This window comes from Triticum aestivum, chromosome 7B (genome assembly GCF_018294505.1).
Source record: "Triticum aestivum cultivar Chinese Spring chromosome 7B, IWGSC CS RefSeq v2.1, whole genome shotgun sequence".
NCBI lineage: Eukaryota > Viridiplantae > Streptophyta > Magnoliopsida > Poales > Poaceae > Triticum > Triticum aestivum.
Window position 1 is genome coordinate 213,455,691 of NC_057813.1, and position 72,089 is coordinate 213,527,779.

Sequence of the window (72,089 nt, forward strand, 5' to 3'; positions counted from 1 at the left end):
ATTTGTTGCTAAGATGGATCCTTTCTAGAGAAGAAGTTTCTCTCGAAAGAAGTGAGTGGGGGGAAAGTAGAACTTGATGAAGTAATTGTACCTTCTCCCTTATTGGAAAGTAGTTCATCACAGAAATCAGTTCCGGTGATTCCTACACCAATTAGTGAGGAAGTTAATGATGATGATCATGAAACTTCAGATCAAGTTGCTACCAAACCTCGTAGGTCTTCCAGAGTAAGATTCGCACCAGAGTGGTACGGTAATCATGTTCTAGAAGTCATGTTACTAGACCATGATGAACCTATGAACTATGAGGAAGCGATGATGAGCCCAGATTCCGCAAAATGGCTTGAGGCCATGAGATCTGAGATAAGATCCATGTATGAAAACAAAGTATGGACTTTGATTGACTTGCCCAATGATCGGCGAGACATTGAGATTAAATGGATCTTCAAGAGGAAGACGGACGCTGATAGTGTTACTATCTACAAAGCTAGAATTGTCGCAAAAGGTTTTCGACAAGTTCAAGGTGTTGACTACGATGAGAGTTTTTCACTTGTATCTATGCTTAAGTCTATCTGAATCATGTTAGCAATTGTCGCATTTTATGAAATCTAGCAAATGGATAAACAAAACTGCATTCCTTAATGGTTTTCTTAAAGAAGAGTTGTATATGATGCAACCAGAAGGTTTTGTCAATCCTAAAGGTGCTAACAAATTGTGCAAGCTCCAGCGATCCATCTATGGACTGGTGCAAGCATCTCGGAGTTGGAATATATGCTTTGATGAGTTGATCAAAGCATATGGTTTTATACAGACTTTTGAAGAAGCCTGTATTTACAAGAAAGTGAGTGGGAGCTCTGTAGCATTTCTAATATTATATGTGGATGACATATTGTTAATTGGAAATGATATGGAAATTCTGGATAGCATGAAAGGATACTTGAATAAGAGTTTTTCAAAGCAAGACCTCGGTGAAGCTGCTTACACATTGAGCATCAAGATCTATATAGATAGATCAAGACGCTTGATAAGATTTTTCAATGAGTACATACCTTGATAAATTTTTGAAATAGTTCAAAATGGAACAGTCAAATAAAGGAGTTCTTGCCTGTGTTACAAGGTGTGAAGTTGAGTAAGACTCAAGACCCGACCATTGCAGAAAATAGAAAGAGAATGAAAAGTCATTCCCTATGCCTCAGTCATAGGTTCTATAAAGTATGCTATGCTGTGAACCAGACCTATTGTATACCTTGCTCTGTGTTTGGCAAAGGAATACAATTTTGATCTAATAAGTAGATCACTGGACATGGGTCAAGAATATCCTTAGTGAGGACTAAGGAGATGTTTCTCAATTATGGAGGTGATAAAAGAGCCCGTCGTAAAAGTTACAACGATGCAAGCTTTTATACAAATCCAGATGACTCTAAGTCTCAATCTGGATACATATTAAAAGTGGGAGCAATTAGCTAGAGTAGCTCCGTGCAGAGCATTGTGGACATAGAATATTTGTGAAATGCATACGGCTCTGAATATGACAGACCCGTTGACTAAGATTCTCTCACGAGCAAAACATGATCATACCTTAGTACTCTTTTGGGTGTTAATCACATAGCGATGTGAACTAGATTATTGACTCTAGTAAACCCTTTGGGTGTTGATCACATGATGATGTGAGCTATGGGTATTAATCACATGCAGATGTGAATATTGGTGTTAAATCACATAGCGATGTGAACTAGATTATTGACTCTAGTGCAAGTGGGAGACTAAAGGAAATATGCCCTAGAGGTAATAATAAAGTTATTATTTATTTCCTTATTTCATGATAAATGTTTATTATTCATGCTAGAATTGTATTAACCGGAAACATGATACATGTGTGAATACATAGACAAACATATAGTCTCTAGTATGCCTCTACTTGACTAGCTCATTAATCAAAGATGGTTATGTTTCCTAACCACAGACATGTGTTGTCATTTGATTAATGGGATCGCATCATTAGGAGAATGATGTGATTGACATGACCCATTCCGTTAGCCTAGCACTTGATCGTTTAGTATACTGCTATTGCTTTCTTCATGACTTATACATGTTCCTGTAACTATGAGAATATGCAACTCCCGTTTACCGGAGGAACACTTTGGGTACTACCAAACGTCACAACGTAACTGGGTTATTATAAAGGAGTACTACAGGTGTCTCCGAAGGTACATGTTGAGTTGGCGTATTTCGAGATTAGGTTTTGTCACTCTGATTGTCGGAGAGATATCTCTGGGCCCTCTCGGTAATGCACATCATTATAAGCCTTGCAAGCAATGTGACCAAATGAGTTGGTTACGGGATGATGCATTACGGAACGAGTAAAGAGACTTGCCGGTAACGAGATTGAACTAGGTATTGGATACCGACGATCAAATCTCGGGCAAGTAACATACCGATGACAAAGGGAACAACGTATGTTGTTATGCGGTTTGATCGATAAAGATCTTCGTAGAATATGTAGGAACCAATATGGGCATCCAGGTCCCGCTATTGGTTATTGACCGAGAATGGTTCTAGGTCATGTCTACATAGTTCTTGAACCCGTAGGGTCCGCACGCTTAAGGTTACGATGACAATTTTATTATGAGTTTATAAGTTTTGATGTACCGAAGTTTGTTTGGAGTCCCGGATGTGATCACGGATATGACGAGGAGTCTCGAAATGGTCGAGACATAAATATTGATATATTGGAAGCCTATGTTTGGACATCGGAAAGGTTCCGGGTGAAATCAGGATTTTACCGGAACACCGGGGGGTTACCGGAACCCTCCCGGGGGTTAATGGGCCTTAGTGGACCATGAGGGAGAAGAGGAGGGCCGGCCAGGGCAGGCCGCACGCCCCCTCCCCCCTAGTCCGAATAGGACAAGGAAGGGGGGGGGCGCCCCCCTTTCCTCTTTCCCCTCCCCCCTTTCCTTCTCCACCAAGGCAAGAGGGGGGAGTCCTACTCCCGGTGGGAGTAGGACTCCTCCAGGCGCACCCCAAGGGGGCCGGCCGCACCTCCCCCTCCCTCCTTTATATACGGGGGCAGGGGGCACCCCATAACACACAAGTTGATCTACGGATCGTTCCTTAGCCGTGTGCGGTGCCCCCCTCCACCATATTCCACCCCGGGCATATCGTCGCGGAGTTTAGGCGAAGCCCTGTGCCGGTAGAGCATCATCATCGTCACCACGCCGTCGTGCTGACGGAACACATCCCCGAAGCTTTGCTGGATCGGAGCCCGGGGATCGTCATCGAGCTGAACGTGTGCTGAACTCGGAGGTGCCGTACGTTCGGTGCTTGGATCGGTCGGATCGTGAAGACGTACGACTACATCAACCGCGTTGTGCCAACGCTTCCGCTTACGGTCTACGAGGGTACGTGGACAACACTCTCCCCTCTCGTTGCTATGCCATCACCATGATCTTGCGTGTACGTAGGAATTTTTTTGAAATTACTACGTTCCCCAACAGGTGGTTCTTGGCTCTAGAAGTTATCTTTATTCATATAAAAATTCCTCGCAGAGTTTTGTTCCAATCCAAGAACTTTTATTTCTGCACAAACACAAGACCATGGTAGTTCTGCTGAAAACAACGTCACTCCGGGTCAGTTTCATTTAAATCATGCAAATTATAGTCCAAAACAAGAGGAAAAGCGTTAGGAAAAGTAGATACGACGGAGACGTATCAACTTTCACATGTTGGTTTGATTTGTGTTCGCTACTTTGATAATTTGGTATGTGGGTGGACCGGTGCTTAAGTAATGTTCTTACTTGAACAAACCCCCTACTTATGATTAACCCCCTCGCAAGCATCCGCAACTACGAGAAAAGTACTAAGAATAAATCTAACCAAAGTGTTAAACTTTTGGATCCAAATCAGTCCCTTACGAAGTAGCGCATAAACTAGGGTTTAAGCTTCTATCACTCTCGCAACCCATCATCTAAAAACTACTCCACAATGCATTCCCTTAGGCCCTAATAAGGTGAAGTGCCATGTAGTCGACGTTCACATGACACCACTAAGGGAATCACAACATACATATCATCAAAATATCAAACACATATCAAATTTGGGAGCGATCTTTTTGGAACAAACGCAATCCAGAGGACTTGGAGTGCAAGTCAACAAGCAATCAAGGAAGCCACGAGGGTGGAGGGCGCTCCCCCCTGCTGGGCGTGCCCCCCTGTCTCGTGGGCCCCTCGGGCATCCACCGACGTACTTCTTCCTCCTATATATACCCACGTAACCCGAAAACATCATAGGCGACCACGAAAAACTATTTCCACCACCATAACCTTTTGTATCCGCAAGATCCCATCTTGGAGCCTTCGTCGGTGCTCCGCCAGAGGGGAAATCGACCACGGAGGGCTTATACATCAATACCATAGCCTCTCCAATGAGTTGTGAGTAGTTTACCACAGACCTTCGGGTCCATAGTTATTAGCTAGATGGCTTCTTCTCTCTCTTTGGATCTCAATACCATGTTCTCCTTGATCTTCTTGGAGATCTATTCGATGTAACTATTTTTGCGGTGTGTTTGTCAAGATTCGATGAATTGTGGGTTTATGATCAAGTTTATCTATGAGAAATATTTGAATCTCCTCTGAATTCTTTTATGTGTGATTAAGTTATCTTTGCAAGTCTCTTCGAATTATCAGTTTGGTTTGGCCTACTGGATTGATCTTTCTTGCAATAGGAGAAGTGCTTAGCTTTGGGTTCAATCTTGCGGTGTCCTTTCCTAGTGACAGCAGTGGCAGCAAGGCACGTATTGTATTGTTGCCATCGAGGATAAAAAGATGGGGTTTATATCATATTGCATGAGTTTATCCCTCTACATCATGTCATCTTTCTTAATGTGTTACTCCGTTCTTTATGAACTTAATACTCTAGATGCATGCTGGATAGCGGTCGATGTGTGGAGTAATAGTAGTAGATGCAGGCAGGAGTCGGTCTACTTGTCACGGACGTGATGCCTATATACATGATCATGCCTAGATAATATCATAATTATTCGCTTTTCTATCAATTGCTCGACAATAATTTGTTCACCCACCGTAATAATTATGCTATCTTGAGAGAAGCCATTAGTGAAACCTATGGCGCCCGGGTCTATCTCTTATCATATAAGTTTGCTATTTACTTTTATTTGCATCTTTACTTTTCCAATCTATATTATAAAATACCAAAAATATATTTATCTTATCATATTATCTCTATCAGATCTCACTTTCGCGAGTGTCCGTGAAGGGATTGACACCCCCTTTATTGCGTTGGTCGCGAGTTCTTGTTTGTTTGTGTAGGTGTGTGGGACTTGTGAGGAGCCTCCTACTGGATTGATACCTTGGTTCTCAAAAATTGAGGGAAATACTTACGCTACTATTGCTGCATCACCCTTTCCTCTTCAAGGAAAACCAACGCAAGCTCAAGACGTAGCAAGAAGGATTTCTGGCGCCGTTGCCGGGGAGGTCTTCGCTCAAGTCAAGACATACCAAGTACCCATCACAAACTCATCTCCCTCACATTACATTATTTGCCATTTGCCTCTCGTTTTCCTCTCCACCACTTCACCCTTGCCGTTTTATTCGCCCTTCTTCTGTTCGTCTTGATGTCCTACTTGGCTCGTTTGCTCGTTTGGTTGGAATAATTGTTTATTTATTGCTAAACAGAGAAGCTAAGATCTATGGATCCTCATCCGCTCGCTAATCTTTTTAAGAGATCCAATTATGATGAACCAATTGCTAGTGAGTTTTGTGCACTAGATTATCTTTATGAAGTTTTGCTTGAAATTCGTGAATCTGAAAATTGTGATGAAGAAATTTATGAAGAGATTCACGATAGCTCCTTGAATAAAAAGCATGATTGCAATAGTTTTAATATAAATTCTCTTGATGTAAATTGTGCTAATAATATGCAATACCCTAAGCTTGGGGATGCTAGTTTTGCTATGTCTACTACTTGTTGCAATGATCATGATTGGGGTGATTCTTCTTATGATCTTGAAAATTTATTTAAGCCCCATGATGAATATGAGATTGATAATAGTGTTTGCAATAATATTGAAAGTGGGTTTGGCAGAGTGTCAATTTTAGATCCCACATATTTGGAGTATTTTCAATCTTATGATATTTTTTATAAAAGTGGGTTTGGAGAGGTCATGACTTTATTAATGTTAATCCCACTATCTTGGAAGAGTGTCAACTTTGCATGCATGTGGATCGTGTTGAGAATATGTTTTGTGATAGCTATATTGTTGAATTTGCTTATGATCCTACATGTAATTATTATGAGAGAGGAAAATATGGTTGTAGAAATTTTCATGTTACTAAATTACCTCTCGTCATGTTGAGATTGCTATCGTCTCTTTCTTCTTCCTTGCATATGCTAGTTTTTGCTTGCCTTGCAAATTTGTTTACTTATAATATGCCTATGCGTAGGAAGTATGTTAGACTTAGATGTGTTTTGTCATGTGTTTCATGATGCTTTCCTTGCGCTTCAATTCTTGTCTTTCATGTGAGCATCATTAAAATTATCAATGCCTAGCTAAAAGGCTTTAAAGAAAAGCGCTTGTTGGGAGACAACCCAATATTTTTACTTGCTGTTATTCAATAAATTTTGCATCTACTTTCTGTTTAGATGTGTTTCCATGTTTTATTTAGTGTTTGTTCCAAGTAGAACCTATAGGATAACCTATGGTGATAGTTAATTTGATTCTGCTGAAAAACAGAAACTTTGCGCTCACGAGAAACAAATCAAAAAATCACAGAAAAGTTCTTTTGCATTGATTCTTTTTGATATAGATCAATAGACAAATTTCCCAGGACGTCCTATTTTGGTAGGATTTTTAGATTTCTATAAGTATTCGAAAGTTACATATTGCTACAGACTGTTTTGTTTTTGACAGATTCTGCCTTTCGTGTGTTGTTTGCTTATTTTGATGCATCTATGGCTAGTAAGTAAGGGTATGAACCATAGAGAACTTGGAATAAAGTAGGTTTAACACCAATACAAATAAATAATGAGTTCATTACAGTACCTTATGTGGTAGTTTTTCTTTCTTTCACTAATGGAGCTTATGAGATTTTCTGTTGAGTTTTGTGTTGTGAAGTTCTCAAGTTTTGGGTAAAGATTTGATGGGCTATGGAATAAGGAGTGGCAAGATACTAAGCTTGGGGATGACCATGGCACCCCAAGATATTCAAGAATAGCCAAAAGCCTAAGCTTGGGGATGCCCCAGAAGGCATCCCCTCTTTCGTCTTCGTTTATCGGTAACTTTACTTGGAGCTATATTTTTATTCGCCACATGATATGTGTTTTGCTTGGAGCGTCTTGTATGATATTAGTCTTTGCTTTTTAGTTTATCACAATCATCCTTTCTGTACACACCTTTTGGGAGAATCCCACTTGATTGGAATTTATTAGAATACTCTATGTGCTTCACTTATATCTTTTGAGCTAGATAGTTTTTGCTCTAGTGCTTCACTTATATCTGGTAGAGCACGGCGGTGGCTTAATTTTGAAGAAATTGTTGATCTCTCATGCTTCAATTATATTATTTTGAGAGTCTTTTAGAACAGCATGGTATTTTCTATGGTTATAAATTTGGTCCTAGAATGATGAGCATCCAACTTGGGTCTAATAAAAACTATCATAGAAAGTGCATTAAACACTAGGATCAATTTGATGCTTGATAATTGTTTTGAGATATAAAGGTATTAATGTTAGAGTCATGCTAGTGGGTAATTATGAAATTGAGAAATACTTGTGTTGAAGTTAGCAAGTCCCGTAGCATGCATGTATGGTAAAAGTTGTGTGACAAATTTGTTGCATGAGGTACTCTTTTGATTGTCTTCCTTATGAGTGGCAGTCGGGGACGAGCGATGGTCTTTTCCTACCAATCTATCCCTCTAGGGGCATGCATAGTAGTACTTTGCTTCGAGGGCTAAGTAGACTTTTGCAATAAGTATATGAGTTCTTTATGACTAATGTGAGTCCATGGGTATACGCACACTCACCCTTCCACTTTGCTAGCCTCTATTGTGCCGCGCAAATTTCACCGGTATCATGCACCCATTATTTACCTTCCTCAAAACAGCCACCATACCTACCTACTATGGCATTTCCATAGCCATTCCGAGATATATTGCCATGCAACTTTCCACCGTTCCGTTATTATGACATGCTCCATCATTGTCATATTTCTCATTGCATGATCATGTAGTTGACATTGTATTTGTGGCAAAGCCACCTTCATAATTTTCATACATGTCACTCTTGATTCATTGCATATCCCGGTACACCGCCAGAGGCATTCATATAGAGTCATATTTTGTTCTAAGTGTTGAGTTGTAATTCTCGAGTTGTAAATTAATAAAAGTGTGATGATCTTCATTATTAGAGCATTGTCCCAAGTGAGGAAAGGATGATGAAGACTATGATTCCCCCACAAGTCGGGATGAGACTTCGGACTTTATAAAAATAAAAGAGGCCAAAGAAGCCCATAAAAAAGAGGCCAAAGAATTCCACCAAATAAAAAGAAGAAGAAAAAAAGGAAAAAAAGAAAAAAAAAGAGAAAAGAAAAAAATGAAAAGAGAAAAAAAGAGAGAAGGGAAAATGCTACTATCTATTTTCCACACTTGTGCTTCAAAAATAGCACCATGATCTTCATGATAGAGAGTCTCTTGTGTTGTCACTTTCATATACTAGTGAGTATTTTTCATTATAGAACTTGGCTTGTATATTCCAATGATGGGCTTCCTCAAAATGCCCTAGGTCTTCGTGAGCAAGCAAGTTGGGTGCACACCACTTAGTTTCTTTTGTTGAGCTTTCATACATTTATAGCTCTGGTGCATCCGTTGCATGGCAATCCCTACTCACTCACATTGATATCTATTGATGGGCATCTCCGTAGCCCGTTGATACGCCTAGTTGATGTGAGACTATCTTCTCCCTTTTTGTCCTCACAACCACCACCATATACCACCATAGTGCTATGTCCATGGCTTATGCTCATGTATTGCGTAAGAGTTGAAAAAAGTTGAAGCGCATTAAAAATTATGAACCAATTGCTTGGCTCGTCATCGGGGTTGTGCATGATGGGAGTATTTTGTGTAATGAAAATGAAGCATGGCCTAACTATATGATTTTGTAGGGATAAGCTTTCTTTGGCTATGCTATTTGGATAGGACATGATTATTTCTTAGTATGTTTTGAGTATTACTATTTTTATGTTTTATAAGCTTTTATCTTGAATCATTTGGATCTGAACAATCATGCCACAATAAAGAAAATTACATTGAGAATTATGCTAGGTAGCATTCCACATCAAAAATTCTGTTTTTATCATTTACCTACTTGAGGACGAGCAGGAATTAAGCTTGGGGATGCTTGATACATCTCCAAGGTATCTATATTTTTTATTGTTCCATGCTATTATATTACCTGTTTTGGATGTTTATGGGCTTTACTTTACACTTTTATATCATTTTTGGGACTAACTACTAACCGGAGGCCCAGCCTGTATTGCTATTTTTTGCCTATTTCAGTATTTTGAAGAAAAGGAATATCAAACGGAGTCCAAACGGAATGAAACCTTCAGGAGCGATCTTTTTGGAACAAACGCAATCCAGAGGACTTGGAGTGCAAGTCAAGAAGCAATTGAGGAAGCCACGGGGGTGGAGCCCCCCCCCCCCTGCTAGGTGCGCCCCCTGTCTCGTGGGCCCCTCGGGCGTCCACCGACGTACTTCTACCTCCTATATATACCCACGTACCCCGAAAACATAAGAGGCGACCACGAAAAACTATTTCCACCACCGTAACCTTCTGTATCCGCGAGATCCCATCTTGGAGCCTTCGTCGGTGCTCCGCCAGAGGGGGAATCAACCATGGAGGGCTTCTACATCAACACCATAGCCTCTCTGATGAGCTGTGAGTAGTTTACCACAGACCTTCGGGTCCATAGTTATTAGCTAGATGGCTTCTTCTCTCTCTTTGGATCTCAATACCATGTTCTCCTTGATCTTCTTGGAGATCTATTCGATGTAACTCTTTTTGCGGTGTGTTTGTCGAGATCCGATGGATTGTGGGTTTATGATCAAGTTTATCTATGATAAATATTTGAATCTCCTTTGAATTCTTTTATGTGTGATTAAGTTATCTTTGCAAGTCTCTTTGAATTATCAGTTTGGTTTGGCCTACTAGATTGATCTTTCTTGCAACGGGAGAAGTGCTTAGCTTTGGGTTCAATCTTGCGGTGTCCTTTCCTAGTGACAGCAGGGGTAGCAAGGCACGTATTGTATTGTTGCCATCGAGGATAAAAAGATGGGGTTTATATCATATTGCATGAGTTTATCCCTCTACATCATGTCATCTTTCTTAATGCGTTACTCTGTTCTTTATGAACTTAATACTCTAGATGCATGCTGGATAGCGGTCGATGTGTGGAGTAATAGTAGTAGATGCGGGCAGGAGTCGGTCTACTTGTCACGGACGTGATGCCTATATACATGATCATGCCTAGATAATCTCATAATTATTCGCTTTTCTATCAATTGCTCGACAGTAATTTGTTCACCTACCGTAATAATTATGCTATCTTGAGAGAAGCCACTAGTGAAACCTATGACCCCCGGGTCTATCTCTTATCATATAAGTTTGCTATTTACTTTTATTTGCATCTTTACTTTTCCAATATATATTATAAAATACCAAAAATATATTTATCATATCATATTATCTCTATCAGATCTCACTTTCGCAAGTGGTCGTGAAGGGATTGACAACCCCTTTATTGTGTTGGTTGCGAGTTCTTGTTTGTTTGTGTAGGTGCGTGGGACTTGTGAGGAGCCTCCCACTGGATTGATACCTTAGTTCTCAAAAGCTGAGGGAAATACTTACGCTACTATTGCTGCATCACCCTTTCCTCTCCAAGGAAAACCAACGCAAGCTCAAGGTGTAGCATGGTGACAGTGTTGGTGAAGAACAATCTCCGCAGGGCTTCGCCAAGCACAACGGAAATTATGACGGAGAATAAACTAGAGGGACGGGGTTGCTCGCACACGGCTTGGTGTTTCTTGATGTGTCTTTTGTGCTAGCCCTGCCCCTCTATTTACATGTTGAGCCCTGGGATCGAAACTTGGAGCAAAAGCCTCCTCAAAGTCGGTTTTGCCCGAAAGGCAAGAGTCCCACTCGGACTCCAGGACCAAACGCCACAATCCTTGGCATATGGCCCAGACACCATGGGCCTCGGCGTCTCGCCCAGGGCCAGATGCCAAGGTCTCCGGCGTTTGGCCCCCTGGCCTCCGCAAAACTCCTTTTGCACCGACCTAACGCCCCGTGGGCCTGACCCTTGGCCTAACCATATCATCCAATATATGAATCTTTACCTCCGGACCGTTCCGGAGCTCCTCGTCATGTCCATGATCTCATCCGGGACTCTGAACAACATTCGTTCACCAACATACATAACTCATATAATACTATATCGTCAACGAACGTTAAGCATGCGGACCCTATGGGTTCGAGAACTATGTAGACATGACCGAGACACTTCTCTAGTCAATAACCAATAACGGAACCTGGATGCCCATATTGGTTCCTACATATTCTATGAAGATCTTTATCGGTCGAACCTTATGACAACATACATTATTCCCTTTGGCATCAGTATGTTACTTACCCGAGATTCGGTCGTCGGTATCTTCATACCTAGTTCAATCTCGTTACTGGCAAGTCTCTTTACTCGTTCCGTAATACATCATCCCGCAACTAACTCATTAGTCACATTTCTTGCAAGTCTTATGATGTGCATTACCGAGAGGGCCCAGAGACACCTCTCTGATACTCGGAGTGACAAATCCTAATCTTGATCTATGCCAACCCAAAAAACACCTTCGGAGACACCTTTAGAGCATCTTTATAATCACCCATTTACGTTGTGACGTTTGATAACACACAAGGTGTTCCTCCGGTATTCGGGAGTTGCATAATCTCATAGTCTAAGGAACATGTATAAGTCATGAAGAAAACAGTAGCAACAAAACTATAATGATCATAATGCTAAGCTAACGGATGGGTCATGTCCATCACATCATTCTCCTAATGATGTGATCCCGTTCATCAAATGACAACTCATGTCCATGGCTAGGAAACTTGACCATCTTTGATCAACGAGCTAGTCTAGTAGAGGCATACTAGGGACACTATGTTTTGTCTATGTATTCACACATGTATCAAGTTTCCGGTTAATACAATTCCAGCATGAATAATAAACATTTATCATGATATAATGAAATATAAAATAACAACTTTATTATTGCCTCTAGGGCATATTTCCTTCAGTATCCCACTTGCACTATAGTCAATAATCAAGTTCACATCACCATGTGATTTAACACCAATAGTTCACATCTGTATGTGATTAACACCCATAGTTCACATCGCCTTGTGACCAACACCCAAAGGGTTTACTAGAGTCAATAATCTAGTTCACATTGCTATGTGATTAACACCCAAAGAGTACTAAGGTGTGATCATGTTTTTATCGTGAGAGAAGTTTAGTCAACGGGTCTGTCACATTCAGATCCGTATGTATGTTGCAAATATTCTATGTCTACGATGCTCTGCATGGAGCTACTCTAGCTAATTGCTCCAACTTTCAATATGTATCTAGATTTAGACTTAGAGTCATCTGGATCGGTGTAAAAGCTTGCATCGATGTAACTCTTTACGACGAACTCTTTATCACCTCCATAACCGAGAATTACTTCCTTAGTCCTCTTAGGTAACTAAGGATAACTTTGACCGCTATATAGTGATCCACTCCTGGATCACTATCGTACCCCCTTGACAAACTCATAGCAAGGCACACAACTGGTCTCGTACATAGCATGGCATACTTTATATAACCTATGATTGAGGCATACGAAATGACTTTCATTCTCTTTCTATCTTCTGCCGTGGTCGGCCTTTGAGTCCTACTCAACTTTACACCTTGTAATACAGGCAAGAACTCCTTCTTTGACTGATCTATTTTTAAACTCTTTCAAAAAATTGTCAAGGTATATACTCATTAAAAAAACTTATCAAGCGTCTTGATCCATCTCTATAGATCTTGATGCCCAATATGTAAGCAGCTTCACCGAGGTCTTTATTTGAAAATCTCCTTTCAAACTCTCCTTTATGCTTTCCAGAAAAATTCTACATCATTTCTGATCAACAATATGTCATTCACATATACTTATCAGAAAGGTTGTAGTGCTCCCACTCACTTTCTTGTAAATACAAGCTTCACCGCAAGTCTGTATAAAACTATATGCTTTGATCAACTCATCAAAGCATATATTCCAACTCCGAGATGCTTGCACCAGTCCATAGATGGATCGCTAGAGCTTGCATACCTTGTTAGTACCTTTAGGATCGACAAAACCTTCTGGTTGCATCATATACAACTCTTCTTTAAGAAATATCCATTTAAGGATTGTAGTTTTGACATCCATTTGCCAGATTTCATAAAATATGGCAACTGCTAACATGATTCGGTCGGATTTAAGCATCGCTACAGTTGAGAAAATCTCATTGTAGTCAACACCTTGAACTTGTCGAAAACCTTTTGTGACAAGTCAAGCTTTGTAGATAGTAACACTACTATCAGCATCTGTCTTCCTCTTGAAGATCCATTTATTTAATATGGCTTGCCGATCATCGGGCAAGTCCACCAAAGTCCACACTTTGTTCTCATACATGGATCCCATCTCAGATTTCATGGCCTCAAGCCATTTCGCGGAATCTGGGCTCATCATCGCTTCCTCATAGTTTGTAGGTTCATCATGGTCTAGTAACATGACTTCCAGAATAGGATTATCGTACCACTCTGGTGCGGATCGTACTTTGGAAGACCTACGAGGTTCAGTAGTAACTTGATCTGAAGTTTCATGACCATCATCATTAGCTTCCTCACTAATTGGTGTAGGAATCACTGGAACTGGTTTCTGTGATGAACTACTTTCCAATTCGGGAGAAGGTACAATTACTTCAGCAAGTTCTACTTTCCTCCCACTCACTTCTTTCAAGAGAAACTCCTTCTCTAGAAAGCATCCATTCTTAGCAACGATCTTGCCTTCGGATCTGTGATAGAAGGTGTACCCAACAATTTCCTTTGGGTATCCTATGAATACGCATTTCTCCAATTTGGGTTCGAGCTTATCAGGTTGAAGCTTTTTCATATAAGCATCGCAGCCCCAAACTTTAAGGAACGACAACTTTGGTTTCTTGCCAAACCACAGTTCATAAGGCATCGTCTCAACGGATTCTGATGGTGCCATGTTTAACGTGAATGAAGTTGTCTCTAATGCATAATCCCAAAACGATAGTGGTAAATCGGTAAGAGACATTATATCGCACCATGTCTAATAAAGGACGATTAGAATGTTCGGACACACCATTACGCTATGGTGTTCCAGGTGGCGTGAGCTGTGAAACTATTCCACATTGTTTTAAATGAAGGCCAAACTCGTAACTCAAATATTCACCTATACGATCAGATCGTAGAAACTTTATTTTCTTGTTACGATGATTCTCCACTTCACTCTGAAATTCTTTGAACTTTTCAAATGTTTCAAACTTGTGTTTCATTAAGTAGATATACCCATATCTGCTCAAATCATCTGCGAAGGTCAAAAAATAATGATACCCGCCACGAGCCTCAACACTCATTAGACCGCATACATCGGTATGTATTATTTCCAATAAGTCAGTAGCTAGTTCCATTGTTCTGGCGGACGTAGTTTTAGTCATCTTACCCATGAGGCATGGTTCGCAAGCACTAAGTGATTCATAATCAAGTGATTCCAAAAGCCCATTAGCATGGAGTTTCTTCATGCGCTTTACACCAATATGACCTAAACGACAGTGCCACAAGTATGTTGCATGATCATTATCAACTTTGCATCTTTTGGCATCAATATTGTGAATATGTGTATCATTACGATCGAGATTCAGTAAACCACATCAACATTGGGTGTATGACCATAGAAGGTTTTGTTCATGTAAATAGAATAACAATTATTCTCTGTCTTAAACGAATAACTGTATTGCAAACACCAAATAACAATTATTCTAATCATATTCATGCTTTAACGCAAACACCAAATAACATTTATTTAGGTTCAACTCTAATCCCGAAAGTATAGGCGGTGTGCGATGATGATCATATCAATCTTGGAACCACTTCCAACACTTCACCCTCAACTAGTCTTTATTTATTCTGCAACTCCTATTTCGAGTTACTAATCTTAGCAATTGAACACGTATCAAATACCCAGGGGTTACTACGAGCACTAGTAAGGTACACATCAATAACATGTATATCAAATATACCTTTGTTCACTTTGCCATCCTTCTTATTCACCAAATATTTGGGGTAGTTCCGCTTCCAGTGACCATTTCCTTTGCAGTAGAAGCACTCGGTGTCAGGCTTAGGTCCAGCCTTGGGCTTCTTCACGAGAGTGGCAACTTGCTTGCCATTCTACTTGAAGTTCCCTTTCTTTCCCTTTGCCCTTTTCTTTAAACTAGTGGTCTTATCAATCATCAACACTTGATGCTCTTTCTTGATTTCTACCTTCGTCGATTTAAGCATCACGAATAGTTCGGGAATCGTTTTCGTCATCCCTTGCATACTATAGTTACAAAGTTCAAGTAACTTGGTGATGGTGACTAGAGAACTCTGTCAATCATTGTCTTATCTGGAAGATTAACTCCCACTTGATTCAAGCGATTGTAGTACCCAGACATTCTGAGCACATGCTCACTAGTTGAGCAATTCACCTCCATCTTTTAGGTGAAGTACTTGTCAGAGGTCTCATACCTCTTGACACGGGGATGAGTCTGAAATACCAATTTTAGCTCTTGGAACATCTCATATGCTTTGTGACGTTTCAAAATGTTTTTGAAGTCCCGGTTCTAAGCCGTAAAGCATGGTGCACTAAACTATCAAGTAGTCATCATACTGAGCTAGCCAAGCGTTCATAACGTTTGCATTTGCTCCTGTAATAGGTTTGTCACCTAGCAGTGCATTAAGGACATAATTCTTCTGTGCAACAATGAGGATAAACCTCAGATCACGGACCCAATCCGCATCATTCCTACTATCATCTTTCAACTTAGTTTTCTCTAGTAACATATAAAAACATAGGGAAGCTATAACGTGAGCTATTGATCTACAACATAATTTGCAAAATACTATCATGACTAAGTTCATGATAAATTAAAGTTCAATTAATCATATTACTTAAGAACTCCCACTTAGATAGACATCCCTCCAGTCATCTAAATGGTCACGTGATCCATATCAACTAAAACCATGTCCGATCATCACGTGAGATGGAGTAGTTTTCAATGGTGAACATCTCTATGTTGATCATATCTACTATATGATTCACGCTTGACCTTTCGGTCTCTAGTGTTCCGAGGCCATATCTGCATATGCTAGGCTCGTCAAGTTCAACCCGAGTATTAATGTGCAAAACTGGCTTGCACCCGTTGTATGTGAACGTAGAGCCTATCACACCCGATCATCACGTGGTGTCTCAGCACGAAGAACTGTCGCAACGGTGCATACTCAGGGAGAACACTTATACCTTGAAATTTTAGTAAGGGATCATCTTATAATGCTACCGTCGTACCAAGCAAAATAAGAAGCATAAAAGATAAACATCACATGCAATCAAAATATGTGACATGATATGGCCATCATCATCTTGTGCTCATGATCTCCATCACCGAAGCATCGTCATGATCTCCATCTTCACCGGCTTGACACCTTGATCTTCATCGAAGCATCGTTGTGGTCTCGCCAACTATTGCTACTACGACTATCGCTATCGCTTAGTGATAAAGTAAAGCAATTACATGGCGATTGCATTTCATACAATAAAGCGACAACCATATGGCTCCTGCCAGTTGCCGATAACTCTGTTACAAAACATGATCATCTCATACAACAATTTATATCACATCATGTCTTGACCATATCACATCACGACATGCCCTGCAAAAACAAGTTAGACGTCCTCTACTTTGTTGTTGCAAGTTTTACGTGGCTGCTACGGGCTTCTAGCAAGAACCGTTCTTACCTACGCATCAAAACCACAACGATTTTTCGTCAAGTGTGTTGTTTTAACCTTCAACAAGGATTGGCCGTAGTCAAAATCAATTCAACTAAAGTTGGAGAAACTGACACCCACCAGCCACCTGTGTGCAAAAGCACGTCAGTAGAACCAGTCTCATGAAAGCGGTCATGTAATGACGGTCCGGGCCGCTTCATCCAACAATACCGCCGAATCAAAGTAAGACGTTGGTGGTAAGCAGTATGACTATTATCGCCCACAACTCTTTGTGTTCTACTCGTTCATAAAACATCTACGCATAGACCTGGCTCAGATACCACTGTTGGGGAACGTAGTAATTCAAAAAATCCTACGATCATGCAAGATCTATCTAGGAGATGCATAGCTACGAGAGAGGAGAGCATCTCCATACCCTTGAAGATCGCAAAGCAGAAGCATTTATCAACGCGGTTGATGTAGTCGTACACCTTCACGATCCATCCCGATCAAGTACCGAACGTACATCACCTCCGTGTTCAGCACACGTTCAGCTCGATGACGTCCTCTCCTTCTTGATCCAGCAAGACAGACGAAGTAGTAGATGAGTTCCAGCAGCACGACGGCGTGGTGACGGTGTTGGTGGAGAACAATCTCCGCAGGGCTTCGCCAAGCACAACAGAAATTATGACGGAGGATAAACTAGAGGGACGGGGTTACCGGCACACAGCTTGGTGTTTCTTGATGTGTCTTTTGTGCTAGCCCTGCTCCTCTATTTATATGTTGAGCCCTGGGGTCGAAACTTGGAGCAAAAGCCTACTCAAAGTCAGTTTTGCCCGAAAGGCAAGAGTCCCACTCGAACTCCAGGACCAAAGGCCACAATCCTTGGCGTCTGGCCCAGACGCCATGGGCCTTGGCGTTTGGCCCCCTAGCCTCCCCAAAACTCCTTTTGCACTGACTTATCGCCTCGTGGGCCTGACCCCTTAGCCTAACCATATCATCCAATATATGAATCTTTACCTCCCGACCATTCCAGAGCTCCTCATCATGTCCGTGATCTCATCCGGGACTAAGAACAACATTCGTTCACCAATATACATAACTCATATAATACTATATCGTCAACGAATGTTAAGTGTGCGGACCCTACGGGTTCGAGAACTATGTAGACATGACCGAGAAACTTCTCTGGTCAATAACCAATAGCGGAACCTGGATGCCCATATTGGTTCCTACATATTCTATGAAGATCTTTATCGGTCGAACCTTATGACAACATACGTTATTCCCTTTGTCATCGGTATGTTACTTACCCGAGATTCGATCGTTGGGATCTTCATACCTAGTTCAATCTCGTTACCGGCAAGTCTCTTTACTCGTCCTGTAATACATCATCCCACAACTAACTCATTAGTCACATTGCTTGCAAGGCTTATGATGTGCATTACCGAGAGGGCCCAGAGATACCTCTCGATACTCGGAGTGACAAATCCTAATCTTGATCTATGCCAACCCAACAAACACCTTCGGAGACACCTGTAGAGCATCTTTATAATCACCCATTTACGTAGTGATGTTTGATAGCACACAAGGTGTTCCTCCGGTATTCGGGAGTTGCATAATCTCATAGTCTGAGGAACATGTATAAGTCATGAAGAAAGCAGTAGCAATGAAACTGTAACAATCATAATGCTAAGCTAATGGATGGGTCATGTCCATCACATCATTCTCCTAATGATGTGATCCCGTTCATCAAATGACAACTCATGTCCATGGCTAGGAAACTTGACCATCTTTGATCAACGAGCTAGTCTAGTAGAGGCATACTAGGGACACTATGTTTTGTCTATGTATTCACACATGTATCAAGTTTCCGGTTAATACAATTCTAGCATGAATAATGAAAATTTATCATGATATAAGGAAATATAAAATAACAACTTTATTATTGCCTCTAGGGCATATTTCCTTCAAGCTGAGCATAAAAATTATGAATGATAATTTCTCTTGAGAGCTCATGATTGGGGCATGAATATAACATTGACTTGAGCCTCCCCCAAGCTAGAGCGATAATTTCTCCTTCACGAGGCCAAAAATTATATATATAATTCCAATCACGATGAACTAGATGCGTAGGATAAATTTTTTTGGGTGAAATTCCAATTTTAATCAGTTCCAATTCCAAGATCCAATATCATTGCATAACCTATACCATGCCAATGCTTTTCCCTTCAAAGATAAAGGGAAAACCTTCTTCTTAGCTTCATCTCCAGGTAAACCTGCAAGCTTAAATAATCCACAAATTTCATCCACATATATCAAGTGCATACCAGGATGTTCGGTTCCATCTCCTGCATAAGGATTAGCTAGCAGTTGTTCTATCATACCCGAAAGGAATTTCATAACCAATATTTTCAGTAGGTACAATAGGTTGAGGGGTATCTAATTGTGGTTCCGGTCGAGGTGAAGATACCCCGAACAAACCCCTCAAAGGATTGTTCTCGATAGTAACAAGTGACAATAAATTTTAGCACGTAGTAATAATTTTACCTTACCGATTTCCACTTACCAAGAGCGATTCACTCCCCGGCAACAACGCCAGAAAAGAGCCTTGATGACCCACAAGTATAGGGGATCAATCATAGTACTTTCGATAAGTAAGAGTGTCGAACCCAACGAGGAGCAGAAGGAAATGACAAGTAGTTTTCAGCAAGGTATTCTCTGCAAGCACTGAAATTATAAGTAACGAGTAGTTTGATAGCAAGATAAGTTGTAACGAGCAAGTAACGGTAATTGTAACAAAAGTGCAGCAAGGTATCCCAATCCTTTTGAGGCAAAGGACATGCCAAAACGGTCTCTTATGATAAGCAAAGCGTTCTTGAGGGTACACGGGAATTTCATCTAGTCACTTTCATCATGTTGGTTTGATTTCTGTTTGCTACTTTGATAGTTTGATATGTGGGTGGACCGGTGCTTAGGTGTTGTCCTTACTTGAACAAACCTCCTACTTATGATTAACCCCCTCGCAAGCATCCACAACTACAAGAAAAGTATTAAGAATAAATCTAACCATAGCATTAAACTTTGGGATCCAAATCAGTCCCTTACGAAGTAGCGCATAAACTAGGTTTAAGCTTCTGTCACTCTCGCAACCCATCATCTAATAACTACTCCACAATGCATTCCCTTAGGCCCTAATAAGGTGAAGTGCCATGTAGTCGATGTTCACATGACACCACTAAGGGAATCACAACATACATATCATCAAAATATCGAACACATATCAAATTCACATGATTACTTGCAACAAGATTTCTCTCGTGACCTCAAGAACAAAATTAACCACTCACAAAATAATAATCATGCTCAAGATCAGAGGGGTATTAAATAGCATAATGGATCTGAACATATCTTCCACCAAATAAACCATATAGTAATCAACTACAAGATGTAATCAACACTACTAGTCACTCACAAGCACCAATCTAAGGTTCCAGTACAAAGATTGAACACAAGAGATGAACTAGGGTTTGAGAGGGGATGGTGTTTGTTGAAGATGTCGATGGAGATTTCCCTCCCTAAGATGGGAGAGTTGTTGGTGATGATGATGACGATGATTTTCCCCTCCAGGAGGGAAGTTCCCCCGGCGGAATCGCTCCGCCGAAGGGCAAAAGTGCTCCTGCCCAAGTTCCGCCTCGAGACGGCGGCGCTTCGTCCCGAGAGTCCTCTCCTTAATTTTTCTAGGTCAAAATGACTTATATACCAAAAGAGGAGCACCGGAGGTGGGCCGAGGAGGGCACAACCCACCAGGGCACGCCTGGGCTCCCTGGCATGCCCAGGTGGGTTGTGCCCTGGTGGGCCCTCTTTGGTACTTATTTGCTCCAATAATTCTTATATATTCCATAAAAATTCTCCGTGAAATTTCAGCTCATTTGGAGTTGTGCAGAATAGGTAGGCTAACGTAGCTTTTTCAAGTCCAGAATTCCACCTGCCGGTATTCTCCCTCTCTGTGTGAACATTGCATGTTATGAGAGAAAAGGCATTAGAATTACTCCAAAAAGCATTATTATGCATAAAAACATTATAAATAATAGTAGGTAATCATGATGCAAAATGGACATATCAGCTCGCCCAGGGGTCGCGCTTTGATGCCTTGTGGGCCCCTCGAGGCTCCGCCTGACCTAATTCCACTTTTATAAATTCTCAAATATTGGAAACCAATAGAGAGCCACCCAAAACACTTTTTCCGCCGCCGCAAGTTTCTGTTCTTTCACGATCCCATCTGGAGGCCTTTTCCAGTAGTCTACTAGAGGGGGAATCGATCATGGAGGGCTTCTACATCATCCTTTCTGCCTTCCGATGATGCGTGAGTAGTTCACTAGAGACCCACGGGTCCATAGCTAGTAGCTAGATGACTTCTTCTCTCTCTTTGATCTTCAATACAATGTTCTCCTTGATGTTCTTGAAGTTCTATCCGATGTAATCTTCTTTTGCACTATGTTTGTTGGGATCTGCTGAATTGTGGGTTTATGATATGAATATTTATGGTAATTAATGGAGTCTTTTCTAAACTTTATTATGCATGATTGTTATAGCTTTGTATTTCTCTTCGATCTATCTGTTTGGTTTGGCCAACTATATTGATTTATCTTCAATGGGAGAGGTGCTTTGTAATGGGTTCAATCTTGTGGTGCTCTATATCCCAGCTATAGAAGGGGACAAGACACGTATTTGTATTGTTGGCATTAAGTGTAAAACGACAGGGTTTATTCATATTGATTGGGTTTACTTTGTCTACGTCATGTCATCTTGCTTAAGGCGTTACTCTGTTTTTCATTTACTTAATACCCTAGATGCATGCTGGATAGCGGTCGTTGGGTAGAGTAATAGTAGTAGATGCAGGCAGGAGTTGGTCTACTTGTCTCGGATGTGATGCCTATATACATGATAATTGGCTTGAATATCATCATAATTATGCGCTTTTCTATCAATTGCCCAACAGTAATTTGTTCACCCACCGTATGATATGTGCTCGAGAGAGAAGCCTCTAGTGAAACTATGGCCCTTGAGTATGCTTTTATCATATGTTAAAAATCTAAAAATATATTGCTGCAATTTTATTTATTTAGTTTTGTTTTGCAATATACTTTTATATCTACCACTATGAGAATTAATCCTTCCAAGTAACGAGTTCAAGGAGATTGACAACCCTCTTGCCCGCTTTGGGTGCAAATATTTGCTTTTGTGTGTGTAGGTGTTGTTCACGAGACTTTGTGTGATGCTCCTACTGGATTGATACCTTGGTTCTCAATAAGGGAAATACTTATCTATATTGTGTTGCATCTCCTCTCTTCTTCGGGGAAAATCCAACGCAACTCACAAGTAGTAACACCTTACCCCTATGAGCATCTCCAAGAGACTGAGACTGCGAGTCTTGAGATTGATGAAATCATGATAGACACCTTGCTATTGACATGACATCGTCTCTATTCATGTGTTACTGTAAAAATCTTACTGTAAAGGGTTTCGTTCAGAGTAAACAAGTTCTGAGTAACTACGAGTAATAAATAGGTTCTAAGAGCAACTCCAACAACTCTTGTAAAATCTTCCCGTAAAAGTGGTTTTACGGTTGACTGTATAATTTACGTGAAGAAGTTATCAGACAACAACTTTTCTCAGTTCTCGTAAAGCTCTTTCTGTAAAGTTTGGCTTTATTTTATTTTTAGTTAAACAATGGCATAGGGCCCGCATGTCATTAACATGTGTGACGGTGACCCGTCATGGTGGCAGCGCGGCGAGGTGATGCACCAGCGGGCACTGACGGTGTGCAACGAGGCGGTGGCCCAGTGTGGAGGCGGCGATACGAAGATGCAACGGGGAGGTCACGCAAGCGCGATGGCTCATGGGAGCGACAACGCGTGGCGACGGTGGCTCATGGGCGCGGCAATGCATTGCGGCGGCAGGCGGCGGCTCAAAAGAGCGATAGAGCATGGCGGCAGCGGGGGCGGAGGTGCACCGGCGAGCGGCGGCGGCGACGAATGTGCACGACGACGAGTGGCAGAGGCGCGGCAGCAGACACCTGGTGACAACACGGCGTGAATTTTCAGGCGGTTGCAACCCGCTAAAATTATACGGGAAGGCTTTCTTCCCGTAAACTTGGAGAACATAAGAGGTGATTATACGAGATCTCATATTTTTTTTTCAGGTCTACGAGAGCTGTTGGTGGCCCTTTTCCCCAACTTTTTATAAACGGTAGTTTTTTACGGATATGGAAGTTGTTGGAGTTGCTCTGAGTAACTATGAAAAGGCAAAAGTCAGCTATTAATTTCTCGGGAAATGTTTGATTATGTTTGGTAAGAGCATCTTCAACCAAACTTTGGGCTTTCTGAATCCATATACGTCCACAAACGACCGTGCCCTCTATTTTTAACCCTCAAAATCATGCAATGTAGAATTGCAAACAAGCTAGAACTACATTTCGTTTATTAATTCATAGATAAAACGAGTTAGGATTACATTCAGAAATAAAAAATACATACTAGAAACTAATATATCTATTCCTCGTCCGAGGAGATCAGGATCATCCCCTTGTCAGAGCCACCGACATCATGGTCATTGGCGGCGGGGGACATCTGCTCGTCCTCGTCGTTTGATTCCTCCTCGTATGCAAAGGTCTCCTCTTACTGTCGCAGATGAAGATCCTGCAACGGTTTGTATACACCACCCACTCATCCTCTATGGACTCGAGGATGGCATGATTTTCAGCAATGAGGTCTGGTTCGGCAAGGGTGATAACGTCTGCGTGCTTCGCCTCAAGATGTACCTTCACCATGAGGTGATCCTCCATCAATATGCAGAACTGCTTCGGTGCCTCCTCCACCAAGGGGTGGGGGATGACATCGACCCCACCGACGGTGGCACCCGCCATCTCCAACCCAAAGCCGGTTGGATCAACCGCCAAGATTGCCTCCTTTGAGCGTGTGGCTCCCCCTCCTCGTTCGAGGTCAGAGGAAGGTCAGTCGTAATGCGGGGCGCGGGCCTGGCCTCCACGGTGCGACCTCTGGGCACGACGCTCCGGCATCAAAAGCTTGTAGTACGCGATCTTCGTGCGCCCCAGGATCATGCGAGGAGGATGGCTCGTAGGGGGAGTCTGGATGGAACTACACACACACTCATGCAGTGGAGTGAGTCTCGGCAACCTCGGTAGTTGGCCAAACATCTAGAGCAGGAGTAGAAAAATCCAAGGGATCACAGGATGAATTTGAACAGACTTCACGGGCTAGAGCGGACAAACCTCTGTCACTAACAACCGGGATTTTGATCTTTCACTGGCGAGAGGGATTGTGCTTATCTTTCAGTTGCTTTGACGTCACACAGGTGCTTTGAAGGATATGATATTTTATCGTGAGCAAGTCTCGCTCTGTCTTGATTGCCTTGAGCTCAGCCATGCCTGCAGCAATTTGGTGCCACTTGAATCTCTCCCGAAGGGCAGCCACCGGATTTGATTCCCGTAGCATGTCTAGACGTGCAATTGTGGAGCGTGAGTTCCCCATCAAGCACTGAGGTGCCGCCCATCGTCTTCTCGCCATGATGTCTTCCGCACGTTCCGTCGTGGTCTCTGCCCACGGTGTCAACGGGTGCGACACCAATATGGATGCACCCGATGGTGGTGGTGGAGACTGCTCTCCGATAAGCCTCCACCACCACCAAGATCCCATCTCCGGGCTCGCGCTTGAACTGGATCTGGAGTCCTCCGCTTCGCACACATGCTTCCTTTTTCTCTCAACGCCAAGGCGAGGAGTGGGCACAAAGCGTAGGGGCGGGATGAAAGATCCCAATCCGGAGGCGGCGGCAGTGGCAGTGGGTGGGGGCGGCGGGGAGTAGTGGTTCGGCGGCGCGACGGAGAGGGGAGGCGAGCGTGAACGGCATTCCCCAGACGTCTCCTGTTCTGGAAACACCATTTTTCATAAAGGAGAAGTGATCTCTAGAGAAAATATATATGGTATGCAATCAATATTTGGTAGAAGCACAAATCCTTTGTGAGTACTTCATCACTCTTATACAATCACAGTATTTTTCATGCCTTTTTTCTGTAAAAAAACATACATCCGCATGACAGGTCAAACCGGTCCCACACATCACACATTTTCTTCGTTTCCCTTGATGTTTCCTCTTTTCACCCAACCCTCTCTCCTCCCTCCTTGCGCACCTTCCCCTTCCCGACCCGACACGACCCGAACCGGGAGATCCTCCAGATCAAGCCGCCTAGCCTAGGGCCACGCTGCCACCCACCCACCACCCATGGCCGAGGTCGCCGATGCGCCCCGCCGCGCGGCGCCTGGGGCCTCCTCCTCCCCTCCCCCTCCTCCCTCCTCCGCCGGCGGCAGCGGCGACCGCAAGCGCGGTCGCTCCTCGCCCGTGCTCCCGCCGCCTCCCCCCGGCCCCCCTCCGCCGGCGGCGCAAAACAAGCGGCACCGGACAGAAGGAGGTGGGTTCGACCGGCGCCGTCTTGGTGGCGGGCAGGACGACAGGAGGTGAGAGCCTTTCGAAAGTTTGGTGCGGGGTTGGGGCAGGGATGGAGGGAGTTCAGCGAGCTTGGTAGCCGGACCAAACAAATCAGAGCTTGCTTTGCTTGGACCCTTGCTTGTTGCTGTCGCTCGAGATCGTTCGTTGCTGATTAGAGATCGCGGTCTTAGATTGGTGTCGCCGTATTGGTTAGAACTATTTAGGTGTAGCGTTCTGGATTTGCAGTGCACAACAAGCCTGTCCAAGGCATGCTGCTGTATTTCTTCTAACTGTGGTTTTAAATTGGGGCCAAGTGAGTGAAGACGTTGAGGTTGGTTATGGTCTCGCAATCGCTTCTTAGTTCCTGAATCCCAGTAACACCATAAAAATCCTGAGCTACTCATACACTGACTGAGCTTATTAAGTGGCTTTAGGTGCTGCACTTTGTTTTGATCCCGGAGTTGCTATTTGTTAAAATAACGAACATAAAGGATGCATTTATCTGATTGTTTGGGTGTCTACCAGTGTCTGGTTTTTGTGCTTACAAGTTTGGTTGAGCGCTGGTGCAAATACTAAAATTTCTGTGCTTCGATTTCCTAGGTTTGGGAATGATCATGGTGGCCAGGGTCGACATAACAATCGTGCACCAGGTATGCATTAGTGGAGGAGGGTCATGCAGTATTCAATAATTATTCATATGGTACGTTCGCTATTAGATTTAAAACTAGATTTTAAGTTCCAGATAGGTTGAAAGTCTGGCTTGAGTTCATTTGCCTCGTGAGTTACGTCAAGACTTATGAGCGAGCCATACTTAATGTAGTCATCATACTGGACCATGAATCAAAGCAAAGACAGGGCATACTTTTTTTTACCTTATTAGGATCTACTCCCTCTGTCCGGGTTTATTAGGCTGGAGGGAAACACAGCGATGTTCTTCATTCTAAGGCCGCTCAAGGAAATGGCTCGCTATTCGGCAGCTGTTGTCTTGATCATCTCTCTTCGTTTCATTTTTGATGCTATTAATTAGGTAACGGTTAGCATGCACAAAGATTAAAACAGAGGTGTGCATGATATGGAAACTGCCAGCCAACGCACGCGTGCACCCTCCCTTCTGATTGTTCATGCAGCGTCCGGGTGCACGAGGCGTGTGCCTGGGTGGCATTAGCTAGCCCAATAGTTTTGGGTAAATTAACATCATTAAATTACGTTCCTTCCAAAGCGCTTGCTGATATCTGTAAAGTGCGTGGGTGCCTTGGTCCTGCCAATCCGGTCGACGGGCCCACTAAAACCAGACGGAGGGAGTAGCAGAATATGAAGAGAAGTCATTTAAAAAATGAATGGCATATGGGCACATAAATTATTTCTTGTCTACTTTAGTATCTTATGGATGTAATTGTTTGTTAATGGCGTGCATTTTGGTTTGTGTCCAACATATTCTATAGATTGGCATGATTCTGGACGTGGTGGATGGAATGAAGGATCAGGGAACTCCCGTAGGTACGCATGTTCTCCCTCTATCGAAAAATGTAACGTGCCCGAACATCTCAAGATTCAAGTTCGACCAATGATTTGGTCAATAAAATGTGGTTCATTGTAACAGAAAAAACATATCATTGCCTTTGTATTTGAATGTATTTTCTAATGATAGAACTTTTGTGTCACATAATATGCCTTGCATTCTGTAATGGAGGGCGCAATTCCGAACAACCTCCATTCATTTTGTTGATGCACGTTGGACGGTATTAAGTCAACTAATTTTACCTGCTAAATGAAATGATTATGAGTACATGCTTTGCATTCTGTGTTATACAAATTTCAGAACATGTTGAGTTTTTTGGGGGGCCCATTTACAAACTTGACTACTTGAGAGCATTCAAGCTTGTCGTATTTCCAAGTACTTGTTGTTTCCTTGTGCAAGCATTACAACTGAAAAGTTACTGTACTATACAGGACCTGAACTAAGTGCTCAATGTTGAGGGATAAAAGAACATCCTTTGTTGCAAACCACCTGAAATAATACACTTCTGATTTTTTTCTTAAATCAATGCGAGGATTAAATAATTGAAAATGATGCAATCATCCTGGATCTCTTGGGCAATTATGTACAATATGTAAAAGGATGTGGTTACTTTGCTTGGTTAGCATATAAATAAATGCTTCCACAAGTTGATAAGAGATAGAAAATGAGTGCACACCATCCAATGGTCATGAGTCTAACGACTGTGAGTAGTCTAGTTGTCTCAATCTGATTGTCGACTAGATTCTTAGTGTAGACTAGCTCGTTGAGTCGAGTGGTGGAGCGACTAGTCATCAACTAGTCTAGACTAGTCTGATTGTTTGAGTCCATCGACTCAATTTGGGAGGGATAAGTGAGCAGAGCTCAGCCCGCGGGAGGGAAAAATTGCAACCCTAGCTTTCCAGGCTCGCTCCACAACGAGCCGCCTCACCTGGGACCAGGCCGCCGCCACTGCCGCCGGCGGCGGCGGCCAGGAGCATTACGATGCTCACCCTTCGTTGGTTCTGCTCCTCCCCTGGATCCACCCCTCTGCTGCTGAGCTCCTCCCCTTGATGCTCTCCTATGCTGATGTGATCCTCCTGTGGATCAACTCAATTTTTATTGTATAATACTCCCTCCGTTCCTAAATATTAAGTCTTTTTAGACATTTCAAATGAACTACAACATACGGATGCATGTAGACATATTTTAGAGTGTAGATTCACTCATTTTGCTTCATATGTACTCCCTCCGTAAACTAATATAAGAGCGTTTAGATTACTACTCCCTCCGTTCGGAATTACTCGTCAAGAAATGAATGTATCTAGATGTATTTTAGTTGTAGATACATCCATTTTTATCCATTTTTGTGACAAGTAATTCCGCACGGAGGGAGTACTTTAGTAATCTAAATGCACTTATATTAGTTTACAGAGGGAGTAGTCATTTATTGAAATCTCTAAAAAGACTTATATTTGGGAACGGAGGGAGTATATAGTATATACTATATACTCGCGCGTTGTCACACCCGTCCATCCTAAACAAAGTATATAGAAATATTAAGAAAATTTGGATAATAAATACATTTGATTAAAGATTGAACGATTCAAATTACAATCTTTTAATGTAAGTGGTGCAGCATAAGTGTCAACTGTTAATTAGAATCAATCCACTAATCACAAAAATCCTTTTGTGTTCACATTATCCCTATATCACGTTCATCCGAAGAGATAATCGAGAAATACACCGGAGGCTAGCCTTGTCTGATCTTTGCACATAATTCAACTCTCCCAGAGGAGTTCGACGGTGGAATATCTCCATAGAATTGGTTATCTTCTCAAATAAAATGGGCATGCTGCAGCACAGCACAAACAGTACTCAAAATCAGGACCCTTGGACATGTTCCATGCGTCCAGCAGACTTCTTACATAAAGATAGCACTTCAAGAGGTAGTCGTTGTTAGGGATGAAAATGGAGTGGAAAGTTTCCGCTTTTCCAGAGGAAAAATGGAAACAGAGAGGAATATGAAAACGAAAATGGAAATTTGCAAAAAGGAAATGGAAATGGAATGTTTTTTGCGGAAATGGAAACAAAAACGGAACGGTGTTTTCAGGTAGAACAGGCGTGGAAACGTAACTTTCCGTTTCTGTGAATATGGAATTTCTGTTTTTAGTATAGGCCTATGGCCGCTTTATAGCCCAACCACCAAACAACACATGATGACACACTGAGAAGAAAGGATGATTTGAGGCCCAACTTCTACTACCACATATGTACTCAACTAGGTCCTGTTCGCAATTGTCCAATACTGTTACGATACTACGCGAAGTTGCTTACATGATCATATTATTTTGTAGCCATGGTAACATTTCATTAAATCTGTTTGTTTTGTTTTTATTTCTCTATGACTCGACGGCTTTTTATGTTCCGGTCAATGCCCACTTCTGTTTCCTTGTCCACTATTATTTGCTCCGTGTTTCCGGTAGCATCTTTCCGGGGTTTCTGTATTCGTTTCCGCTTCTGCAAAAAAAATAAAAAAAAATGTGGTAGCACCCAGTTCCGTCCGTTTCCGCTCCGTTTTCATCCCTAGTCGTTGTACCTTTTTTTAATCTCAATCTAGTAAATAGGTACCAGATCCCTCTTCACCGACGTAATCCTCAAATGGTCAATAATCCAAGCAGTTATACTTCTTGTAACTTGCAGTTTATTAGCAACATGATATATTAAGTGACAAGCACAAAGAGCTTACACTACAGGCCGGAATGCACCAGAGATTCCCAAATCCTCGCCACATGATCAACTTACATCCTCACCTAAACTCTGAAATTTCACCATGAATTTTCATTATTTAAGTAATAAATAAACATTCCAATTCAGAAAGAGATAAAACAAGTTACTGTGGCAATAAAAGGTATTCGCTATAGTTTATAAATGTTCTTCTGTAACTGCTTGATGGTATATGATTTTTTTTGTATGGAAATAAAGCGATTGGGTGAATAATGACAGAAATAATAAATCCTAAATTAATCAAAGTCAGAAAAAAATGAGGGAACCATTCATATATTTCAAAGATATACAAATGTGAATTACAGTTTTACTTAATTGTATAACTTATCATCTGGTTCTAGTTTAAATAGAGCTAGTACAGATATGGGAAATGCATACGTAGCTTACCATTCATTCCTTTGCGAAACAGTTAGTTTCCATGATTATGTCCCTTGAATGGTTTTTTTCATTCAGAATACCAATTGATTCAAGAAACAGGAGAACAAACTTTTTATTCCCTTCCTAGTTTCATTATCCAATCTTGTAAGTATCTGTAGAATAAAATAAACAATGTAAACACCATACCATCTTTGCAGAGAAAATTACATTATTAAGCGTCTCCTGAAACCTGCAAAAAGACACATTTGAAGATCCAAGAGGGGACTGAGATAATACAAGAAAAAGCTCAGTGGGCAGTGAAGCAAAGGGGAAGAACCCAACCAACATAAGAAAACAAAATAAGGGATGAAAGTCAAGTGGACATGTGGCTCATCGCTTTGCTGCTCTTTGTTTCATCACCAAGGCACTCCCAGCTCCTAGACGACAGAGTATACATAGAATAATTCATCTCATATTTTGTATGACAGCACACGGCAGGGGCCACCAAGGGAACAAACAACAAGTATACAAGACAACGAGCAATCATGCTTAACATGAAACTATTTGTCATCACATAAGTGGTTCATTAATCGAAACAATCATGCTTAACACGAACAAGCAGTGGTCCACATACAGACGACTTGACATACTTATTCTTTTTGGTAACCTAATCGAATTAAATCAAGTGGTTCCTTAATCCTTACCCTCATACTTACCACGAAACTAAGCAGGAAACATGGCTGATGAACTGGATATCGGAGATGAGACGGAAGATAGAGAGGAAGATGATTGTGTGCAACATAATACATGTGAGCAATGGGACGAGGGACGAGGAAGTAACACTGTGATGGCGAAATTAATCACAATTGTTGCAAGAGGGAGATGGTCGACCCCACCATGATTACGGCGATGACGGCAGTTTCAGGTCGCTCATTATGGCCTTCAAGCAAGCAAGGGGCAGGAGAGGGAACGACATGGAGGCCCGACGACGCTGACGGCGTGTGCCCCTACCGAAGGGATGAAACTAAGCAGCGGAGAAGCGTGGAAGCGGAAGTAGGACTGCCACATTGCGCGCCGCGGCTGCTGCGGTGAGGAACCCATGACGAAAGCAAGAGAGGCAGGGGATGCACAGTACGGGCCAGAAACCATGGGCCTGTATACGGCTATCATGGTTGGTTGGCCCGATTAATAAGAGGATCCCCAGGTCGGCCTGTGGAGTAGCGGCCTGGATCCAGGCGGGCCTCGCGGGTGACGAGGTGAAAAACAGGCAGATGCTATTCATGGTATGGTGGATAGATCGTGGAACGTCCAATATTGTGATCGAACGGCCGAGAACGTTAAAATCGCTGTGGAGGCTCGTAGATTGCTTAGTTATACTGTTTTTTAATTACATACTAGGTATTAGTAGTTGATTACTGTAAGTTGAGTACTACAGTACCATGTCGACTAGTCCAGCAGTAGTCTAGACTAGTCACGATTAGTCTATGAGTCTCAACCTCGGCTCGACTCGTCGACTCCTCGACTCGTAATTCTTGACACCATCTCCTTTCAAGTATAAGCAGCACTATGTTGTGCTTAATTTGTCCGCATCCATCTTTCTTTAAAGAGTACCAACTGTGAGCAGTTTTGAAATTATAGGAACCAACTTGAACATTATAAAGCAGAGGGGCGAAACGAGCCCATTGGTAAACTACAGGGATGATTACATTTTTCCTTAGATATATTTCGCCGTACTTGTGTTTCCTTTTCCTTGTATTGACGTGACCAACATTGATGCTCCACAGGGAAGGTCTGATGTCTTACAAGCAGTTCATGCAGGAGCTTGAAGATGACGTTTCGCCTGTTGAAGCTCAAAGCAGGTCTGCTATGCTGAACCACTCTTCGTGGTGGCAGACTTATAGTTCAACTACAACTAGTCTATCTCCTTTATAGTGATAGAACTTCAATTTTGTTGTGCAGTGTACTTTCAGTATGGTTTATGTAACATAGTTCTGTTCATTTTACTAGATATGAGGAGTACAAGTCAGAGTACATCACAACACAGAAGAAAGCATACTTTGACCTTCATAAGAATGAAGATTGGTATTACTTTTTTTTCCATTGCATCCTTTTGATGTGCCCTCTAGTGACCATTTTTTTTTCAGACATTTTACTGGCCCATTTCTTTATTCTGTTGTAGGTTGAGAAACAAGTACCATCCTACTAACCTTGAGTCTGTTATGGAAAGGTTAGCTAGTTTCTTAATATACTTCCACAATTATGTAGTGAACTATCTCCTTTGTTACTATTTATTGGGAGTCCATTTAGGTGATAGTTATTATCTTTCTTTGCACAAGCAGACGGAACGAACTTGCGAGAGCTACTGCAAATGAATTCTTCCAAGATTTGCAGAGCGGAAATTTTGACACGTAAGACCCCCCAACCCCCATGCCCTCCTCCCTTTGAAAGTGAGTATGTGTTTTACCTTCTTTTTTTCCCCATCGTGCAGTGGTCCAGGATTAACGAGTTCGGCAGCGAACAAATCTGGAAATAATGACGTGAATGGAAATGGAAAAAAGGGGAAACTTGGAAAGGACCCTGATGATTTATATTATTCTGCTCCCAAGGCTCATCCAGTCAGTTCCGAGCCTCGGCGAATTAGCATTGACATTGAACAAGCTCAAGCTCTCATCTGTAAACTTGATTCTGAGAAGGGTATTGAGAACAATGTTCTATCTAGTAGTGATGACGACAAAGCAGGCAGCGGATCACATGGTTCAATGGGCCCAATTGTAATAATACGGGGTGCATCTACTGTGAAGGGTCTTGAAGGTGTTGAGTTGCTGGACACTCTTGTCACTTATTTGTGGCGTATCCATGGTGTGGATTATTATGGCATGTCTGAGACAAATGAGCCAAAAGGCCTAAGGCATGTGAAAGCAGACTCAAGGACATATGATGGGCCTAGCTCAAATACAGCTGAATGGGAGGAGAAACTTGATTCATTCTGGCAAGACAGGATTCAAGGTCAGGATCCATTAGAAATATTGAAAGCAAAGGACAAGATTGATGCAGCTGCTAGTGAAGTGTTGGATCCACATGTCAGGAAAATAAGGGATGAGAAGTATGGATGGAAATATGGTTGTGGAGCTAAGGGGTGCACAAAGCTTTTCCATGCTTCTGAGTTTGTCACGAAGCATCTCAAACTCAAGCATACTGATTTTGTGGTGGAGCTGACTTCAAAAGTGAGAGAGGATATTTATTTTGAGAACTATATGAAGTATGTTTTCTCCATCTTGGTTCTTTTTTAGCAAAATAATGTTTCACATTGCAATTAGATTATGGTGTGTTTTATCTTGGATGCAGTGATCCCAAGGCGCCTGGGGGAACACCGATCATGCAACAATCTGCTCCAGTAAGCCTCATTGCCTGGTTTATATTCACTTGCAAATCGGCAGCAAGCCAGCAATTAAGTTCATGTCTTTTTGTTTGTATTGGTCAATTTTACAGAGGGAAAAGGGCAGACAGCGGCCACCGATTGAGAGTCGGCTGAGAGATGAACGTGGCCGTAGATTTGACAGAAATGTTGATTCATCAAAACCTGATGGATCCAGTGAAAACCCTGATGATCCAATGTATGATTCTTATGGTGATCCGGCTGTACATGGTGCCTTTCCTCCAGATATTCCAGCTCCTCCAATGCTGATGCCTGTGCCTGGTGCTGGGTAAGTCTGCAATTTCTGTTTATTTTGCACCATGTTGTTCTTATTGTTGTTTCATTTGTTATTGCAGCCCACTTGGGCCGTTTATTCCCGCACCACCGGAAGTTGCAATGCGTATGTTGAGGGAGCAGGGTGGGCCACCACCTTTCGAGCCGAATGCTGGTCCACGTCCTAGGAAAGCAGGAAGGGGTGGTGGTCCCCCAATGGGTGGTCCATCACCAATCCTTAATGCTCCACTTCCTATAATGCATGATCCACGTATGCAAGATCCACGCATGCAAGATCCCCGTAAAATACGAAGGTAAAGTTTTGAATCTCAATCCCGTTGCGTTTTTGTTCCTTAATGGTTCTCGCCATGGAATGTAGCAGTTTATTTTCGACGTTCTGAAACGCTGTCCGACAGAAAAATTGCTTGTTGTTAAATAATACTCAATGATCTTGGTGAGAAATAGTAGGAATTTGTACTGCATATTTTTTAAATATTAGATTTACATATGTACGTGGAAACGAAAACAAGAGTTATGATATATCTTAAACAATAATGGTCACTGCTATTTATCTCTGGACTTCTCTTTCACGTCATTATGTTTCATTGTCTTGATGTGCATGTTCTGATATCCTGTTCTCTGAAGTTCAGTATGGAATTATTGTGATTTTTTAGCATATTCGAGCTGATCAACAAAGTTCACACGTTTATCTAACTTCGGATCAGTTCAGAGTTTGTAACTTTGCATGCCTTAAGAATTATGATGAAGGTCACCAAGGGTTTCATTGAAATAAGCATCTGCAGTTTGAAACATTGTAAACCATGTTCCTAGTACTAGTTCCGAGTTAGAAGTCCCTTTTGCCTGCCCATTGCCTCATTATCTTTCATTTCAGTCATTCACCTTTTACCGTCATTCACCTGCAGCTATCAAGATCTGGACGCTCCTGGAGATGAAGTGACAGTTTTGGACTACCGGAGCCTGTAGTCGTGTGCTGTACGGCCTTTTAATCTTCGAAGCCGTGGACGATACCACCACCGCAACGGGACCTTGCTCATCTCCATTAGTTTGACCGTGGCGGAGGAACACTGATGCGGTGCCCCGTCCCGTGAGCTATGTTATACTACTCAATGGTGCTTCTAAAACTGAACCACATGAAATCAAAGCAACTGGCGCACTGAAAGCACGGTTGTGGAGTGTGTATTTCCAACAGAATTTTTTAGCTTTTCAAAATTTCCACCATCTAGAGAGAGAGAGAGTAGAGGTCTCTGCTGCCGTATCCAGAACTCCAGACCAGATATTCCTCACCGTGTATGCAATCTGTAATTTATACAATAAGGAAAACGGTTGGTAGATGGAACCCTGATTGGTCAAAACTGCTCAAGTTGTGTTTCCTGGAACTCCGCACCGTTCCAGTCTGTACGCTCTGGCCTGATCTGTAAAACCATGTGCAGGCAGTTCAGCTCTCTGGACATGCGCGAGGGAGCTACTGGCTTCTGCAGGGTCGTTGAATCCACGGTAATATCCGCAGTCGTCGACGTGCAAGATCGACGGCCGCTGACGCTACGAGCTAGTAACACTGGCCGGCTCATCGTCAGGGATTCTGAGGTACCAAAGAGTGTTTTCTTAGCGTAGGCCCGAGATTTTGGGAGCGTAGTGGGTAACAAAGCGACGTGGACTGCGTCGTATGCAACAGAAAACGAGCGATGTGGACTTGGGCGTATGAATTCTTTTCTGAGGAAAATACACATACAGTACGGCCGTCGCGTCAGTGTCCGACCCTCTGTACTTGCCAGGCCCCGGTGGCCCCGGTCTCTATTGTTGACTGGCAACGAATCTATCGGGGAAAGGGTAACAAATTCCACATTCCCGCCGGCCAACTCTCCTGTTGGAAGGTGACAAGCTGCCCGTGACCCACGCCGGCCACTTGACCACAGATCCATCGTATCCCGCGGCATGTTTCGTTTGTGAGCGCCTAGTGGCCAACTAGTAGTGTGGCGACTATGCATGGAGCTTAAGGAATAAGGAAGAAGAACCCTTATAAAAAAAGAAAGAAAAGGAAGAACATGCCACCTACTCCTACATTGGAAAGTCATTATGTCGTCTCTTTGATTTCATATCTGTTTTGAACTTAGAACCATCTCAAGAGGCGATGCAAAAATCATCAAGAGGCGATTCGAAATCATACAAAAATGATTGTGTCTTAATTTGTGCCACTCGGAGATACAAGAGGCAACAATCATCTCTAACTTTTCCCTCGGACTGAACACACCGCAAGGCATGAAATCATCACATCTTTCTTGCACTCTCTCGTGTCAAGCAAGTTGCTGACACGCACGAAGGAACGCTGCATCCCGGCCGTCTATGGGCTCGATCCGACGGCTCCCGGAGTCCCGGTGACCCCTCCCCTTCTCATTTCAAACCGGCCGGCCCACGCCCCGCCGCGCCCGCGCCAAACCCCGCCTTCCTCCTTCCGATCCGAGCCTCCCGCGCCGAGCCGCGACTCTCACTGACAGCCGGGCTCCCACCACGTTACCCCGCCCGGCCGGTACGAGCTCGGCCGCTCTGAGGCTTCGACCGGGCCCACGTGGCAGCGAGAGAGGAGGCTCGCGGGGCGGCCGCAGCTTCGTGGAAGCTTCCCCCGAACAATCTCCTCGAGAACGAGTCCCCATTCGCGACCGAAATCCGGGCCGCAGAGACAGAAAAAACAAAACAAATCACCAAGCTCCGCACCAGCACCACAGTGGCGAAGCCGCAACGTACTTGCGCCGGCCTCGCCCGTGGAACCTTCTAGAGCCTTGACGGCTGGAGCGGCAGGTGAGGCGAGTGATCCCTGAGGTGTTCGATCGATCCCGCGGTGATTTGGTTGTCTGAGTGCTCCTGTGTGTGTGTGTATCTGCAGGGTTTCTGGTCGTCGTCGTCGGTGTCGGTGTCATCTCTCCTGCGAGCGCTGCCGCGGACGCGGCGGCTGGCTGGTGTCTGATTGTCGGGCATGGCGGTCGGGAGCTCGCCGACGCCGCCGGAGATCCGCTCGCCGGAGCGGGACAGGCCGGAGGATGCGGCGGGCGCGGAGGGGGAGGAGGAGGAGGAGTTCGGTGACGCCTTCGATATACCCCATAAGAACGCATCCCACGACAGCTTGCTCCGATGGAGGGTACGGGATCCTTTCTCCCCTCACCCTTTTCCGTCAGACTGTGATCTAGGCCGGGCTCTGCTGGTTCGCAGAATGCCCAAAATATCGCCATTCTGGCTAGTTCCGTCCTGGCTGGATTCGGGACGTGCTATGGAGGAAGAAGAGGGGGTAGAAGAGGAATAGTCAAAACACTAATGTTTTTGGTCTAGTGGATACACTGCACTGAGGTTTACTGACATGTCATTGACCCGATGATTTACATATTACTTTCATTTTTTGTCCGCGTTTCCTCTAAGTCAAGGCATTGGAGTCTGTTTGGCGACACTACCTTTTTTACTGCCGTGCACATGCACAGAGCGGCAGACAACTTCTCATAATAAAACTGAAAACACAACCAAAGTACTGAAACCAGAGGTCTGTCATTCATTCATCCAAACAATACTGGTTTTTGTGGTATTCACAGGTTTGGGACATTACAGAAAGAAGCAAACAGTAACACTTTTACTACAGCTATAAAATCACACTTATACTTCAGCTAACCAGGCACTTTTGCATAATAGTTGTGAGTTGGGTTCATTACAGTTTGCTGTGGCTACAGGTGAAGGACTCTTCGGGGTAGACAAATATGAGCCTTACTTATTATTTAGTTCTGATAAATATGTCTATTCTCTCCTTTCAGCAAGCTGCTCTCGTGCTGAATGCTTCACGTCGCTTTAGATATACTCTAGACCTTAAAAAGGAGGAAGAGAAAGAGATAATAAGAAGAACGATCCGATCACATGCACAAGTGATACGGGTAACGTGTCGTTTTGCAGCTTATGCACCCTATTTCTCTTTCGGCTGTCTTCTTTTGTTCATTCTAATTTTGAATTCTCCAGGCAGTATTTCTTTTCAAAGAAGCTGGAGAAAATGATCCCAGAGGTACTCATTCATACCATTAACCCAAGTGCTTCTTTTATGCTATGTTTATGGATGGCACTGACCCAAACGGTAGAATAACTTTGGTTTTCTACATTTCCTTCCTAGATTGCATCTGTGCTTCTTAGCCACAATGTACCAAATGGTGGGGTTATATGCAAACATCATGAAACAAAACAGTTCCCAAATTTCATTGGTAGCTGTAGTCATTCATTTCTCTGATTTGCCTTTTTAAAATTGATCTCTACTTCTAAATGTGCAATATTACAGCAAAATTTCCAGCTCATTTATTTCGTACAATGCAGCCGCTATCTTTATTTGTCTTACCAGCCTATTCTCCACATTTTCCCTGATCATTTTGCTTGTCTTATTGTTGCCATTTCAGTTGTATTTTTCTAAAGGGCAGTCTTTTCACTTTATACTTGCAATTAGTCCATCTATTGTATCTGTGCTTATTTTGCATACAATGTAATTTATATTCTTGTGCTATTTTCAATGTTCCTCATCTGGGCAGAAGCTTATACTGGTATACAACTTGCAACTGGCTCTCGAAGTTTTCCAATTGAATTGGAAAAGCTTAAAACTTTAAACAGAGATCATGATAGTGTTCTTCTTCAGGAAACTAGAGGAGTAAGTTAACACTGAGCTAGAATTTATTTATTTTAACCTCGTCACCTGCTGCTATTCATTTGTGTGTAATGACACTCTTCTTTTCAGGTTAAGGGGCTGTCAGATTTATTAAAGAGTAATTTAGACATGGGAATTAATCCAACTGAGGATGAATTGTTACAAAGGAGGGATGTTTTCGGAGCAAATACATATCCACGCAAGAAAAGAAAAAACATACTGGTATAGCTTTTTAATGTTATTTCTGTAAGTAAATTGCACAAGGTCAATCTTGCAAGTTTCTAGCCACTTGCAATTTCAGTTTCCTTATGGGACATCTGCTCTCTTCATTATCTAGTGTCTACATATCTCTTCATCGTTCCTTCTTTAGTGTATGCTTTTTGTGTGTCCAAGCAGGGTTAAGCGTTCCAGTTACATAAAAGTTGTATTTTGGCATAAGCTCCTCACGAAATTCGAAGGTCACTATTGGAAAATTTAAAGTGCATCTATGCTGCATATTAGAAAAGTTGATTACGAAGTAGTCCTATGAGACTTTCTTTCAGTCCAACATCAACTCAATTTCAATGCTTCAACATATTTGGTATCAAATTTTAACCATACTGAATTTTGGTATTGCAGCGTTTTATATTTGATGCATGCAAAGATTTAACTCTCATCATTCTAATGGTAGCTGCTGCCATATCTCTTACGTTGGGCATGGCCACAGAGGTATTTTCTACCTCTTCACTAATTGTTTCCTTAGAATTAGCCTTTCATCATGTCATCTTCCTTAGCCATGGTAGTTTTGAACTTGAATAATTGTCATGCTTTAAGGATAACTATAACTGCATTTGTTATTTTTTTTTCTCTTATCTAGGGTGTTGAGGAAGGATGGTATGAGGGGGGAAGTATTTTTTTAGCTGTTTTTCTTGTGATACTTGTCACCGGTAATTGATTGAGTTTGCACATTTCCTATTATATTTGTTTTGTTTTTGTCTTCACCTTTAGCTTGCTGTGATCTAATTGTTTTGTTTTTGATCTATCTAGCAACCAGTGATTACAGGCAATCACTTCAATTTCAACATCTGAATGAGGAGAAACAGAACATACAAGTAGAGGTGAGTATGATCATGTGTAACTGTATTTTTGTGCAGCATTCCCACTTTTGCTTACATTCCTGATTTACCATATCTTTTAATTAGGTTCTTAGAGGTGGTAAAAGATTTCGAACTTCAATATTTGAGCTTGTTGTCGGTGATGTGGTTCCGCTGAATATTGGTGACCAAGTAAGATGGTATATTATTTGTCAACTCTGTTTATTTTTTCACCCTAGAATAATTTGCTTACATTCATTATTTCACATTTTAGGTTCCTGCTGATGGTATCCTGATATCTGGCCATTCTCTTGCAATAGACGAATCAAGTATGACTGGGGAATCAAAAACTGTGAGTTCCGGTGCAAAACTTCTTTCTTGTGGCGATTCAAACATACTTCTTTTTTGCGGCGAGACTCAAACACACCTCTTCGGATTTTCATGATGTCATATCATTTTTTAGGTTCACAAGGATCAAAAGGCTCCGTTCTTGATGTCTGGTTGCAAGGTTGCAGATGGCTATGGTTCTATGTTGGTGAGTACCACACTACCACTATCTTAAGTTTTTTTTTTGCGGGGCACTATCTTAAGTGTTTAAGCAACATGTTAGGCTAACTTACTGTTTTCAGTGTCACAATACATAGCATTTTTCTCTCCCTTATTTGTGCCTTTCCTATATTTCGATTCTTAATGGTTAGACTTTATATATCATAATATTTATCCACTTTGCCTATCAAATACAAAGGTAACAGGTGTGGGTATCAACACTGAATGGGGCCAGTTGATGGCTAACCTTTCTGAAGATAATGGTGAAGAAACCCCATTGCAGGTTAATCTCTGTTCGGACTCATCTATATTCTTGCATGAATGAATACTGATGAGACCCTTTCAACCATGGAGTAGGTGCGTTTGAATGGTGTTGCTACTTTTATTGGCATGGTGGGTCTGTCAGTAGCTGGTGTTGTACTTGGCGTGCTTGCGATAAGGTATTTTGCATGATAATGCAGCACAAACAAATATACATACTCTTTATAACCACTTACTGAACTACAGATATTTTACTGGACATACCAAGAATCCGGATGGGACTGTTCAATTTCGGGCTGAAACTACTGGTCTCAAACAAGGATTTATGGGTGCAATCAGAATTTTAACAATCGCCGTATGTATTTTTTGTACAAGTATACAGCTAATATCTTGAACCATTTTCATCTTTTGGTGACCTGATTTTGTGTAATACTATCCATAGGTAACCATCGTAGTTGTTGCTGTGCCTGAGGGACTTCCACTGGCAGTAACATTGACGTATGGATCTCCTTACTGTGCAAATTACTTGAAAATTTCAGTCACATGACTATCTATATTTTGTGGTTTCAGACTTGCGTATTCAATGCGAAAGATGATGCGAGACAAGGCGCTGGTAAAAAAACAATCCTATTTCTGTATAAAACATTCACATGATAGGAAACTTTATCATCCTTACTTTCTTTATTTAGGTGAGGCGGCTCTCATCTTGTGAAACAATGGGATCAGCAACTACTATATGCAGTGATAAGACAGGAACTCTCACCTTGAATAAGGTTTGTAGAATCAATCTGGTGCTTGTGCCATGAAACACCGTTTGAAGATCTGTCATGATGCTATTCCAAGTCCCAATACGCTGCCCTGACAAGAGGCCAATTCTTTCCATTTACTTTAAGTCTTGGAACATACCTGTCACTCTGTCAGCATCGCAGAACCAAAATTAACACAAAAACATCACCAATTTGATGCCAGGATCTTTGGGTGTTGATAATACATTTCTTTATTGTTGTTGGTTACAAGCACATCTTCTGCTAATTTTGTCTTTGCTTGTGGCCTTTTAAAGACCATGTCATCGTGGTTCGTTTTGTAATCCTTATATTATTGATTATGTAGATGACAGTTGTGGAGGCACACTTTATCGGGACAAGGTTGGATCCTTGTGATGATGTTAGGGCAATCTCAAGCAGTTCAGCGGCACTGCTTATTGAAGGAATTGCACAAAACACTACAGGAACTGTATTTTTGCCAGAGGTATATCAACTTTATTTCTTCCTTCTTTTAATATTATTAGAGGTACCTGAATTATCTATTAAATTAGAGGTACCTGAATTATCTATTATATCAGAGGTACCTGAATTATCTATTATATTAGAGGTACATGCATTATCCATTGTCCAGAAAAGCAATAACATACAGGTCACCAATCTGTAATGTATAACCCAGCTAGCCTAGATTTAACTGAAAAGATCAGCAATTTTGATTAAGTTATGACTGGTTACAGCCACTTTGTAAAGATTTGTTAGTTTACTTTTTATGTAAAACATGGTGGTCCATAATGCTATTTGAGGAACATTGGAGATGGTAATAGCTCAGTTTTCGCCATCCGATCTTTATTTTTAATGTTTTTTCAGGATTTTTTACTTTTATCATAGGAGTTCAACTTAGTGTTCTCTTCTGTGCTAATCGCCTGGGAGTGAGTGAACTTTGCACGTGGTCCTGCTACGTTTGAAATATAAGTGGTCAACAGTGGACAACAAGCACCTGGCCTCCACTTGCAGCTAGAAACATGCACGTTCTGTAGTTTCTCTGCAGTACTCCTATTCACTTGCTTGTGCATGTTGATAAACTGGGAAAGCGTCAGGCAGGAGATTACTAACTACTTTCTGAAAGTAGCAAGCGGAGATTGAATCACATTTCAAATGAGATCGAGTGGAGTCCAGAATAATGTATCAGCTGTCAACACTTTGTCAGTTCCACCAAATCCATGAAAATTATGCTCACTTGAGGTTCTTAGCAGTGTGGAAATTGGGTGTTAACAGCTGGTTACCTGTAAAGGCACTGTCCGAGTTAAAGATATGATCTCATAAAATTACCCCAATTTTATTATTTCCTGCCATTAACCAGACAGAAATCAGAACTGGGCAGATGCTTGGAGGCAGTCTAGGGAGAATTCTATGCTAACTGTCATCTACATATATCAGTTGCTTCCACAAAATTTCATCTGTCTTCTTTTCAATGTATAGGATGGGGGAGCAGCTGATGTTACAGGTTCACCAACTGAAAAAGCCATTCTTTCTTGGGGCCTTAAGGTACTACTGATTTTGCTTCACACAGAGTGTCTCCTTTAAGCTTCTTTTGTTGACTTGGCCTAACGCAGTTGCACCTTGCACAGATAGGGATGGATTTCAACGATGTTCGGTCAAAATCTTCAGTTCTTCATGTATTTCCATTTAACTCAGAGAAGAAGCGAGGTGGTGTTGCAGTGCAGGTAGTAAGGCGCATATGTATCTAGAACCATTGGTACATCTAAATTCGTGAATTAGACGAGTGTATCCATGAAGAATTTAACCACTTTTCAGGCTTATTTATATTTGGGTGCTTCATTATTCCAATCCTTTGTAATTTACCACATGTAGTTGGTAATATATGTTTTGGTTATTAGTGCTTGTGAGTTGTGAGAGTTGACGCTATCAAGTTTAACAGCTTCAGGACTATTGGCTCCTGGTAGGCTGATGTTTGTTTTCCTGCTGGATATCTCCCGGGCATGGCTTAAAGGACGAGCCATATTTCTCACTTGAAGCACTCAAATAGGGTTATCTACCAGTGGCAAACAGTTTCTCAAACTTGTTTAAGTTTAATATTATACCAACCAGAAGGGTTTTGAGAGTCCCCTTCGTGATGACCAGTTACTTTTGACGGCACAGATGGCTGGTATTGCCAAGTAGTTCTCGATATGAGCATTGGATGCCATTGAGCATTTGTTCTGATTATAGCATCAGGAGAGTGTTCCTTGGACCTTATGTCTTTTAGTATGCACAGATCTATGATTTGAATTACGCAGTGTGTACGTTGTTTTGGTAAAAACTCCTGTTTTCTATTGTTTCGTAGCCCAGTTTTTTGTTCATGTTACCTCAAGGGTGTTTGGTTACTAATTGCAGTCAGATACCGGGGTCCACATCCATTGGAAAGGTGCAGCTGAGTTAGTGCTATCATCTTGCAAAAGTTGGCTTTCTCTGGATGGTTCAGTTCAGCCAATGGATGCACAGAAGGTAACTGCCATGCATAATTTGCCACCTCAATTTCTTATGCACTCTTACAATGTTGAAATGTTTGCAGCGTAATGTGTACAAGAGATCAATTGAAGACATGGCAAAGAGTTCACTACGATGTGTTGCTTTTGCATATTGTCAATGTGATATTGAAAAAATTCCGAAGGAAGACATAGCTGATTGGAAGTTACCTGAGGAAGATCTGACTCTGCTTGGTATTGTGGGCATAAAGGTTGGTCCTTATTGTTCGGTAGATTCACTTTCAGATTGATTGTATCTCTTAATTTTGAGTTTGACACAAATAACTAGGGTTGCTTCCCGATACCAAAAGATAGCCCTGTGTATAGTGTCCTATTCCATGCTCTATAGTGCCTGTGCTGGGAACATAGGGTATTCAGTTAATCAAATATATGTTTCACTGATGCATCAGCTTGCGGCTATATGTATGCTCAGATAGACAGATAGTATACGGCTGATCTGATTCATCGTCTTATGATTTTCACAACCTATCCATGCTTTCTGGCTTTTGCTAAAACATGAAATATACCAGTATGCATCATATTATCTCTAAATGATTCATCGCCTTTTGTATGTATATGAGGCATCATAATTTGCAAGCATAATTTCTTCTGGTTAGTCATACTGCATTACTTGATGACAATATCCATCTATTACTCCTGCTATAAAGAGTATCTTCGCCTGTAGGATCCATGTCGCCCAGGAGTGAGGAATGCTGTACAATTATGCAAAAATGCTGGTGTAAAGGTATATCCTACTTGTGTTCTTATTTTTCTTGTTCTCATTGGAAATGTTTCACCTCTAATCTATATTAGTCATCGACGGAATGAACTGTGAAGCTAAATCCTCCATGGTATTTCTCATGTTCTCAATTAGGTCTAGCCTTTTACTTCTCACAGGATTGGCTCATCATGTTTGTAGCTGGGCAAGGTTTCTAGCCATTTTCAGTTTCTTTACTTCCTATGCCATGATGCTATTCATATAATTTATTTTGTATTTTGGGACGTTCAATTGTTTGTGTCCTATTCATAAAACATGACTCTTTGTAAACTTTGACCTTGCTGGTTAGTTTCTCAATCGTTACAAAACATGTTAGTTTCTTAAAGTTTTTGTTTTCCTTAAAATGGATTTTTTTCGTCATTTCCCCATTTTGAATGTCACTGCTTCTTTTGTTGGCTTTAATATTTGTTACATTTGTACATGTAGGTGCGCATGGTCACAGGAGATAATATTGAAACAGCCAAGGCAATAGCGTTGGAGTGCGGAATACTAGATGCAAATGGTGTTATTTCAGAGCCATTTGTAATAGAGGGAAAAGCGTTCCGCGAGATGTCTGAAATTGCAAGAGGAGAGATTGCTGACAAGATAACTGTAACTCTCTCCATTCTTAAGTCCCTTGTGTATATATGTTATACTGTGTTGAAGTAATAAACTTTATCTGTACTAAGCACAATGATGTTTATGACTTACTTGAAGTCATTTGAAGTGGTGAATCCTTTTGTATAACTTCTAGTTTTTCTATCCTTCTCAGGAAGTCATTTTCTTTGAAGTTTCTGACATTCTTCTGATTGTTCGACAACTAATTAACTTTGAATTTCAGGTCATGGGAAGATCATCTCCAAATGACAAACTTTTGCTTGTCCAAGCTTTGAAAAGGAAAGGCCATGTTGTGGCTGTCACTGGTGATGGCACAAATGATGCCCCTGCATTGCATGAGGTGTCATGTGTAACTCATGATAAGCTATTAGTGGTCATTTATCTTGATATTGCAGAAGCTTCTGATTTATTCTTATATCTAATGCTTGATCTGTTGTATAGGCTGATATAGGTCTTGCAATGGGCATGTCAGGGACAGAAGTTGCTAAAGAAAGCTCTGACATTATAATCTTGGATGATGACTTCACATCTGTTGTGAAGGTTAGTGTTTTCTACGTTTTTTTTTGGAAGAAATCCTTCTTATGAAGGATAACTGTTCTCAGCAATCATGATGGAGTTTTTTTATGGGATGTCCCCGAAGGGACATCATGATGGACTTTTTCTTCTGTAACAAACTGGCATGGTGCTTTGACGGCAATATACCATCAAAGTAACCTGTGAGTGATATCATATTTTGTGCTAATTGCTATCAGCTTCATTGCCAAAAGAGAGAAAAAATGCTATTGGTTGACAGTGTGTAGAGAGTACAGTTCATGGAGAAGCACATATAAGCCCGTACATGTTCTGATATGCTGCCTTATGCTGCTGAATAGCCATGGCATGTTAAGACTTAAACATAGTGTATATGCAAAATCCTTTGTAGATTGTGCTTAGGCACAAATTCTGGTCGCTCAACCTTCTTGTGATTTTGTGCACTTACACCTCTTATCTCTTTTTCTTTTTTAGGTTGTTCGCTGGGGACGCTCTGTCTATGCAAATATTCAGAAATTCATCCAGTTCCAGCTTACTGTTAACGTTGCCGCACTTGTGATTAATGTTATTGCAGCTGTGTCATCTGGTGACGTGCCTCTAAATGCTGTTGAGGTTGGGACCTCTCCTTTTTTCTTCCAACTATTTTTCAATCTCTAATATTTTCATTACTGCCATTGCCACTTCTGTTGTGCATGAAAGATGTGCCGAAATCTTAATTGTAAGTACAAACACTTGTATGCCAAGGTTGGCTCTCATGCACTATGTTCCTAATTTGCAGCTTCTCTGGGTGAACCTTATCATGGATACACTGGGAGCTCTTGCTTTAGCAACTGAACCACCAACAGACAACCTTATGAAGAGACAGCCTGTTGGTCGAAGGCATGTAATATCACCCTACCTGTCTAGAGTATCGCATTATATGTTTCATGAAATGAGTTGAACTGTTTTCTACATAATTTACAATATTTTCCCTGTTTTCTACTTCAGGGAGCCACTTGTGACCAATATTATGTGGAGAAACTTGTTTGTCCAGGTTGAATTTGCGTGACTCATTTGTATTCTTAGAGCATACAATTGTTGTTTCATATTCTTCTGTTGTTCTGATTTACATGGAATTTTTGCAGGCCATTTACCAAATAGCAATCCTTCTTATCTTTAATTTCTCTGGAAAAAAGATTCTACGGCTGCAGAATGAAAGTCCAGATAACGCCGAGAAAATGAAGAACACATTTATCTTCAATACATTTGTATTTTGCCAGGTTGGTTGGATATTTTCTGATTCAACAACTGTAACAGGGTGTTACTTAAATTCTATGGTGCTCTTTAGATAGATTAATATTGGTATTTGATTTATCTAATAAATGTTCATGTTAAGGGTAGTATAGTGGCAGTGGTTGTCATCTTAAATAAACTGACCTACCATGTAAACTTAAGTTACTCCTTATAATAGGATATATCAGTGTAAATTGCATTCTGTAAAATATTAGACTTGCTGTGGAGCTGACACCATGAATAGTGACTGGCTAGCCTGTATCTGACCTAACATGGTAACAAAAGCATTGCTACTTATGCTCCATGGTGTAACTCTGAGTTGTGAAAAGGGGCATGTGTCAAGGGCCCGAGGTCTTACGAAATAAAATTCCTCCAGTTGTTCAAAAAGTCTTCATGATGTGAAAAGGGGCATATGTCCTTATTGTCAATTACCGTGTGGTTTTTTCTTAAACCAGCCACTTCAGTGGCTTGGTCTTAAGGTTTCAACATATGTGTAATTTAAGTTAGCCCTAGTTAAGTGCCACCGGTAGTTGCCTAGTTATGTATGTTTCTCTCCTCAAACCGGAGAAAGCAGGATGCCCAGAACATTGCTCGGGTAAATGCTGAAATGTCATTGATTAATTATCAACAAGTGCTAGTGTCCTATGAAACATTGTGTAGGTCGCAAATGTATCGTTAGTTTGTCAGTCCTGATAGTTGATTGGGAATCAGCCTATAAGCAGTCTGATGCCATTTTGGAACCTTGGCCGTACATACTGCTAGACACTATTATTAGTTGGTCCCAGTTTGGGAATCAACAAGTGCGATCTTGTCAAATGCAGTGGCGGTCCCAGTTTGAGGTAAACCACCCGAGTGTATTATGATCTATGTAAACTTATCATTACCAAAAAAAAAGAATCAAGAAATTGCCTCACACTGTACTTACTAATATTAGTTTTATGTAGTTCTGAACAAAGATCTCTTAAACTTGATTTGCGTTTTATACCAGATCTTCAACGAGTTCAATGCGCGTAAGCCTGAGGAAAGGAATGTCTTCAAAGGAGTAACAAAGAACCACCTCTTCATGGGAATAGTTTGTGTAACTACCGTGTTTCAGGTAACAGGACATGCATGGTTGTTGCACTGAATGTCCTATCATTCTTGTCCATGAAGTGGTGATAAAGTTGCTCTCTCCTTTGCCAGATACTAATAGTTGAATTCCTGGGAAAGTTCTTTAAAATTGTGAGACTTAACTGGAGTCTATGGTTAGTTTCAGTTGCCATTGGCGTCGTAAGGTACACACTTCAAAATTTATCATTTATGCAAGGTTTGCAATTAGTACACTATCCATCGTTTTAAGGTTATGTAATCAATGTGTCATACAGTTATTTTACGGATCCAGATGCCTTTTGGCCCCCATTTTCTGTGTGACTAGGTTAAGGTTCATATTAACATGCACTCTAGACATTCCCGGGGTGTTCTAACATCTGTTTTTTGTTTTTATTTATCATGTACTTTTCGACTGTAATCTCATCATGGACATTTTGTGAAGTTTTGACCTCCCTTTTCTCTCTGATGTTCCAGCTGGCCTTTGGCTTACCTAGGGAAATTCATTCCTGTTCCTGTAAGACCTCTCCAGGCCTATTTCAAGCCTTGTTGGAAATCATCACGTCGAGGTAAGTCTCCACTCTATAGTTACTGGATAATGTTCTGCATCAACGTTGGTCTAACTAGCTTACCATTAACGCGTACTGTAACGCAGACGAGGAGGAAGGCAGGCAGGGCTAAAAAGGATGCAAATCACCTGGTGTAAATAGACATGGGTCAGCCGAAGAACAGGAACCCGACCCGTACCACCTCTCCCAGTGGAGCAGAGCTGCGGATTATTTCTACTACAAGGAGATGCAGTGAACTAGAAGCTTCCAATGCAGGGACAGGTCAAGTGCAACCGTTGCTGTTAATCATTATGGTTATGGGGCTTCATCGTGATGCAGGTTAATATAAATGAAAATCCTACCTGGGAAGACAATCAGTAGCATCGCCACGGAAGTGACTGTTTTGTGAATGTTCATTGACTACGGAAGGTGACATTTTTTTATGCAAATAAGTTGTGGTAGCTAGGACACACATCGTAGGCTTAGTACAGTCCTAGGTGCCTTGGGGGTGTCAGACCTTCATTTTGTTCAGGTTGAGTAAACTAGCAAGCAATAAGAAAGAATTAGCGGAAATTTTCTGGTAAATTTACACTGGAGTTCTATCTTCAAATGCTCAAATGATGAGGCTGTTTCCGACTTGGATCATCTTCAACAGATGATTCATAATAGGGCAGCTGCCAAAAAAAAAACTGTTTTTAGGGCCCTTGGACCAAAATATGATGCTCCTGCGCTATATCTATCTTGTACTGCAATTTCTTTTTTGGGCAGCCCTAAATTTTGCCCCCAAGTGCTGCAAATTTGTAGCAGCCGGCCTGTTACCGTAAAACAATTTCCCAGCCGGAACCAACTGACATGATGAAACTTCATCCCGTAGTGCCCTGCCTATCCCCTCGACCGCCGCTGGCTTGATCTTGTCCGCCAATGCCACCGTTGTGAGTTCGCAGTACGCCCTCGGCGCTGATTCGAGGCTATTTCGGCCAGCCGTCGCCGCCCATTTGATGGATGTAGACGTGGACTAGTGGCCGCCAAAGTGTCGGGTTGACCACGCAATGGCCGTGACAGAACCGAGTCGCCGCTACTTCGGATGGCGTCAATGGCACATCATCACCATTTTTGCCGCAAGCTCGTCCTCTGTGGCGCCAACAATGTCCTCCCAGGCCATTTCTACCAGGCACGGCCATCACCTCAATTCCCACGAGCTGCCAGCCGGATTCCTCCTCCTTGTACGCTAGGTGTTCGAGGAATTGCCTAGAAGGTATTTTTTTTCACTTCTTGTATTGTTGTTCTGCACAGAGGAGTAGATTGCAATGGAAATTATTGTATTATTATAGATGAGTATTATTGTAGATGAGTTCATTTGAACCCTCTATGTGGGATGATTCTTCGTCCGAAGAGGAATATGACATGAACGAAGAGGAGGACATTGCTTTAGTTTTGTTGATGCACAAGAAAGTAAGAGGCTGAAGCATGGTGGTTCCGTTTTCAGCTATGAGGTGATTCGTAGGATTAGGCAAGATGGGCACAACAGATTGATGCTCAACAATTTTGTTTCAAATGTGATACTTCCCACACAAGCATAGGTTGTCTTGGGATTTGTTCCTTCACGTTGCTAATTGTGTGAAGCAATATGATCGGTTCTTTGAGCAGGGGAGGAATTGCGCCGGAGATCTTGGCCATAACACTATCCAGAAGGTGAATGGCACATTGCGCATGATGGCATATGGTGTTCCGGCTGATTTCATTGATAATAACTTGACAATGGGAAAGAGCACTTCAATCTTGCGCGTCAATAAATTTGCGAAGGCGGTGGTTAAAGTGTTTGGAGCAGAGTATTTGAGAGCATCGAATGCTCATGACACTCAAAGAATTTTGGAGATGAACAAAACACGTGGGTTTCTATGCTTGGATCAATTGATTGGATGCACTGAAGGTTGAAGAATTGCATGCATTTTCTCTTATGCCTGGATCTTGCAATGACATCAATGTGCTCTGGCGGTCATCACTCTTTGCAAAGTTAGCCAATGACGAATCACCATATGTGGAATTTCAAGCAAATGGTCGCACATACAACACGGGCTACCATCTTGCGGACGAGATATATCCGAAGTGGGCTACCTTTGGAAGCCAATTTCAAGCCCCAAGGTAAGAAAGAACTTTATTTCCATAATGCTCAAGCGGTTGCTAGAAAAGATGTGGAGAGGGCCTTTTGGGATTTTACAATCCCAATTTGCAATTGTGCGGACTAGCTAGGTAGGTTTTGGGTTTAGAGACCCTTTGGTACATCATCACAGCCAGCGTGATCTTGCACAACATGATCATTGAGAATGAGGGTGGGAAAGATTTGGATTACACCTTCTATAGACTCATGGGACAACCAGTGTGGCCGCGTAGAAGGGAAGACCGACTCCGACGCTGAGTGTAACATGACATTTGAGATTTCGATAAGTACAAATATCTTCAAAAAGATTTCATGGAGAAGTGGTGGGCATGGCATGGGGCAACAAGCCCACTAGTTTCATATCCATGTTTCACGTATGTGTGATGATGAACAATTTGTGTTATGTTTTATGAACAATTTATGTTGAACTTAATGTTTTGGATTGATGAACTATGTAATAGTTAAGTACTATTTGTGTTATAATGGTTTTGGATTCATTTGAGATGAGTTTGATTTTTTTGAATATGTACATAATTGTGGAAAACAAAAACATAGTTGGGTTGCCCTATTTCACATCATCTGCTACAGTAGAATTTTATTTATGTCCTAAAACTGTTTTTGAGTGCCCTATTTTACATCATGTGTTGGAGATGCACTTACAGTCCTAGTAGTAGAACAAAACGTCTCTGAAGATTAGGAGGAAATAGGTTAAGTTGACATACCAGATATGATGCATTTACATAAAAAATATGAAAATGTGTCGAGGACCTTCCACACTTCGCCCATTATGCAGGGGGTGGTATCCTCATTTGCATGTGTTTAATCTCCTCTATTCTCTGGGGCTATATTCGTGTTGCAAGGACTTCTCCATCTTACTTAATACACACACAGATGTGGTGCAAGCAGTCTCCAGGACGAAACTTGAGCACCCTGTGATGACGTCTGAGGGATGGAAACTGATTTTGATTAAAAGGAAAAGCTTCCTTTACCACCAACCGCCCTTGCATCGATGAAGTATACGACATCATTGAATACTTTACTACAAATCGATAAATCAGTAACCTTACCAAAAATGGGACAAGCCATGCCTATTATGCACACTAACTAAACTAAAATATAAATTCCATGGCAAGCAATTCGAGAATCTTGCACCAAGCTGTGTCAACATTCCAATCCTTGTGTTGGGATGGCTGTAATAAATTCCATAAGACCATAACCACAACCAAGTGGTACATGAGAACAACACCTGCACACATGATTGGATCTTTTGTGCCCACGAAAAACTATATCACTCTGATGTAACCAAATGGAGCAAAAATCATTGTATCCCTAACCAAAATAGGCGAATGCAAGTACTTATTCACCCAGCGGCCATGACACAACAAATAAGCTAGGCCACACAGGTGACGGAAGCAACCATAGAATGACTACTGAAGAAATGCCCATAGCACTGAAAGCATCCATAGGGTGACTAATCAAGAAATTCCCTCCGATAATAGTATCTAGCACAAATCTATACCAAGTAGTAACACCCACATAAAAATTGCGAAGAAGAATGGTAGTAGATTGCTTACGAGTTGATCTACTTTGGGCATTGCAAATCCTATACCAAGCATCTTTTAAATTCTCCTCTCCCCTTTGTTTAAAATTGAGAACTTCATTTTTAGGGGTACACGAAACGAGAGAAGAACTAGCCATAACGATAAAGCGAGCAAACAAGCAAAGCAAGAAACGGAAAATATTTTTGCATTTTTGTGAAAATATTTTAGAAGTACGGGAAGATGAAAACGAGAGGCAAATGACAAATAATGTAAATGCAAGGAGATGAAAGTTTATGCGATGGTACTTGATAGATGTTGATGATGTCTCCCTCGCAACGGCGCCAGAAATTCTTCCTGCTACTTGTGAGCTGCGTTGGGATTTCCTCGAAGAGGAGAGGATGATGCAATACACTAGAGATAAGTATTTCCCTTAGTTAAGAACCAAGGTTATTAATCCAGTAGCAGCACCAGGCAACACCTCGTCAGCAGTACCTACACACAAAATAACAAATACTTGCACCCAACACGATCAAGGGGTTGTCAATCCCTCGACGGTTAATTGGAAGGATCAAATCTCATAGTGATAAATAGATAATTAAAACACAAAATAAATAAATAAAATTTGTAGCAATGTATTTTTGATTTTAATATATGATAAAAAGTAGACCCCGGGGCCATAGTTTTCACTAGAGGCTTCTCTCTTGAAAATAGCATATGGTGGGTAATTTTTTTACTATTGAGCAATTGATAGAAAATCAAATAATCATGACGATATCCAAGGCAATGATCATGTATATAGGCATCATGTCTGAGACAAATAGACCAACTCCTACCTGCATCTACTACTATTACTCCACACACTGACCGCTATCCAGCATGCATCTAGAGTATTAAGTTCATAAAGAACAGAGTAACGCATTAAGCAAGATGACATGATGTAGACAAAGTAAACTCACGCATGAATAAATAACATCTTTTTATCCTTAATGGCAACGATACAAATACATGCCATGTCCCTTTCTATCACTAGGATTGAGCACCACAAAATCGAACCCATCACAAAGCACCTCTCCCATTGCAAGAAAAATCAATCTAATTGGCCAAACCAAATCAATAGATCTAAGAGAAATACAAAGGTACAGAATCATACATAAAAGAGTTCAGAGAAAACTCAAATAATATTCATGGATAATCTGATAATAAACTTACACTACAAAAAAAGACATATCCTGACATTTTGGGCCGAACGAATTTTTTTCTGTCATACATATGACACTTCTATGACGATAATTGTGACAAAACCCGGTATCATCATAGATGTGGTGGGCTCCTACTTCTATGACAAAAAATCATGACAGAAAATGGGCTTTTCATCCTGGGCGGGCCGAAGACGCAACTGCATGACATTCTTTGGGTCGTCCATGACAGAAAAAACCATGGTAGAAGCGAGGGGGAGGAAAATTTTGGGAAGTTGTCGGTTACGGTGGGAGGTCGGGGGCCGAGCGATGCGTGTTTCTCTCGTACAGGTACACGCGTGCGTGCGAGGCGTTGGGCTCTAACTGAACCCGAGCGATTGCACTGCAGGCTACGCGTTACTGAACCCGAGCGATCGATCGATGGCTGTTAACTGAACCCGATCGAGCGATTCCTTCGCTACTGCTGCCAACTGAAGCCGATCGATTGGATGAACAGTGAGCGTTGCGAGGGGGGGGGGGGTTGGATGAACAGTGAGCGGTGGCGTTGCCTCTGGATGAACAGGATCCCGTGGTGTGGAGGACTGGAGGAACAGTAGACGGTGGAGGGGTGTCTGTGGAGGGGTGGTTGAACAGAACCCCGTGGTGTGGAGGGCTGGATGAACATTAGACGGTGGAGGGATGCCCGTGGAGGGGTGGTTGAACAGTAGCCGGTGGAGTAGCGCGCGGTGGAGGCTGGATGAACAGGAGCCCGTGGAGGCTGGAGGAGGTCGACGGTAGCCCATGGAGGCTGGAGGAGGTCGACGGTGGAGATGAATAGTATCCCGTGGAGTCCCGTTTTGCGGTACGCCACACCCCTCCCGATGAACAGGACCCCCGTTTCGACCGTAGCGCTCCAACATAAGTCCGTTTCATCCGTTTTGCGGTACGCCACACCCCTCCTGATCAACAGGACCCCCGTTTCGACCGTAGCGTTCCAACACAAGTCCGTTTCGTCCGTTTTGCGGTACGCCACACCCCTCCCGATCAACAGGACCCCGTTTCGACCGTAGGAGGTCCGTTTCCTCCGTTTTGCGGTACGCCAGACCCCTACCGATGAACAGGATCCCGTTTCGAACGTGGCCGGTCGAACACAAGGCCGTTTCCTCCGTTGTGCGGTACGCCAGGCCTCGTTTCCATCGCCTATTCCGTCCAAGCCCTCCCGATGAACACGAGCACGCATTCCGTTCCGACCCAGTCGGTTGGCTCCCCATGAACACGACGACGACGTTGTTTCTCTGTTCTGACCCAGCCATGTACGTATGCGCGAGTAGGCGTTTGAGACCCCGCCCGTATGTACACATACGTGTCCGTATTTTCTTTCTTGCACCCCGGCCGCTGTACGTACATGTACATGCTACGTGCGCGCCTCTACTATGACACGTGCGCGCCTTTACTACAACACGTGCGCGCCTCTACATCGACTAGTATGTACGTACACGTTCGTGACCAGGATGACAATGCTACGTACGCTTCGACCAGGTGGGTGCCGACTGTCAGGCACTTCCTTGCCTGCGAAGATGTAGCTGGTGGGTTCCAGCAGTCAGGGGGGCAAATCGTTTTTTTGCCCGGACACACTTCCTTGCGTGCGAAGGTGTAGCTGGTGGGTCCCAACAGTCAGGGGGACGGATCGTTTTTTTTCACCCGGACGCACTTCCTTGCGTGCGAAGATGAAGCTGGTGGGTCCCAGCAGTCAGGGGGAAACGTTTTTTCCACGAAATATAGTGGCCCGTCCGGTGGGTCCCAGCTGCCAGGTGGAGGAATCATTATTTTCTGCGTAATAAGGAGGCACTTCCTTGCTGCGGCCGTGGACCCAGCTGTCAGCCTCTCCACGTACAGTCCACGTCCGATGGAAGTCGTTCCTTGACCACGTTGACCAGGCCGTGCCGAGAGCACCACGGTGGTGGACGACGGCGAGGCCTAGGAAGGGGACAACGCGGAGCCGGGAAAGACGCGGCAGTGAAAGCCCGCGCGGAGAGGAGTACGAGGGTTCACTGGTTCGGCTATGGTGTGAGGCTGCCATCGGCGCAGGGCCTGGCCAGCGGTGGGAATAGTAGGGGGCGGTGAGGCCTCCGCGGCAGCACAGCCGGCCACGGGAGGCAGGAGCATGCGGCACGACCGGCGCTGCTTTGGGCGGCTGGAGCAAGAAGACCAGAGGTTGAAGAAGCACTACAGCCGTTGGATGGACATCGTACGGTTACTGGAGCTAGAATCGTTCATACTGACTAAGTTGACAAACCCCTCCTTCCCCGTCAACTTAGTTGGCCCACAAGTCATCCTCCCACTATGGTGGGTCCCAGCTAGCAGGGGGGTATTCATTTTTTGTGCGTAATAAGGAGACACTTCCTTGCGTGCGAAGATATAGCTGGTGGGTCCGACATGTCAGCGGGAGGAACGTTTTTTCGCGAAATACAGAGGCCCTTCCGGTGGGTCCCAGTTGTCAGGTGGAGGAATCATTATGTTGCACGTACAGTCCACGACCGATGGATGTCGTTTGTTGACCACGTTGACCAGGCCGCGCCGAGAGCACCATGGCGGTGGACGACGATGAGGCCTAGGAAGGGAACAGCACGGAGCCGGGGAAGACTCGGCAATGGTTGCCCACACGGTGGGGAGTACGAGGGTTTACTGGTCCGGCTGTCGTTGCCGAAAAATAACAGGAGGTGTGGGTGAGTAGAGGAATGGCCTGGCCAGCAATGAAGTAGGGTGGGATGGTGCGGCCTGTGTGGCAGCACAGCCGGCCATGGGAGGCGGGAGCAGGCAGTCCCACCGGAGCTAGTTTGGGCGGCTGGAGCAAGAAGATCAGATATTGAAGAAGAAGCACGACCGTTGGATTAACATCCAACGGTCACTGTTACTAGAATCGTTTGTGGACTAAGTTGACAAAGCCAAAGTACACGTCAACCTAGTAGACCCACAAGTCAGCCTCCAAATCTGTCCCAAACAACATACAGCCAGAAATTTCTAGCCAGATTCAAATTAATTTTAAATCTAAATATACCTTAATTTAAATTCAATGAAATTTTACCCGCACAAAAACAATGAAATTTAAAATATCAAAATCCGAAAGAAAACAATATTTTGGAACTAATTGCCTGTTTGCTGTATTTTTTTCATTTTACAGCCCATTTATTATTACTTATAGCCCATTTCTTATTACTTATAGCCCATTTTCTGGGCAAAATGCATCCCTCCTCATCTTGAAAGATTTCTGGCCCAGCAGGGCATAGAAAAGCAAGTAGGCCTATGTTGGTTATTCTGCAAAAAACAAAATAGCTGGCTAGCCATTTTTCAGAAAGGAAAAAAACAAACTGGGCTGGTCATGTGCTAAACATATGAAATAAAAGCCTGGGCTAGACGGGCCACGGGTCCCGCACAACCCAGTTGATACCCTTCTCCATCCCGAAAAAACAAAATTACTGCACGCGCTGCTGGGTCCCTACTGTCATCCTCACCATGTACAGTCATCTCCTTATTCCTCTCGGTTGTTGACCATGTTGACAACACCGGAGGGTAGCGCCACGGCGAGCGAACTAAGGCGGAGGACGATGGTGAGGCCTCAGACAGGAACGAACAGGAGCCTGGGAAGATCACAGCCAGCCATGGGAGGCGGGAGCAGGCGGTCCCACCGGCGCTGGTTTGGCTTTGGCGGCTCGAGGAAGAAGAGACTGAAGAAACGCGACAGACATTGAATGTCAATCCAACGGTCAAGGTTGGCACAATCGTTTTTTGACTAAGCGGACACCAAGTAGCATACTTTTTTATATATAGGAAGAAAACTGCGAGGAAAATGCGTTCGTCTGCAGTCCTCCTCACAGGGAACGTTCACCACATAAGTGACTAGGACCCTTGGTTTTCAACCGAGAGGTCTTGGGTTCGAGTCTGAGGAACTCTCAATTTTGTCCTCCTTCCTTCCTCGCAAAAAAAGGGAAAGAAAATCAAAGACTTGGGAAGGCGTACAGAATAAGCTAGTGTACCAGGAAAGAGATGTTGCCAAGTTTTAGAAAAAAGAAAGACGTGCTCATGTAGCTGGTTCGAATCCAAACCTAGACTATGACTATATATGGTGCTATGCTACTCTATAAGTAATGAAACTGACATATCCAACGTTCGCTTCTCCTCTTCTCTACTTACTCTGCCTAGCATCAGAAGCTCTGGCCGCAGCAACCATGTTCGCTGGCTGCTCGTCCACCTGCTCTTCAGCAAGCAACAACCAGATATGCGCCAAGTCACCACCCGTACCATCGCCTGTGGGTCTCATCACACCCCCACCGACATGTGCACTACAACCAATTGCTCATCGCAACCCGATGCCATTGGTGTGGAGCCACTGCTGCAAATCACGCAGAGTCATCCATCGCGTCTCAACCACAATCCGCAACCCTGGCCGAGTCTTCTACAAATGCCCGAATCATGGGGTAATAATATGTTTAAGTGTTGTTCTGCTGCTTTCAGTTGCTGATTTTTTAATAGTTTGGTTGATGATCTTCCAATTTGATTCGTGCAGAAAAGGGAAGATTCGTGTGATTTGTATTTCTGGGAAGTTGCTGATGCCGGGGAATGCAACTACGCTGATTATTTGGTTAGCCAAGGAATCCCAATACCAGCAGGTTGGGGTGTTGGATAAGTAACTGAAGGAACGACAGAAGAGGAAGATGCAGAGCAGAAGGTTAAAGATGCAGTTCCTCTGATCATGGCCAAGCAACAGCTGCTGAACGGCCTTGACAGCAATGAGGAGATGAAAGAGCTTGTGAAGATAATGGGCAAAATCGATGTGCTCTGTAGGATGATTGTCTCTTTATTTGCAGTGTATGTAGCACTCGTGATGTATTCAGTGGCTACGGCATGAGCACTTTGCTGAAACTAGTAATGAATGAAACCTGTGTAGCAGGCTGGGCGTAGTGTTGTGAACATCTAATGATTTCTATTAACGGAAATCAGGGGGTATCCCCTTTTGCTCATATAAATAAATAAATAGCAGAGGCCCTGTTGGGTCAGCTTTGTTCTCATTCGAAGACGTCGAGCAAATTGCAGTCCAACAGCAAACTATGTCATCAAATTCAAGTTTCACAGCCAAATATGAGTACAACTAAACAACAATGTCATCATGTTTTAGTTGTCATACAATCACCAAACACAAATCAGCATACATAACAAGTGATGTTCTCACAGCAAAATACTAAACAACATGTTCATCAGGTTTCAGTTGTCATAGCAAACACAATTTCACATAGTAGATAAAAAACGTCTTCTGACAGGCAAATACGACAAAAGCAATGTAATCATCATCCGCAGCAGCAGCGTCAACATCTTCGCCATGTGTATCAGTCTGAATCGTAATTCCCCACGGTGTCATCTTCTTCTTCGTCCTCAACGTCCTCGAACGTTGGCTTCTTCTTGATCAACTCTTGTATGTCCACAGCACGACATGCAATCTTTTCGCCGGCGTCATTGACGTGATGGTTCTCAAAGATATTAGGAACATCTGTGTTATCTTGTACATCAGGAGCAGTGTAAGCATCATCTTGTTGTGCAACTTCATTAAACGAATTCCTCTGCTCAAACCTTTGCAATACTCTCCAGTCATCGCTACGTGCAAATGTGTCTTCCAAGAAAAATATCTGTGTTGCTTGATTTGCCAAAATAAAAGGCTCGTTGGTCTGGTACGCCGCCTTGACATTGATGGATTTGAAATAATCATCAGCTCTGGGTTTTGCGATCCTGGAAAACAGGTTATACCAACGACAGCACAACAGAACCACACACCGATGATCCTCGAAACTGGAGATATACTGCAACTGAACAATGTCTGTTATGTTAGCATACATTTCAGTTGTCTCTTTGTCATACGTATCCGTGCTCATGATGGCACTGTTTTGTGTCTTCCTGCCTTCGTCTCGTGCAAGGGTGTTGTAGCGCACATCTCCAACAACGCAAGATTCATAATGTCTTACCCGAGTATCAGGACCCATTGCTAGTGAGTAAAGGGCATCATCAACTGCCTGCCCATCCTCCCGCATCTTCTTAACCTATGGTTAGAAAATAGACAAGCTGATCATCTTATGTACTCAATATATTAAAAAAACTGACAGTGCACTTCAAAAGCTTACATGGTTCTTGAACCATTTCGCAAATCCTGCCATAACCAGTTTGTCAATGTTTCTTGGATTTTGCGGCAGTAACTCCTCTTTGTAGATGCTGCACAACATAGTGATCGCGTCAAACATCTAAATATATAAGAATGTGCTGCAAGTTTAGTAGATTACGATGTATAAGCTGCAGTACTGCACTTACTTGATATAAGGTAGTATCTCAGGACAGTTATTCAACACATACCAAACCATTTTGTCCAAATCTTTAGGTTTGTCCTCTTGTCGACTCTTCCCTGTAACTCGAACAGAATAATCGAAAACATTGAGCCCGGGATTGTCTTCACCCACCTCTTTGCTAAGCTGATCAGCTGTTTCAATGTATTTTGAGCAGAATGTCAACGCTTCTGTAGCAATGTAGGCCTCTGCAATGGAACCCTCGGGTCTAGCTCTGTTCCTAACATAGCCCTTGAAAGTGCCTAGCCGCCTTTCAATAGGGTACATCCAGCCATACTGTACTGGACCTCTAAGTAGTGCCTCATCAGGTAGATGAACAGCCAAATGCACCATCACATCAAAGAAGGCTGGAGGATATATCTTCTCAAGGTCGCATAGGATAGTTGGTATCTTGTCTCTAAGACGCTCCAAAGCATCTATCCTGATATTTCTACTGCAGAGTTCCCTGAAGAATTGTCCCAACTCTGCAACTGCTCTGTATAAGTCAGGGCGGCCCAATCCTCTAAGGATAACAGGTAAAACCCTTTGAAGTAGGACGTGGCAGTCATGAGTTTTCAACCCTTGTACCTTGTTTCCATCTGCACTGACTCTCCTTTCAGGGTTGGAAGCAAATCCATGTGGGAATCTCACACGTGACAGGACCTCGCAGAATTCTTTTCTTTTTACCTTGTCCAAGACGTACACAGCTGGTGCCATATCCCGTGGTTTACCTTCATCTTGCACCTGCAAATCCTTTCTGATACCCAGGTGTGTCAAATCAATCCTAGATTTTAAGGTATCTTTCGTCTTGCCTTCAATGTTAAGAAGTGTGCCGATAATGCTGTCACATATATTTTTCTCGATGTGCATCACATCAAGATTATGCCGCAGATCCAAATCTTTCCAATACTCCAAGTCCCACAAAGTGGACCTGCGGGTAAACAATAATCTCTCTTCTACCGTGCCATGCTTCCTTTTCCCGCTACCATTACCAGGATGGTTTCCTGGTGTAATATGCCTGACCTTCTCTAATTCCACTTGCAACTCATCGGCGGTGAGCCTCTTTGGCGCATCACGGTTTTCATGCTTTGCATTGAACACATGTCTTCGGTATTTTCTAGGATGCGGCTTGTCCTTGGCAAGGAAACGGCGGTGTCCAATGTAACAGATCTTGCTAAGTATTGCGTATGACAGCGGATTCCTGTCACAGCGAACACATGCATTGTAACCATGTGTCGTTCGCCCTGACATAGTGCCCAAAGCCGGATAATCATGGATGCACCAAATTACAACAGCACGCAGAAAGAAATCAGCTGGTGGGCTGCTATATAGGTCTCGAGTGAGAACACCCTTCCATAGCTGTTGAAGTTCCTCCACAAGAGGCTCCATGAACAAATCAAAATCCTTTCCAGGACTTTTTGGACCTGGGATGAGCAAGGCCATCATGTAGTTTGATTCTTTGGTGCAGACATTTGGAGGCATGTTGTAAGGGATAACAAGCACTGGCCACATGCTATATGTGGCGCTCTGGTGGCCAAATGGGTTAAATCCATCTGAAGCTAAGCCAAGTCTAATGTTTCTCGGGTCAGCAGCAAACTCTTTGTGTTTATCATTGAAGCTTTTCCACTCACTACCATGAGATGGATGGCTCATTACATTCTGATCTCTGTACTCCTGGTTCCTAGAATGCCACAGTACATCCTCTCTTGTTTCAGCATCATGAAACAACCTCTGCAATCTTGGTGTAATTGGAAAATGTCTCAGAACATTATGAGGAATCCTCTTCACAGCATCGCCATCTTTCCATCTTGATGATTTGCATTTCGGGCATTCACTTAAGTTGGCATAATCCTTCCGGAACAGAACACAATTATTCTTACAAACATGGATCATATCATATCCAATTCCAACTGCACGAAGGAAATTCTTCATTTTACTGTAGGTGTGTGGCAGCTCAGACGCATCTGGGAAAGATTTGCGGAAAGCAGCCAACATCGCATCGAATGATTTGTTGGTCATCCGCTCAGATGTCTTCACCTGAAGAAAGGTGACCATAGCTGAGAATACTGACAGCTTATTTCCTGGGGTGACAGCAACGTTGCATTGTTCCAACATGCGGGCCCACCGTTTTTCTTCTGCAGGTGAAAGTTCACGGAATGCACGAGCATTTCGTAGCATTGTTTCAATGTTGGTCAAACTCACTGGCTCCGCCACCACCACCTCCTCCTCCTCTTCCACCTGAGCATCAGGCAGATCAAGATGGTGATCTGCTGCTTCCACGTAGTCAATAACATTGACGTTCACAGCTTCACCATGATGAACCCACCTAGTATATGTGACCGACATCCCATACAAGTGTAGATGATTTTGCACAGTTGACTGGGGTCTTGTAACTGAATTCATACAACTGCTACACGGGCAGAGCACATCTGATTTCGGACCACCGTACTCAGCTCTGATAAAGTTCATGAAGTTTTCAACCCCCTCGACATATGCAACGGAGAATCTTCGAGCAGAAGTTATCCAAGTCCTGTCCATCTGTTAGACATACAAATTAGTTCTTCTACTAGATATTACAGGAAAAACATATATGCTTTTTTATGAAGTCCAGAAAAAAATACCTAGGTCGATGTCTAAAGCTATGGCAAGATATTTGGACGAGCAGATCTAAGTAACGAAGTATATGTAAAGCTAATTCAGCAAACATATTTGAGTGCTAAATTATGGCAGACTATTTCAGCAGTCAATGAGGCCGAGCACACAGCCATCGAACTATCGAAGGCCATCGCAGCAACAAAGATCGAGTATAAAATGGTGTAGAGCTATTTCACCTAATAGATTGGCTACTAGACCATGGCAATCTACGTCACAATAAATATATGGCAGGATATTTTAGCAACTAATCGGCCTTGGCATGCCATCTCAGCTAAGCAGATTGAGTGCAGAACAGGGCAAGGAAGCTTCTTAAGCAGAGCATATTGACACTAAACTACTTCGGCAAACAGTAAGATTAACAACGTCTATCAGCTAACATTCAGCGCTACACCGACATGAATGGGGCCTCAGTCTAGGATGCGCGTACCGTGGGAGAAGCTGACCGCCATGCGTCTCCACACGAACGTCGCCAGCGGTGGCGGCGCTGACCGCCATGTGCCTCCACAAGAACGTAGCCAGAGGTGGCGGCGCGACTAGAGGACGGCAGTCTACGAGAGCGTACTGTGGGAGCGAGAGGATCGCCGTGCGTCCCCTCAACGAACCGCGGCACCGACGTATTGGTGCGGCGGGGAGGGCAGCTTTGGCGGAGCGAATGGGGTGGAGGGGGGACAGGGGGGAGGGGGGTTTGGGGAATATTTCGCCAAAGGGCGGTTGAATCGGATTTGGGGGGAATTTTTGTGTGTGTGTGTGGGGGGGGGGGGGAGGATTTTCGCGCGGTGGGCGGGGGGAGTTTGGCGCATGGTCGGTTTCTCCAAGTGCAGTCCCACGTGTCAGTGAAGAGGCAAGCCGAAGCGCGTTCCGTTTGCGTGAGCCGTGTACATGACCGAACGTGTGTGGGGTGCAATGCGACCGTGACAGGAGTGTTGTGAGTGTACCGCCTTTTTCCTTTTAAACTAGGTGCTTCGCCCCCTCAAAAAAATATATTGTTGCTTCGCGCGATCCATCGATACTACTACTAGTAATCCGGTAATCCCGACTAAAACGGCGCGGCCGAGTCTTTTCCCGCGCGATATGCTGGGAGGTTGGCTTAGTTGGGTTTTTTAGATTTGGCTCGGTTCAATAAAAAGCAGAGTTGGTGATGATGGTGTGTCTGTCATCCTGCAATATAGGCCGTTCGATCTATATCTAACGGATAGGAAGGAAACTATGACAATTTACCCGCACTCCTCTCCACATTTGCAGATAAGGCTTTCCCTCGTTCATCCTTTTCTCCCACAAGATCTTGATCTTCCGTGCAACACACGGGCATCTTGCTAGTACTCCTACAATATGTATATTATTGTGAAAGTTCATATACACTGGCCGAGATTAATGCAAACACGGCATATTTTCATTACATTTCGAACTTTTATAGGACAGAAAAATAAAAGAAACCCGACCCTAAACCTATTCTACCGCGGCGACCGACGTCCTCCATCTGCGATCTCTATGTACGGGGGCGGGGTTCAAGACCCGTGAAGTGAAGGTGCGGTCTCCGGCGAGGAAGAGTAGAACACGGGATATGGACCGGCCAGTTGGCACACCATGCCCTACCGCCTCCCATGCCCTACTCATCCTCGGAGGAGTCCCCGACCTCGGCGGTGCCGGACGTTGGACGGCGGCAAGTAGGACGCGTGGCTGACGGTGCTCCCGTCGTCAGCCGCCAGCGGGGCCACCGCTTGTGCGGTCGCGTCCACGTACGACTACGCCGCTATTGCGTCGCGAGAGGCGACTTGAGCGAGGGCGGCTACCTCGAGCTTCATCGCCGAAGACAAGCTCTCCCGCAGAGCGTTCGCACTTGTGGTCATGGCGGATGTGGTGTCAGGTAGGAGGACGATGCTCTATGGTGTGGAGGTTAGTTGGGCGTTGCCGCTTTAAGTAGCACATTCCGGTGAGGCCAAGCGTCCGGGTGCATCATTAAGTCACCGGAGTTGGTTCCTCGGGCACCGAGCCTCTTAACGACGACATACAAACGGACGACATGAATGCGGGCAGCTGGCGCCGGCTGGGAACGCACCGTGCAACGGCGCGAGGGACGAGGGCTTTGGTGTGCCAGGGTAGTCAGCTGCGATCGTGGCAACGTTGGAGATGCCCTTTGCTCAAATGCGATCCCAGCATGTCATTGAAAAAGCAAGACGACCCGGCATGGTCTCAGGTCCAAAGGATGCAGTTGGCCGCGCTACACCACTCTGCAGATGCGTCACGGTGCCCCGTGCATCCTCGACGAGCCGGGTGTTGGGGTGTGTTTGGATTGTGGCCAAAGTGCACCTTACCAAAATTTTGGTCATGACCCAAAGATTGGTCTTTGTTTGGATGGTTGCCATTTTTTTGGCATGCCAATGAAGTCTAGCCAACTCTAGTTCATTTTTCTTGCCAATGTTGGCCAAATCATGGGCAACCAATACCTCAACCAAAATTTTAGTCATGACCCAAAGATTGGTCTTTGTTTGGATGGTTGCCATTTCTTTGGGATGCCAATGAACTCTAGCCAACTCTAGTTCATTTTTCTTGCCAATGTCGGCCAAATCATGGGCAACCAATACCTCAACCAAAATTTTGGCTACCCAATACTTTGATGGGGCAACCTTGGGCACAAACCAAACATACCGTTGGTCGTGCCACAACACTAACGCCACCCTCGGCACACTGAAACCGACCGTGTCTAGCAACGATATGAGCGTGTCGCTCACCGCGGTCGCCGTGTCCAGAGGCGGTGCTGGAGCTGCGCCCCGTTGTTGGCCCCAACGACCCACGTGAACGGTTGTCGGTGGCGAGGAGGTCGTGGGCCAGCTCCTCCATTGGACTAGTCTACGCTACGTCGTCCCGACGGGTGTGCCCCACATGTCGGTTTCCCTGTTTTCCCGGCCATATTCAAGCGCCAGTGCTCCGCGTTGCGCATTAGGCCTTTCACTATGTAGGCCAAGCGAGACAACTTATTGTTTATTTGAGCCATTCAAGTGTAATCATGTGGCGTTTGCTTATTTCTCATTCCTCTCCAACCCTCTTCTCCATCGATCATGTCGCCCTCCAGTCGAGTCCATCCTCCCGCATGCCTCATTTGAACATTCCGCCGAGTATCATTCGCATGTACCCACCCTAGTCCTCTTTCAATAGATCTCTGGACTCCGAGATGAAATCGAGAGGGAATGAGTGGGGGCACGTGATACCTAAGGCGGATTCAACATTTTGAACCGGTGATCATAGCATCCGCAAATCATATATAAAGGGTATTCAATGTTCTTTTCGTTTTTGAACGTACAATGTACTCCCTCCTATCCTTTCTAGTTTTTTTGAACATCAGTACAGACACAAGCGCTCATATACACATGCATACACTCATCCCTATGAACGCACACACACACACCCTACCCCTATGAGCACCTCCGAAAGACTGAGTCGGCATATCATCTTGAAATTTACGAAGTCACCGTAGGCACCTTCGTCATCGATGGGAACGTCTCCTCCCACTGAATGCGCATCGCCGGAAATCCTGAAATAAATCTAGGAATAAATGCGAGCACCAGGATTTGAACCCTGGTGGGCTAGGGATACCACAGTCCCTCTAACCATCCAACCACAGGTTGGTTCGCCCTATCCTTTCTAGTTTACATATAAGTTTTATGTGTAGTCAAAGTATCTCTACTATGATAAAAAAGGTATCAACATTCAACAATGCCCAATCAATATTGTTAGATTCGTACGTACTCCTAGATTCGTACTCAAGATGGTTTCCAATTTGACTATTGACAAGATTAATAGTACATGAGATGTATAATGTGAAAATTATATCATTGGAAACTCCTTTCACATACGAAATTGACCGCTTTGTGTAAGTTGCATGTCATATATTATTACTCTAACCTTTGGTCAAAGTTAGCCTCGAAAAATGCATTAGACCCTGTATGCTTTGTGTAAGTTGCATGTCATATATTATTACTCTAACATTTGTGTAAGTTGCATGTCATATATTATTACTCTAACATTTGGTCAAAGTAGTATAGTGGAAGTGGATCCTCTGACGTAGGTATCCCTGCCTTACCCTCCCTTTCGGTCACTTACTGGCGGACCCCATGCTTGCTAGGCCCCACATGTCAGTTACTCAATGGGTTTGGCCACGTCAGGGGATCCTCATCCGTAGTATACTCCCTCTGTTTTTATTTACTCCGCATAAAACGAAGGGAGTGGTGGTATAATAAATGACGCGGGCGGGGGAGGGGGAGGGACGTCGGTTTGCTCTCAACTGCGGTCCCACAAGCGAGCGAAAACGCAAGATGAAGCGCGTTCCATTCGGTGAGCAACATGGAGGGTCCAGCGTGCCGGGCTGCAACACGAACATGCCAAGAGCGATGTACAGTCAAAACCGATTGACCGGTTGTCACCGGAACCACTATTCACACCAGAACCTTTGCTGCTCGGCCTACGCCAGCCACTGCCCTAAAACCACACCAAATCTCCAGCCCATTCCCCCACCTTTCGATCCCCTAGCCCGCATCAAGCGTCCCCTAGTTCGCCGGAAAGCCATGGTGCGTTACAAGATCACTTACTACAAGATGCTGACGCCGGAGCGCCGCGCAGAAATCACGGCGGTGATCGGTGCCACAGACCTCCGTTCCCAAGCTTGCTTTGTGGCGGGCCAATCCCCGAGTTCTCTGGAGACAAGCTACGAGGAGGAGGAAGCCGATCCATTGTTCACTGCGGAGGTCGCGGCGCAGAAGGCCCCCGATGGGTATGAGACGACGGACGTCAACTTCGTGCCGGCGTTCGAGTCCCCCATGGTGCAGGCGGACCAGCGGTTCAACATGGCGATACTAAAGGAGGACCGGGAGGTAGAGGCTCAACTCGACACGGAGCGCGCGCATGCCGTTGCCATCGAGGCTCTCCTGCAGGTGGAACCGGATGTCGTGGATGTGAACCGGGCGACGGAGGCTCAACTTGAGGCGGAGCGCGCGGATGCCGCTGCCATCGAGGCCCTCCTGCAGGCGGAACCGGACATCCTGGACATGAACCGGGTGATAGAGGCTCGACTCGATGCAGAGCGCGCGGATGCCGCTCTCATCGACGCCCTCCTGCAGGCGGAACCAGAAGTCCTGGACTTGAACCGGGCGGCGGAGGCTCGACTCAACACAGAGCGCGCAGATGCCGCTGCCATCGAGGCCCTCCTGCAGGCAGAACCGGACGTCCTCGACTTGAACCGGGCTGTGCTCTCGTCCGTGCAGAGCGCCCGCACGCTCCGCTTGAACGAGTAGCTGGAGGCCGAGGACAACCATGGTGCGGAGACACACGACGACAGCGACGACTGGTTCGCGTCGGCAGCCAAAGACGACGAGGCCATCTCTTTCCGCGAGCAGTGATAGTTTTTCTTTATGTTGTTGTTTTTATGGATCTTTTGCTGTGTAAAAACATACTATATTTGTTATGCAAGTCGCCTGGCGTGGGTCAGTCTACCATTTCAGGCGGTTGGATGAATATCCTACGTCTCCTAACCCTTCTTTCCTTCTTCCTCACCTCTTCTTCTTTCCCAACAGACCACCGCATGGGCCGTACGGATAATCCCCAACATGCGGTTGGATAAACATACTCTATGAACGAAAATTATGTGTCAGCGATAGGCTGGCTGAGTTTGGTTTGTTCACATGCGACAGCACGTGTCAGTGAGGATGTGTTCCCTTGGTTGGGTTTGCAGCGTGCAGGAGCGACTGTGTGAGGGTGCGGTGCGACCGCGGCGTGCAGGAGCGACCGTGTGAGGGTGTGGTGCGATCGCGATAGCCGTGCGCAAGTGTACCTCCTCATTTTGAAAACTTTAGGCAAGCTTGGCAAAAATGTGTGGCGAAGTTTGGCAATGCAAGGCTTAGACCCAAACAGGATAAGTACGTACGTACTAGGAGTACTAGTGTTAAAAAAGAAAGGCGGGGTTTTCCTTCGCGGGATTTAATCGATACAAATCCTCGTTTCATGTGTCAATTAATGTGTATTTTTTTCTCGAAAGACCAACGAGCTAACCATCTCATTCCTCATCGCTTGATTAATGCAGCGCCATGCAAACCAACCTTCTCACTTCCACATGCATGTAGGGGATATTAATGTCCTTGGTTGCTAACCCCATCAATTTTGCCTCGATTAGTGTTAGTGGCCCTTTACAAATTGTAATTTTGATATACTGGCCTTGTGTACAAAAAAATGGAGGTAGTAACTATATTTGACTTCCTTCCCCATTGCGGTGACGTCGATGATTTTTTTTTTGCGGTTTGGCGAAGTGCGTTCAACGGAGAACACCATTGAGGGAGACCACGGTAAGTCGTTCGCAAGTGCCGCCTGCAAGCCGAGACAACCGCCTTATTTGCATCCAGGAAGTCCTTTACTAGTACTACTACTAGGAATACTAGTGCGGTGAGATGGTTTCTCGAAGAAGACGATGGAGAAGCGGAGTCAGCGAAGAGTGAAATGATGGTTGCTTCGTCCGTGCTTCGTGATTTAAAGCCTCACTGCTTTCTGATTTGTGATAGAAGGGACAGGGGAGTAGAGTATGTGCTCTATACTATACTACATGCGTCCAAGCATGGAGAAAGAGGAGAGACGTTGCATTTTTCTATTCCTTCAATCAATCAATCAGGGAGCTTCGGTTCCATCTTTTTGGCTTTGGCAACACCGTCCACAATGGTTCCCACGATGCCAAAAGCTATTTTCACATTTGGCTACACATTGTGGATGCCCTTAACCGTACCACTTGGTTTTGCTCTTGTGTGCTATCTATACAAATCTCAATTATATTGATCTAAAAAATTATAGAATCAAGATTAGTAAAAAGGAGGTGAATTTGCCGCGCGGATGGCGGGGGAGGTTTCCTATTTTCAGAGGATGTTGTCCTGGCGGTTTGCTAACATGCGGCCCCACGTGTCAGTGCTTTACCAAGCCGATCCGCGTCCCACATGAGGCAGAACAACGGCAGAAGCAACACGTGGTTAAGTTGAAGAAGATGAGGGAGAAGCGGATTCAACAACGAGTGAAATGATGGTTGCTTCGTCCCTCCAACTTCTTTTTTTAGCATTATTACTTCGTCCCTCCAACTTAACTGCGGGAAAGGTGCAGCTTTGTGATTTGACGCCTCATTGCTCATTACTACGCCAGCGCCACGACTGGGGTGCTTCACCCCGGCTGCTCTGCACTGTATTCCGATATGGCACGTGGAGCCGGTAGCTTGATGTCCCACATGTCGGCGAAAGGGACTAGAAGATTTATGAAAGCGAGCGCTCCACTCTTACGACGGAGGAGTAGACGACACGACGGCCCAGTGAACTGTCACTTGTACTGTATAGTACTATAGTTTTGCTGTTTCGCACAATCCATCGTTACAAACAGGAAAGGGCGGGATTTTCCCCGCGCGGTAGATGATACTGGCCATACATTTCAAAGGCAATTTTTAATGTATGCAAACTGAATAATTATAAGTAACAATATGATATCTAGTAAAACTAAAAACACATATGATTTATTGTGTTAGAGTGTAGTAGTAGTGCTGTATTGCATAGTTGTTACATGTAACATGCGAGAACGTGTAGAGATGTAGTTTTGGAGGGCCTACAGAGAGAAAAGCGTAATACGGTCAACGAACTTCAGAATAAGCTGATTACGATCACTATATACGTTTTGCGGTGATTATCCAGTCACTTGCTCACAGTTCAGCATCGGATTGCACTCTGTTGACCGGCCAAATAGTCTGCGTGGCGCCATGTTGACTAGTTAAATTGACCATGTTCCTTGTGGGTCCCACCTGTCAGTTCGCATAGGAAAAAGATCAGGTAAACACAAATTTACGCAGGCGCGACAAGGCTCCAACCCGTGCGCGGGAATCACCTAGTTGTGTATGTGTCTGTCAGGGCCTGATGTATGTGCATGCATGTGTAGGTTGAGTACTTGAGCGTGAGAGTGTGTGTTGGTCATGTGGTGTACTGGTGTGTGCATGCATGCGTGCGTGTGTGCATGTGAGTGTTGCGTGCATGCGTGGCTGCGTGTGTACGTGTGAGTGTTGTGTGCATGCGTGGGTGCATGTGTTTGTGTGAGTGTTGCGTGGATGCAGTTCGTGTGCATGCGTGCGTGTGTATATAATCACCACACCAGCTCATGTGTATTAAAACAGACGGCTCAGCATACCAATACAAGGCCACCTTGTCCGCTGTGCCCGCGGTCATGACTTCAAACCACCGTCAAAATATTTTTTTGTCGTTTGTTTTCATTCTTACTAGCAAGATGCCCGTGCGTTGCACGTAACATCAAGATGCATTTGTATGACTTGTTTATCTTGTGAGAGAAAAGGATGAACGAGGGAAGGGCCTTATTTGCAAATGTGGAGAGGTGTGTGGGTACCTTTTTGCAAAATTGCCATAGTTTCTTTCCTATCCGTCAGATATAAATTGGACGGCCTATATTGCAGGATGGCAGGCACATCATCATCACCAACTCTGTTTTTTATAAGAGTGTATTTTATGTATTTTATAAGAGTGTAGATGTAGAGTAGATACAAGTCGATAGGTGGGCATGATGGTAGTGAGATAATGTGATGCAACACTAGAGGTGCCACATGGAGCGTTTAACTGGTCAACTAGTCATGTCATGAGCAAATACGGAGTTGTACGGTGAGCCCGTGACTATATAATAACCACTAAACGTAAACGGTGACCGTAATGAGTGGATTATGAAGTCCAATGTATGTATGGTGCTTTCGCTTCAAATACAATGATCGTCATAGCATATATCGCGAGAGAAAGATGAAACACGCGTGAATTTTCTAGGGGCTTACTTTTAGAGGACCTGGAGATAGTTTTGTGTGCATACGTGAAAGGGGCGTACAGGGGGGGGTATGCGATGGAGAGAGAGATGCTCTTCGTTTCTCTTTATTATGACTAACTTTGTATATAGTATAAAAATATACAAATTCACAGTGCGGAATAAATATCATTGTGGGCACCATGCAATGCAAATTAGCATTCGTACTCCTCCATATAAATTTGTAATGTTGTATATATGTAGAAACTCTAAAATAATTTTTTGGCCACACTTTATTCAAAAGGAATGTTGTATGCGAAATAAACGTGAAGAGAGGGCTTTTTAGATCAATGGGGTACGTGATGTAACATGTGTGAATGTGTAGTTGATGCATTTGGTGGGGCCTAGAGAGGTATGTGTGTGTATTACGTATTCGAGAGAGGCATGGATACAGGGGCCGATGGGGGGGAGTGGGAGAGATAGCACGAGAAATGAGAGTGGTCTAGAGAGAGAGACGAATATGACGTCACAACAAGAGATTCCATTCCCTTGAGTGTGTATATGCAAGGGGGGAGGGAATAGAGGCACCAGGAGAAATTTTCTGTGTGTGTGGTGTTTGTGTTGGTATGTGTGGGTGTGAGAAGATAATGAGACGTGGGGGCAGAGGGTGTGTCAGCGCATGAGGTCCGGTGGGTCGAGGTGAGGCCCTTCATTTGGTTCCGTCCTGCGCCACATTGGTCGGCCCATGATACATTTAGGAAGACCCATGGATGACTAGTTGTACAAGACAAAGATAGC

At 43.5% G+C, this 72,089-nt stretch overlaps 2 protein-coding genes across 6 annotated transcripts; both read left to right on the forward strand.

The window, feature by feature from the left end:
- Window positions 1–25,303: 25,303 nt before the first annotated feature.
- Window positions 25,304–35,252, forward strand: LOC123162886 (serrate RNA effector molecule). Its single transcript, XM_044580643.1, has 12 exons — window positions 25,304–25,650; window positions 26,222–26,271; window positions 27,064–27,118; window positions 32,045–32,119; window positions 32,268–32,342; window positions 32,440–32,487; window positions 32,600–32,668; window positions 32,749–33,519; window positions 33,606–33,654; window positions 33,750–33,964; window positions 34,032–34,262; window positions 34,872–35,252. The coding sequence occupies exons 1-12, from the start codon at window positions 25,418–25,420 to the stop codon at window positions 34,930–34,932; spliced, it is 1,932 nt and encodes a 643-aa protein (XP_044436578.1). The 5' UTR covers window positions 25,304–25,417; the 3' UTR covers window positions 34,933–35,252.
- Window positions 35,253–36,551: 1,299 nt separating this feature from the next.
- On the forward strand, window positions 36,552–49,190 carry LOC123162884 (calcium-transporting ATPase 5, plasma membrane-type). 5 transcript variants are annotated; one of them, XR_006481534.1, is made up of 35 exons: window positions 36,552–36,762; window positions 36,848–37,099; window positions 37,758–37,874; window positions 37,957–37,999; window positions 38,511–38,626; window positions 38,714–38,845; window positions 39,242–39,331; window positions 39,480–39,549; window positions 39,650–39,720; window positions 39,805–39,888; window positions 39,971–40,048; window positions 40,160–40,231; window positions 40,442–40,525; window positions 40,600–40,682; window positions 40,750–40,858; window positions 40,946–41,001; window positions 41,074–41,116; window positions 41,193–41,276; window positions 41,614–41,751; window positions 42,744–42,809; window positions 42,893–42,988; window positions 43,659–43,769; window positions 43,837–44,001; window positions 44,475–44,534; window positions 44,994–45,158; window positions 45,388–45,504; window positions 45,606–45,704; window positions 46,170–46,307; window positions 46,474–46,578; window positions 46,683–46,728; window positions 46,820–46,954; window positions 47,956–48,063; window positions 48,150–48,241; window positions 48,531–48,622; window positions 48,709–49,190. XR_006481534.1 is itself a non-coding variant. In XM_044580639.1 (35 exons), exons 2-35 carry the CDS (start codon window positions 36,938–36,940, stop codon window positions 48,732–48,734), a joined length of 3,249 nt encoding a protein of 1,082 aa, XP_044436574.1. In that variant the 5' UTR covers window positions 36,552–36,762; window positions 36,848–36,937; the 3' UTR covers window positions 48,735–49,190. The 5 variants fall into 5 exon arrangements, 4 of the variants coding, with proteins under 4 accessions (XP_044436574.1, XP_044436576.1, XP_044436575.1 ...); XM_044580639.1 differs by having other exon boundaries at window positions 46,474–46,574; XM_044580641.1 differs by having other exon boundaries at window positions 38,514–38,626; window positions 46,474–46,574.
- Window positions 49,191–72,089: the final 22,899 nt, after the last annotated feature.

Bases quoted from the DNA above. Each gene is read 5' to 3' on its own strand.
- LOC123162884 (XM_044580639.1), top strand. From the start codon at position 36,938: ATGGCGGTCGGGAGCTCGCCGACGCCGCCGGAGATCCGCTCGCCGGAG. The intron at 40,683-40,749 runs GTATTTTGCATG...ACTGAACTACAG, and splicing joins CTTGGCGTGCTTGCGATAAG to ATATTTTACTGGACATACCA. The intron at 46,729-46,819 runs GTTGAATTTGCG...GAATTTTTGCAG, and splicing joins GGAGAAACTTGTTTGTCCAG to GCCATTTACCAAATAGCAAT.
- LOC123162886 (XM_044580643.1), top strand. From the start codon at position 25,418: ATGGCCGAGGTCGCCGATGCGCCCCGCCGCGCGGCGCCTGGGGCCTCC. The intron at 32,488-32,599 runs GTTAGCTAGTTT...TTGCACAAGCAG, and splicing joins CTTGAGTCTGTTATGGAAAG to ACGGAACGAACTTGCGAGAG. The intron at 33,520-33,605 runs GTATGTTTTCTC...TCTTGGATGCAG, and splicing joins TATTTTGAGAACTATATGAA to TGATCCCAAGGCGCCTGGGG.